This window comes from Schistocerca americana, chromosome 1, assembly GCF_021461395.2.
Source record: "Schistocerca americana isolate TAMUIC-IGC-003095 chromosome 1, iqSchAmer2.1, whole genome shotgun sequence".
In the NCBI taxonomy this organism is placed as follows: Eukaryota; Metazoa; Arthropoda; class Insecta; order Orthoptera; family Acrididae; genus Schistocerca; species Schistocerca americana.
The window spans coordinates 225,194,216-225,266,304 of record NC_060119.1 but is presented as its reverse complement, the minus strand read 5'-3'; the positions used below and the strand labels follow the sequence as shown (position 1 = coordinate 225,266,304).

At 43.7% G+C, this 72,089-nt stretch overlaps 1 protein-coding gene across 1 annotated transcript; it reads left to right on the top strand.

Annotated features, from left to right (window-relative positions):
- Positions 1 to 38,559: 38,559 nt before the first annotated feature.
- LOC124620971 lies at positions 38,560 to 62,575 on the top strand. The gene is made up of 2 exons (XM_047147110.1): positions 38,560 to 38,625; positions 62,238 to 62,575. Exons 1-2 carry the CDS (start codon positions 38,568 to 38,570, stop codon positions 62,573 to 62,575), a joined length of 396 nt encoding a protein of 131 aa, XP_047003066.1. The 5' UTR covers positions 38,560 to 38,567.
- Positions 62,576 to 72,089: the final 9,514 nt, after the last annotated feature.

The following is a 72,089-nucleotide window of genomic DNA, read 5'->3' as shown; positions in this document are numbered from 1 at the left end:
GCCAATAAACAGATTGAAGTAACACTTAGAAAGTGTTTTTTTGTGAAATATACACTTTTTTGAATGGAAAAATCTCTGTTGACAATAGAAAAACTAAGAGTAGCGTAAATTAGAATGTTAGTGGTGTTTTTTGCTGGATTCTAGTGCGAGGCGTTTACGAGATATCGTATTTTGGAAAGTTTTCACACTGATACTTGTTCGTACCATTCAACCTGCGTAGTTGCTAGATACCATTTGCTATGTTTGCTTACAGTGTGCTTGTGCTTTCCTTGAGTGCATTGCGACTTGCTGGTCAGTTAGTGTGTCACTGTTCAAGCAGTCGGTCGTGAGGGATTCACCAATGCAGAAAAAGCCGACAAGCTTATGATGTATGGAGTGTAGGAAGAATGTAGTTCGTTCCTGTACGGAGTATGGGGCAGGATATCCCAATATACGTCAACCATCTTGGCAGTTATTTATCAGTCTCTTCAACCATTTGTGTGTAAGTGGTAGTGTAACACCTAGACAATGTAACACAAGCAAACGAGTGACGATAGAAGACGGGGAAATTAATATCCTTGCTGCTGTTGCAGTTGATCCGCACGTTAGCTACCGTGCAATCGCACGAGAAAGTGGCATGAGTAAGACGAGTGTTCTACGCATTCTCCATTGGCATGTGTTCCGTTCCTATCACATCTCTCTCCATCAAAATCTGCATGGAAACGCTTAATAGAATTGTGTTAACTTCCGCACATGGGCAATAACACAGCACTCCGTCTTCAGGCCACAAGTGGCCCATCGGGACCATCCGACCGCCAAGTCATCCTCAGTTGAGGATGCGGATAGGAGGGGCGTGTGGTCAGCACCCCGCTCTCCCGGTCGTTACGATGGTTTTCTTTGACCGGAGCCGCTACAATTCGGTCGAGTAGCTCCTCAATTGGCATCACGAGGCTGGGTGCACCCCCAAAAATGGCAACAGTGCATGGCGGCCCAAATGGTCACCCATCCAAGTGCCGGCCACGCCCGACAGCGCTTAACTTCGGTGATCTCACGGGAACCGGTGTATGCACTGCGTCAAGGCCGTTGCGGCAATAAGACAGGATCCTCCAGATTTGTCATGTATCTTGCTTGGTGATGAAGCCACATTTACCAATCATGGCCAGGTAAACCGCCGAAACACTCACTTTTGGTCTGTTGACTACCCCTTGGCTTCGTCAGGTGGAACGTCAGCGTCCATGGAGTGCAGGCGTGTGGTGCGGGATAGTGAACCATCAGCTCATAAACCCTTTTTTCGTGACGGAACACTGAACGCGCATAAGTATCGTAACCTCCTAACAGACCATCCTCCATGGATGCTAGAAGGCGTTCCTCTGCAGACCAGGAGGAACGTGTGGTACCAACATGTTGGCTGTCCAGCCCATGGTGCACGGAGTACTGCTGCATGTCTTCACGAATTGTTGCCACGAACTGTTTACGAATTGTTGGATTATGTGTGCGTGTGTGAAATCTTATGGGACTTAACTGATAAGGTCATCAGTCCCTAAGCTTACACACTACTTAACCTAAATTATTCTAAGGACAAACACACACACCCATGCCCGAGGGAGGACTCGAACCTCCTCCGAGACCAAATTGTTGTATTGGACGCAAAGGACTTGTTCCCTGGCCGGCCCCTTTCCCGGATTTGATGCGCATAGACATTTTTCTGCGGGGAAACTTGAAAGACGCTGTCTAAAAGGATATACCAACTACACCTGATGATATGCAACTACGTATTGCTGTAGCCTGCTCGGACATCTCCGCTGAAATGCCAACTCATGTGCAATAGTCGTTACATACCAGACTGAAAGCACCTATTGCCGCTGCCGGTGGTAATTTTGCGCCAGTTGCGTCGTTACTGGTCAGAATCCACATAACTAGTGCATACACTTGTATTGTTCTTTAGTGTGTGTTACCGCAGGTGTCGTAAATCTGTCGGAGTGGGAACTTTTCAAAATACGATATCTCGTATACGTCTCGCACTAGAATTCTGCAGCAAACACTACTGATGTTCTAATTTACCCTAGTTTTAGTCTGTTAATGTCAACAGGTATTACTCGGTTTAAAAACGAGTATGTGTGAAGAAAAAAATGCATTTTATAAGTGTTACTACAATCTGTTAATTAGCTAACAATACTAGCCCCGAGCCTCTGACTATGAATTGTGTGAAAATCGCATATCAATAGCACTTTCCAGTGCCCAAATATTTGCTGTGTAAGTTTTAGGTGATTCACCCTGTATACAAAGACAAAATTTCAGAGGATGATCAGGGATATTTTCTGAACATTTTGTTGGAATTATGATTTATTCAATTTGTCAACACAGTTACCTTTTTGCAAATCAAACTGCCTTCTCCTGCTGCTAGTTATTTTATTAATCCCATACGCGTTTCGCGTTCTCCTGTCATCAGTGGGATCTATAACGATACAGTTTTGTTAGTTATAGATAATCAAACAGTTCACTTCACGATTTTTTGTGAAAATGTAATTACTTACGATTTGCTGATCTGCGTTTCTTTACATCTGGTCTGGAGGTCGCACTACCACTTTTAGCACTGTTCTATATTCACATATTTGTGTTATCGCCATCCACTCACTGTTCACCATGTTTCTCACTCTTTTTTGTGGTCGACTATCGTTCTTCTGTCACTCGATGCAACTATTTCGTCGTACACTTCTTTTCACAGCGTAAATATTGCGACTCCGTTACGTGTTTCATCGTCTTTGGTATGTTTATCTATTTGTTGCCAACCCAACGAAGTATATGTTCGTTAACTAACTTCTGTTTATGATTTTTATACCGCGTGTGTGTGTATGAGTAAGAAAGAGGGGGGGGGGAATAGAGCCGATTTTTTACTTTTTTTGGGGGGGGGGGGGGGGTGGCGGTTGTACTAGCTGTTAGCGAGTGGCTGAAAACTTAGGTGACAGCTGTTTTGGCTTTTCGTTTCAGTATTCTGGAGAGGGGTCATGGATGAGTGAGTGTAAAGATGTTGGTTTCTATTATTATTACATTGGACAGTATTGTTATATTTATCCTTTTTGCAAACATTATTCTATTATTTTATCTATTAGTGTAAATAATGAATTGCTTATCATGTGTACTTGGTGATTCAACAGGATTTTCCCCTCTGCTTTGGTTTTATGTATGTGGTAATTTTCTTGCATGGTCAGAAGGTGCTTTTTATTGTTGATTCTAATTATCCTCATGACATCTTCTCTAGTGGTTGGTTTGTGGTCATTTTTTCTTTGGTGTTCTGCAAATGTGGAGTGGTTTGTCCCATATTTCCATACTCTCATGTGTTCCTTGTATCTGACATCAAATGTTCTCCCTGTTTGCCCTATGTATGTGCCTTCACAAGTGTTACACTGTAACTGGTATATACCTGCTTTTTGGTATATGTCTCTGTTTTTTGTCAGTTTTAGGATGTATTTTTGTACAGAATTGTCTGTTGTGTATGCTATGTTTATTCTGTGTCTTTTAAAAATGTTACTGATTTTGTGAGTGAGTTTGTGTTTGTATGTCATTGTGTACCATCTTGTGTTTTCTTTCATCTTTTTCTGATTATCCAGTGTAGTTGTTATGAGACTGCGTGTTTGTGTTTGGTTCTGTTGTGTTGTTATCTTGGTTTGGAGCTTTCTGCTTTTATTTTACTTTTAATTTTGTTGTTTAGCTTTGTGACTGTGTTATTATTGTAACCATTATTTTGTGCTATCTGCATTATTATGTCAAGTTCTTTTTGGTAGCTTTCTTTGGTGAGTGGTATTGTGTTGAGTCTATGGAGCATGTGTCATAGTGCTGCTTGCTTTTGTGCGTGTGTGTGATTCGAGGATTGGGGAATGATAATTTTCGTTGATGTGGGTTTATGGTAAATTTGAAACATATACTTATTGTTTTCTTTTTTGATTCTTATATCCAGGAAGTTAATTTGGTTGTTCTGTTGTCTTTCAGTTGTGAATTTTATATTTTTATGCATCTTGTTGATGTCAGTATGTAGTTTTTCCATTTTTGTTTGTGGTTCATCTATTAAGCAATGGATGTCATCCATATACCTGAACCAATATAATATGTTGTATTCTTTTGCTACTATTTTTGTGAAAATGATCTGTTCAATGTGGTTTACAAAAAATTTGCTAAGGCTCCTGAAATTGGGGCCCCCATTGGCAACCCATCTTCTTGTAAATAAAATTGGTTTTTGAACTGGAAGTAATTTTGTTCTGTTATGAGCTTTATTAGTGTGCATATTTCCTTAATCTGTTAATCAGGGAGTTGACTACATGTTTTCAGGTTATTATGTATAATTTCTATTGTTTCTGGTACTGGTATGTTGGAATACATGTTTTCTATGTCAAATGAGAGGAGTGTTGCTGTGCGTGGGATTTTTATATCTTTTATTTGTTGTATTAGCTGTGTAGTGTTTTTAATGGTTCTGTCTTCTTGTACTTTGAAATTTTCAGACAGTACTTTTAACATGTATCCTGCAAGCTTGTAAGTGGAGGATTTTTCTGAAATCCAGTATTGGCCTTACAGGAAGGTTCTGTTTGTGGATTTTTGGTTGGCTTTGGAGGACTGGTGCAGTGGGACCGATCTGTGTCAACTTCCTTTTCTCTGTGTTATCCAGTATGATGTCAATATTTTTCAGAGTGTTTTTTACTTTTGTCTGGAATCTGTTTGTTGGGTCTGATTTTAGTTTTGTAATATTATTCTGTGAGATGAATTCTTGTGTTTTTTCAATTGTATTGTTCTTTGTCTATCAGTACTACTGTGTTGCCCTTGTCTGCTTTTGAAATCATAACATTTTCATTTTGAAGTTTTCTCCTAAGTTTTCTGAGTGTTGCATATTCTGTGTTTTTGTTCTTTTTGTGTTCTGTTTTCATACTGGTTATTGTGACATTTATTTATTCCGTGTGGTCTGATGGTACACAGTGTGTTGCAGATGTTGCAAAATATCATTTAACATTGTTAACATATATTAACGTAGGCCTATAGTATCCTAATGTATTATGTTGCTCAATGTTTTCAATTTAACACAAACAGCAAGATTACTGTTCTAAGTATCCATTTACAGAGTAAAAACAGTGACACAACAAATAAGAATTCACGGCTTTGCTAAATTTTATGTTGTCTTCGATGGACTTAATACTAGTGGGAAGATTGTTGAACAGTTGGAGGCCCATGTGGAAAACTCCCTTTTTACACAGTTGAGTGTTTGTACGTATAACATGCAGGTTTGCTTTTTTCCTGGTGTTGTGTTCATGTATTTCATTATTTTTTACGACTCTGGGGTCAGTTGGCACTATGTGTTTTCTGAAAAATTTTAGAGTCTCAAGAATGTAGAGGCAAGGCAGTGTAAGGATTTCCAACTTTCTGAAGATGGGTTTGCAAGAGTCTCTGAGTTTGCTCCCAGTAATAATCCTCATTGCTCTCTTCTGGATTCTGAATGTGCTCAGAGCAGTTGGAGAATTTCCCCAGAATATTACACCATATTTTAGGTGGGCTTGTATGTAAGCGTAGTATGCACTGGTTAATGTTTTCATGCTAGCACATGTTTATATTCTGGATTTCTTTTTTTACTAGTTCTCTAGTTAATCCAATGTTGACACTGCTACTTTCATTCCTATCTTCCCTTGTCAAAACACTTTCTGCTTCTATAATTAGATTTTCTAAGTAATCTTCATCTATTTCTGAATTTACATTGTACAGGGTGATTCAAAAAGAATACCACAACTTTAAAAATGTGTATTTAATGAAAGAAACATAATATAACCTTCTGTTATACATCATTACAAAGAGTATTTAAAAAGGTTTTTTTTCACTCAAAAACAAGTTCAGATATGTTCAATATGGCCCCCTCCAGACACTCGAGCAATATCAACCCGATACTCCAACTCGTTCCACACTCTCTGTAGCATATCAGGCGTAACAGTTTGGATAGCTGCTGTTATTTCTCGTTTCAAATCATCAATGGTGGCTGGGAGAGGTGGGCGAAACACCATATCCTTAACATATCCCCATAAGAAAAAATCGCAGGGGGTAAGATCAGGGCTTCTTGGAGGCCAGTGATGAAGTGCTCTGTCACGGGCTGCTTATCAGCTGCAGACAGTGCTTGAACCAATTTCAGACGATAAGGTTTCATAACTAACCTTTTTCGTAGGACTCTCCATACAGTTGATTGTGGAATTTGCGGCTCTCTGCTAGCTCTGCGAGTCGATTTTCCTGGGCTGCGAACAAATGCTTGCTGGATGCGTGCTACATTTTCATCACTCGTTCTCGGCCGTCCAGAACTTTTCCCTTTGCACAAACACCCATTCTCTGTAAACTGTTTATACCAACGTTTAATACACCACCTATCAGGAGGTTTAACACCATACTTCGTTCGAAATGCACGCTGAACAACTGTCGTCGATTCACTTCTGCCATACTCTATAACACAAAAAGCATTCTGTTGAGCGGTCGCCATCTTAGCATCAACTGACGCTGACGCCTAGTCAACAGCGCCTCAAGCGAACAAATGTACAACTAAATGAAACTTTATGGCTCCCTTAATTCGCCGACAGATAGTGCTTAGCTCTGCCTTTTGTCGTTGCAGAGTTTTAAATTCCTAAAGTTGTGGTATTCTTTTTGAATCACCCTGTATTTTAATCCTTTCTCGAACAACTGTATTGCTTTATTGCTTAACTGTATGTCTGTAAGGTTCACTAATCTTGGGTAGAATTTGGGTGTGTGTTTTTCTTGGCTTTGTGCCAAGGTATTATGTTGTGACTGGAGTTTCTGAGTTGGTTGATTTTTCTTCTATGAACTGTTTCCATTCTTTGTACAGGAGTTTTTGTGTGCTCTTCGACCTTGTTCACCAGATGGGAGAAGACTGTCATATTATGTATGGTGTCTGCGAGTTGTAAATGTGTCTTGCACAACTCATAATTTAAATATTGTTTTTTAGTGTATAGGGATTTGATCTCGGATTTTAACCATATTTTCCGAGCAGCATGCATTGCTTTCTGGGCGCTGGGTGAACTGTTTTTAATCTTTACATTCATATGTTTAGGTACAAGATCGATACATTTGCATATGTTGTTGAATTTTACGTGTTGTATGGTTTTATGGATGTTCAGATGAAGTCTTCTGAATTTGTGGTATAGGCCACCTGGAAATGCCTAGCATGGCGTGAATAACAAGTTTGTTTGTGTGGTCATCCTCCGCAGCAAGCATATAGATACTTGTTTTGTAAATAAAACTGACTTTCCCTGCTGCTACTTACTTTATTTATGCAATACACGTTTCGCCTTCTCCTGTTCTAAGGCATCTTCAGTGGGATCTATAACGGTACAGTTTTGCTAGTTACAGATTATGGCGAAAACACAAAGATGTGAATATAGAACAGTGATAAAAGTGGTAGTGCGACCTCCAGACTAGACGTGAGGAAACACAGATCAGCAAATCGTAGGTAATTACATTTTTACAAAAAATCGCGAAGTGAACTGTTTCATGGACTTTGTTGTTTGAAATTGTCACTCTAAAGGCAGGCTGCCAGAAATTTTGTGCAAGATCGGTGCCCAAAATGCTTACAGAGCACCATAAAGAACAGCAACATTTCTGGAGGACTACCACAAACATGGTGATTCATTACTGGATCGAATCGTAACTGGTAACGAGACTTGAGTGAAACACGTCAACTGCGAAACTAAATTACAGTCCATGGAGTGAGGGCACAAGAGGTCCCCCCAAAAAACAAGAAAATGTTTGCAAAACTTGTCAGCAAGGAAGTTGATGGTGACAGTGTTTTGGGATAGGCAAAGTGTGCTTCTTATTGATTTTCGCGAACGTGGAACAACCATAAATTCTGCCTGGTACTGTCAAACTTTTCACCGCCTTAGAAGAGCGGTTCAAAACAAACGTCAAGGAAAGCTGACGTCGACAGTGCCCGACCTCACATGGCACACCGCACTAAAGAACGCTTTAATTCATTCAAATGGGAAATTTTCCCTCATCCGCACTACAGCCCTGATCTTGCATCAAGCGACTTCCACTTGTTCCCCAAAATGAAGAACTGGCTTGCAACGCAGCGCATTGATGAATGGAAATGCCGTGTGGCTAGGGCCTCCCGTTGGGTAGACCGTCTTTCGAGTTGACGCACCCAGGCAGGAATCGAACCCGGGCTGTTAGGTATGACATTCCGTCGCGCTGACCACTCAGCTACCAGGGCGGACAGCGCTTTGATGACGACGCGGAACTCCAGGCGGGTGCGACTCACTGGCTGAAGTCTCAGGCGGCAGAATTTTACGGCAAAGGTCTTTCAAAGCTTGTCCACCGCTATGATAAGTGCCTCAATGTGTTTGGTGACTATGTGGAAAAGTAGTATGTCAGTCGCTCTTTCAGATGTATATGATAAAATGTATTTTTTGTACACAGTTCTTTTTTAATGCCAAAACGATCTCTACTTTCTGAATAGCCCTCGGATTTCTCAGCACGACCTATCCTGCAACACACTTACCAGCTTTTCAGACTGTTTCTGACAACCCTGAGTATATATACAGGGCTATTACAAATGATTGAAGCGATTTCATAAATTCACTGTAGCTCCATTCATTGACATATGGTCACGACACACTGCAGATACGTATAAAAACTCATAAAGTTTTGTTCGGCTGAAGCCGCACTTCAGGTTTCTGCCACCAGAGCGTTCGAGAGCGCAGTGAGACAAAATGGCGACAGGAGCCGAGAAAGCGTATGTCGTGCTTGAAATGCACTCACATCAGTCAGTCATAACAGTGCAACGACACTTCAGGACGAAGTTCAACAAAGATCCACCAACTGCTAACTCCATTCGGCGATGGTATGCGCAGTTTAAAGCTTCTGGACGCCTTTGTAAGGGGAAATCAACGGGTCGGCCTGCAGTGAGCGAAGAAACGGTTGAACGTGTGCGGGCAAGTTTCACACATAGTGATGTGAAAGATTCAGTGTTTAAACCTCCTCTACCAAGAAACGTGCCAGAACTGCAAGCTCGCATCAACAATGCTTTCGAACTCATTGATGGGGACATGCTGCGCCGAGTGTGGGAGGAACTCGATTATCGGCTTGATGTCTGCCGAATCACTAAAGGGCACATATCGAACATTTGTGAATGCCTAAAAAAACTTTTTGAGTTTTTGTATGTGTGTGCAAAGCATTGTGAAAATATCTCAAATAATAAAGTTATTGTAGAGCGTCAATCATTTGTAATAACCCTGTACTTCCGGAAAAAAATGCAGCACCCTCAGAGACTGCAGTCTGTCTCACTAGGATACAATATATGTATAATGAGGGGTTCTAGTGTTAGTGATTCATTTCTCACGGTCATTAACGACCAGATGGATACGCACCCTCTATTTTGTCTCAGCAGGCAGCAAACGCACTGAGTTTATAGGTGAACTGTGTTTGCAACATTCATTCTAGGGTACAACTGTTGAACAACTTCAGCCATCTGAACAGGGTTGCATCGTAGCTGGATGGACGCATCGATGGATTGTTGCACGTGTTGAGCACAATGTATCATTGTCGCTGCTTTCAACAGTGGCCTGTGGATCATTCTCGCACCTGTAGACCAGGTTCTGGACGTCCGCACAGTACAGACGAATGTCAAGATTGACACCTTATGCGAGCAGCGGCGGTCTGTCGAACATCAACCAGGGACGAAATCTGGACACATCTTGCACCAGTGTGTCGTCAGGGAGCGTTGGGAACCGTGTGCTTGGAGCAGGACTGCGATCACTTATGCCTCCGGCCATGCTATCAATGAACCGTGTAACCACGAAGCATGGCTACTCTGGTGTCGTGAAAATGTTGACTAGAGAGTGGAATGACGTTCTATTGTCTTCGGTAACGAGAGCAGGCTCTGCTTGTATGCGAGTGATGGACATACACGTGTGTGGCGTAGACCTAGCGAGGGACTAATCCAGAGAACATTCGACCACAAACCTCAGGTCCGATCCCAGTATTCATCGAGCAGGGAGCCAACAGCTATATCACTCGGTCCCATTTGGTACTTCTGCACGGTAAAGTAACCAGTCCCCACTACATGGGACAGGCTGTTGTCTCTGAGCTACTGCCATTCTGTGATGTGCATTTTCAGCAGGACAATGCACGTCCATGTTCGGCTGCTGTACACTACGTGCTCTTCATGATATACAATGTCTGCCCTGGACAACAAGAGCACAAGATCTCTCGCCAGTAGAACACATATGGCACATGATGAAGAGAGAACTTACCTCTTCTTCAAGGTCTACAAGAGCAATTGCCGAATAGCAACAAAAGGTGCAAGATGCTGGGGATAATCTATTGTAGGACGCCACTCCTCAGCTTTATGATGGTTTCCATGCGCGAATATAGTCCCGCGTTGCCTCCAGAGGGGGGTGCACTGTGCTTTGATGCGACTCTTCGGGCTAGTGATCTGACACATGTGTTGTAGTTGGTCGGTATTAGTTATCATATGTCCGCCCACTTAGGTAGGAGATCAGACCGTCTGACAACCATGCAGGGTGCTCGGAGATTTTCTCCTCTCTGGGAGTGGGTGTTGTGTTGTCGTCATCATCATGTCATCATCATCGAAACGCAAGTCGCTCAGTGTAGCTTCAACTGAAAAGAAATGCAGCTCGGCGGTAGAACTTTTCCAGGTGGGGTCTTCTTGCCATCAATGGCATATTATCATTTCTTTTCAGTTATATACTCCCAGAATGATGAACTACCTGTTATGTCACTTGTCAGTAAAATGCCTTGCTCGACCGAGCAAGGTGGCGCAGTGGTTAGACACTGGACTCGCATTCGGGAGGACGACGGTTCAATCCCGCGTCCGGCCATCCTGATTTAGGTTTTCCGTGATTTCCCTAAATCACTCCAGGCAAATGCCGGGATGGTTCCTCTGAAAGGGCACGGCCGACATCCTTCCCCATCCTTCCCTAATCCGATGAGACCGATGACCTCGCTGTCAGGTCTGCTTCCCCAAACAACCAACCAACCAACTTGAGGCTCTTGCGTTTTACATATATACTTATGTATGGTGTCCTTAATTAAAGTTACAGTTTCAAAACACTTAGGAGAACCACTGCTCAGAATGACGTCAAATTTGAACAGCATGTTATTGAAGCGGGGGAAACGTCATGAAGAAAAAAAAAAAAAAAAAACAAACAAATAAATGGCGCCGTTTTAATCATCTTTATGTAAATGGGCTCGGCTACAAATGACAGATGAATCACAAGCCGATGACTATGGTTTGAGTTGAGCATTACACCATACGTACTGTTGAATGTGCATTACTGCACACGTTAGGCATTCAACAGTCGTGGCACAGATAAGCACATTCACCAAGTCAAGATCGTTCCACACTGGATGGAAAAATTGGATTTTAACTGTCCTGAGACAAAAAACCGCATGAAAAAGCAAAATGACGTCGGTTTTAATTGTTCTGGAGCCAAAAATCGCATAAAAAGCAAAACGACATTGGTTTCCAATTGTAGTGAGAGTGGTTTTTCATAGTCCTGAGACCAAAAACCTCATGAAAAAGCAAAATGACGTCGGTTTTAATTGTTCTGGAGCCAAAAACCTCATAAAAAGCAGAAAGATATTGGATTCCACTTGTAGTGAGACTGGCGCAAGACACAACAGATCAGAGTGTGCGGGGTTTCAGTTGCCCATGTTCTGCAATTCTGCATACTGACATACCCTTGGAGATGGAAATGGACTTCGTTTGTCCACAGAATGTTCCATAGACATTCATTGTCCGCTTCCATTCGAGCGAGAAATGCCAGAGCGAACGTTTGTCTTGCTGGCAGATCACCAGAAAGTAACTCCTGAACATGATTATTTCGTATGGATAGCAATTCAGGATGTTTCGTATGATTTTATGCACTGTTCTCGCAGGCATGTTCAATGTTCGGGCAATTTCCCGTGCACTGCCTGTTTGCGCACCACCACTCGATCGCTCCTTCAATGCTGTGCCCACATCTTCGGCAGACGTAGGATCAACTGCTTTCCTCCCTCTGCCACACTGCAAGTCAAAAGATCATTTTCTTCAGACCCTTAGCAGGCATCGGACCGGTGCCGAAAAATTCCCTGGCATGTCCGGAACTTCTGCAAGGCAATTGGCGCACAGTCACAGTTCTTGTAAAAGAACTTCACCAGCAGCGCGCGATCCTTCAAGCAGACGGTCAAGCTGGGCGTCTTAGACGCCAAATGACGAACAGCTGAGGGCAGCGCTTCTGTTGGTGTGCATATTCTGACGCTTGTAGTGCCATCTATATTTAAGACCTGGTTCACCCTATACAGGGTGTTACAAAAAGGTACGGCCAAACTTTCAGGAAACATTCCTCACACACAAAGAAAGAAAATATGTTAAGTGGACATGTGTCCGGGAACTCTTACTTTCCATGTTAGAGCTCATTTTATTGCTTCTCTTCAAATCACATTAATCATGGAATGGAAACACACAGCAACAGAACGTGCCAGCGTGACTTCAAACACTTTACAACAGGAAATGTTCAAAATGTCCTCCGTTAGCGAGGATACATGCATCCACCCTCTGTCGCATGGAATCCCTGATGCGCTGATGCAGCCCTGGAGAATGGCATATTCTATCACAGCAGTCCCCAATACGAGCACGAAGAGTCTCTACATTTGGTATCGGGGTTGCGTAGACAAGAGCTTTCAAATGCCCCAAAAAATGAAAGTCAAGCGGGTTGAGGTCAGGAGAGCGTGGAGGCCATGGAATTGGTCCGCCTCTACCAATCCATCGGTCACCGAATCTGTTGTTGAGAAGCCTACGAACACTTCGACTGAAATGTGCAGGAGCTCCATCTTGCATGAACCACATGTTGTGTCGTACTTGTAAAGGCACATGTTCTAGCAGCACAGGTAGAGTATCCTGTATGAAATCATGATAACGTGCTCCATTGAGCGTAGGTGGAAGAACGTGGGGCCCAATCAAGACATCACTAACAATGCCTGCCCAAGCGTTCACAGAAAATCTGTGTTGATGACGTGATTGCACAATTGCGTGCGGATTCTCGTCAGCCCACACATGTTGATTGTGAAAATTTACAATTTGATCACGTTAGAATGAAGCCTCATCCGTAAAGAAAACATTTGCACTGAAATGAGGATTGACACATTGTTGGATGAACCATTCGCAGAAGTGTACCCGTGGAGGCCAATCAGCTGCTGATAGTGCCTGCACACACTTTACATGGTACGGAAACAACCGGTTCTCCCGTAGCACTCTCCATACGGTGAAGTGGTCAACGTTACCTTGTACAGCAGCAACTTTTCTGACGCTGACATTAGGGTTATCATCAACTGCACGAAGAATTGCCTCGTCCATTGCAGGTGTCCTCGTCGTTCTAGGTCTTCCCTAGTCGCGAGTCATGGGCTGGAATGTTCCGTGCTCCCTAAGACGCCGATCAATTGCTTCGAACGTCTTCCTGTCGGGACACCTTCGTTCTGGAAATCTGTCTCGATACAAACGTACCGCGCCACGGCTATTGCCCCGTGCTAATCCATACATCAAATGGGCATCTGCCAACTCCGCATTTGTAAACATTGCACTGACTGCAAATCCACGTTCTTGATGAACACTAACCTGTTGATTATACGTACTGATGTGCTTGATGCTAGTACTGTAGAGCAATGAGTCGCATGTCAACACAAGCATCGAAGTCAGCATTACCTTCCTTCAATTGGGCCAACTGGCGGTGAATCGAGGAAGTACAGTACATACTGACGAAACTAAAATGATCTCTAACATGGAAATTAAGCGTTTCCGGACACATGTCCACATAACATCTTTTCTTTATTCGTGTGTGAGGAACGTTTCCTGAAAGTTTGGCCGTACCTTTTTGTAACACCCTGCATATAGTTTCCATTTATCTAAATCGCCAGAAGTCTGAAGAATTCGACCCTCTAGATTTTTATGCGCACCCACTGGCCAACCTATTTGACCAAACTATGCTGTGAGCAGTACCACGGTAGTAGTCATTCTTGAGTGACGTGTCTCATTTGCAGAGTGAATTGGTGCCATGATAACACATTTTGCTCGGTATTCTGGAGGACAGCGGTTCAAATCCCTGTCTAGCCATTCAGATATAGCTTTTCCGTAAATCTGTTAAGGCAAATGCCTTGATGTTGTGCTCGAGCAAGCATGGAGAAGAAAAGGAAGGTGTGTGTTGTGTTCATTGATCTTGAGAAGGCTTTTGACTGTGTCAGATGGGACAAACTGATGGAAATCCTAAGGAACTATGCAGCTGACTGGAGGGATACATTGCTAATTAGAAAGTTATATTTGAACCAGAGAGCAAGAGTAAGAATAGGAGGTGTGATGAGTGAAGAAATTGAACTGGGAAGAGGTGTAAGACAACGTTGTTGTTTATCACCAACACTGTTCAATATATATCTAGAGGAAATTATTTGTGAAAGTTTTGATGGAAGGAGAGGAGGAGTTTGTATAGGGGGTCGGAGAGTGGAGTGTATAAGATTTGCAGACTACATGGTTGTGATGGCAGAGAGTGCAAGAGAGATGGAACAAATGTTAGATTGTCTAAACGCAATATTAGAAGAATATGGAATGAAGATTAACAAGAAGAAAACGAAAAGCATGGTGATTGGGGTAAAGGGGAGGAAATGCCGTATGAAAATAGGGGGAGAGGAAATAGAGCAAGTGAATAACTTGAATTACTTAGGAAGTTAGGAAATGTAATAATGGATGATATGTGTTGCTCAACAGAAATTAGGAAAAGAATTCAACGGCAAAAGAAGGATTCAAGAGGAAACAGAAATTACTTTGTGGACGACTAAACAAAGATCTGAGGAAAAGACTTGCCAAATGTTACATCTGGAGCGTTACGGAGACCTGGTCATTGAGGAAGGAAGATGAAAGAAGATTGGAGACACAAGAGATGTGGATATGGAGAAGAATGGAAAAAGTGAAATGGGAAGACCGAGTAAGGAATGAAGAAGTATTAAGAAGAGTTGGAGAAGAAAAAAACATGCTGAAAGTCATCAGAAAGAGAAAAACGGAACTGGGTTGGACATTGTTTGAGGAGGGACTGTTTATTGAAGGAAGGAATAGAAGGAATGGTGGAGGGAAAAAGGAGAAGAGGAAAAAGATGATATCAAATGCTGGACAATATCAAAGAAGACAAATATTCAGTAATGAAAAGACTGACTATGTACAGACAAAAGTGGAAGAGGCTTACCCATGACAAGACCTGCCGTAAGGCAGAATACCATACTACTACTACTACTAACCTTTTTTTGTCCGAGCCCCATCTCAAATGATCTCGACGTCGACGGGATGTTAACCTTGATCTTCATTCCTTCCTTCTTTCGTGTTTATTTCTTTGTACTGTCTTAAGGCTACAATTTACGAAAAATAGTCTGATAGTCTGTGTGGAAGTAATGCTTACATGTGCTAGCGGTGAAGATGGAGAAAAGCAATAGACATCTTTCTGGTGTGATATGGATTTCGCTTCCTTTCCGTGCCACTGAGGATGACACTCGGCTGCTCCACATACGTCACATTTAGCTTTACGCCGTCAAATAGTATTGAACCTGGCTGAATAGAACGAATCGCTCAGAATAGCTAACCGTTCTTATCTGGAACATGCAGACGTATGCGAAACCGCAGACATTCGTGGCGAAGCGTGTCCCACTTTTCCCTAGGGAGCAAAAAGAGAGCCACCTCTCCAAGAACCCCGCTCTCTAGGAACAAACCGGAGGAGCTTGAACAAACGCCGCCAGTGGAGTAGAATGAGATCCCGATATTGCAGTCAATCTATGGCCCAAGTGCTTTCAACTATTTTCCGTACGACACAATAAATAGAGTGAGAGTAAAAATTGTTCAGAGACTTAGATATTATCGGTTTAGAACTCGTACGAAAAAGAGGCTTCATACAATACTACGTATTCATACGCTTCATTCTTAGCTCAAGTGTACAAAATCGAAAATAAAACGTACATTCTCCATTGCGCTGTGTGTTTCTTTATTTTATGCTATAATAGTGTTCAGTTTAACAGATTTCTAGAAATACAGAAATATTATTTGTGGTATGACAATGGAGTTTTTGTTACCGAAATTTAATTTCACTTAAATGTTATATGTGAACCAGGATTTGCTTTGTGAAAGATATTCATTGAAATCTGAAGCATAGTTGGAGATATATTTCTTTTTAACATAATTTTATTATGTTTTTCAGTTTCTGATGTATGTTTAACTTTCCAAAGATACCACTTATTACAATGTTAATTTTACGTCAGAGTGGTTTACAGTTATCTTGTTCAGCTTATATATGTATACATATAAGGAAATTGTTAATCTCATTTTGTAATTCCAACAAAAAGGATTTTTTTTCTATTCTTGCTGTTTAAACTTTAAAAAAAGGCGATAGAGCACTTGCCTGAAATATTGTAGAGCACTTTCCCGCGAAAGACAAAGGTCCAGAGCTCGAGTTTCGATTTAAAAAAATGAAAAGGAGACCGCTCGCGATGGGCGGAAAATCCTGGTTCGAGTCCTACTCATGCACAAATTTTGATTGTCATCATTCCATTACACAGCTGATGGTTGTCCACATTCGCAACTGTGAATAAATTTCATGTAATTAATTTTCGTGCTGCCACAGATTGTGATGAATTTTTTGCAGCTCGCATTTGTGACTGTATTAAGCTATTACTGAAAAGTGTTCTAACTACGTATACTATTTTACGCTTGGAGCATCTAAAACTAATTCTGCTCTCTACTGGTCCTCCTCGTGCTCTGGAAATTTTGCAAAAAGATGACTTTGTATTCAAAAGATTGATAGTAAAATTATTCCACTTGTGTTTGACAATTTCCCCCATCGGTTGAGTTTGGTTCGATTTCGTTTGGTTATTTTCTTTTCAGATCTATTTGTATGGTCATAAATTAATGTATACGGTGTTGTGATTTTTCATGGAATTTAATTTCACACGTATTAGCGTAAATTCACACGGTTTTCGTAATTTAATTCCATCTTAATAATAGTTTAAATTTCAGATATCATATTGTAAATACTAAGTAAACATTCCAAGCTCATGTCCTGTGACAGTCGCCAATTTTAAAATATCTAAGATGTCTCAAAACCAACAAACACTACCTCATCTTGTGGACAACTAGATACTAATCGTTCTCAGGAAATTGGCAGCAACAGAAAATTCCAGGTGATTGCTTAACGGCATTTGTACAAAAACAGCTGCATCAGCTATATAATTTACATAAAGGTTTATGCTTTTTCCTTGGATTCGCCAATACTTGGATCATATATACAGAAATTGTGTCACTTTTCTGCCAGGGTATCTTTCTTGTCCATGCAGTTTCACAGGCAGAGCCATAGAGTATGAATATCTATGGAGAAAATATAATGTTCTGCACAAGTGGGATTGTTTATGTGACTATAGAATAATGCTGTTGGTTTAGGTTTTAAAATGAACCTGAAACTTTAATATTACAAGTGTTTGTCCTTGCTCTGTTTTTACGCAGTAACACCAATGTGGAATAAATTTTACTATTATAGAAGCAAATCTAAATTCGTAAAAAAAGGAAAAGTCACTCTCTCACTATTTTTCATATTCAAGGCTACTCTTTAATGTTGATTTTACACCCAAGACATCATTTTTATGAGTCAACAGGAAGTTATCAATACAAGCAGGCACTGATGGGAGCATGTACATTGTTAATGCATGGTTCAAATGGCTCTGAGTGCTATGGGACTTAACATCTGAGGTCATCAGTCCCCTAGAACTTAGAGCTACTTAAACCTAACTAACCTAAGGACACACATCCATACCCGAGGCAGGATTCGAACCCGCGACCGTAGCAGTCGCTCCGTTCCGGACTGAAGTGCCTAGAAGCGCTCGGTCACAGCGGCCGGCTTTTAATGCATGTGGGATCTTTATAGTGGCTCTCTTTAGAATACTATTTTCTTGATTTGAGAAGGAGCCAGCAGTTTGGTCATCTAACAGTAAACCTTGCAGTGTGCGTTTGGGGCTTGGAAGCTATGTGCAGCTGTTAGGGAAAGGAACATCTCGAAGCACTTATCAGAGAGAGAGTGCTGGTCCCAAGAATTTCTCGCACCAGTGTGCAGACAATGCTTTCCGCTGAAGAGGCGAACTGCTTACCTGGACCTACCTGTTAGGCGCCTCTAGCCATGGCAGGGGCAGGGGAGAGAGAGAAATTTACGTTTCCCAGCCAAGGCGTTTCGACAGTGTTGTAAACGTCCTTTGTGAACGTAGATGATGGTCATAAAAATTCGCGAGTTTCCACGTGAACCGTGGACCGGACACTATCGAGGGAGCCATCAGGTGGTGTTGTTCCTCTGCGTGCTGAGTTTTTTGCAAGTCTCAGGCCTTCAAAAGAATTTTAGAAGGGAACGCAGCATTTGTGGGGGCTCTGAAATGGTCTATGTTGGGACACAACAGCACTTCTCTCATTTTAGCAGAGGCCGCTGGTTGGACACGCTGTAATGTGTGGATAATGATCTCTGTGATAAATGTGTTATTCGCTTTAGAGCTAAACGAAGACTCAAGACATGCTACCTAAAGTGGCCATGGGAGAAACCAGTGGGGAGCACAACGTCTTCACCTCTCTGCATGGGAATTTATGAGCCAGGGATTGGCTGCTTATCCAGAAAAGAGATAAATATTGTTAACTTTAATTAGGATTGGGCGACAGGTAGAGCAGAGAAGGAGCTCGTCGAGTACGAAACCCTTTTGGGGGCAGCTGTGTGAGTGCTTCTGTAGAGTTTTCTGAGGTTTGATGGAAAGGGAGGAGAAGAGAAATTGGGCCTTCTGATTCAGACGCTGGTCTGGGGAGGATTCTGGTCACGACTCTTGATATGAGCGGTTTGTACTTGGGACACTTGGTCTTGACTGGGGAGCCTGCGGTGAGGACTTAGCGGTGTACTGACACTTTATACCTCATTCATCTCGGATAGCTCGCTGCGCGGAGGGCAGTCTTTTCATGTCTGCCGCTTTGACGTTTGATATCCTTGTACCCACTGTCGTATAAGTGAGACAAATTGGTCCATGGTGTGACCGGCGAACAGGAGTGTCACACGCTGGAATCTGCCGAGGCTTCATGGCTCCATTACAGAGTAATTGCAGTCCGTCAACAGATCACCAGCAGCGACTTTCGTGCCTGTCATAACGAGTTACAGGCGCTGCACATCGCTGCTCACAGACACTTGAACCACGACCGTCACCTGTGACAGCGACACCTCTCGAGGAAGAGGTACGGCACTGCTGCTCTGGCTTGCCAGAGCAAACAGAATCCAGTCTCGCCGCTTGTTCTCAGCTGCACCAACGTAATAGCACTTCTGTGTAGAATAAATCCATCAAAGTCTATTCAGTGTTAGATAATTTGAGATTGAGTTGTCCATGTTTTGTGCCTGAGTAAGTAGTTTAATCAAACAAACCTTACAAGGGAACCTCCCCATCGCACCCCCCTCAGATTTAGATATAAGTTGGCACACTGGATAGGCCTTGAGAAACTGAACACAGATCTATCGAGAAAACAGGAAGATGTTGTGTGGAACTACGAAAAAATAAGCAAAATATACAAACTGAGTAGTCCATGTGTAAGATAGGCAACATCTAGGGTAGCGTGAGTTCAGCAGCGCCGTGGTCCCGTGGTTAGCGTGAGCAGCTGCGGAGCGAGAGGTCCTTGGTTCAAGTCTTCCCTCCAGTGAAAAGTTTAATGTCTTTATTATCGCAAAGTTATGATCTGTCCGTTCGTTCATTGACGTCTCTGATCACTGTAATAAGTTTAGTGTCTGTGTTTTGCGACCGCACCGGTAAACCGTGCGATTAGTAGACGAAAGGACGTGCCTCTCCAATGGGAACCGAAAACATTTGATCGCAAGGTCATAGGTCAACCGATTCCTCCACAGGAAAACGCGTCTTATATATTCTATACGACAGAGGTGATGGCATGTGCGTCACATGACAGGAATATGTTGTCGACCCACCTAACTTGTACACTTGGCGAATGGGTAAAAAGATTCTTTTACCTTACCCGATCTCGGTTTCCTTGTGGATGTGATAATCACTCCCAAAAAGTGATGAAAACATAAGAGTTTGTCACATAAACTGAAAATATAAGTTAAACTTTTCACTGGAGGGAAGACTTGACCCAAGGACCTCTCGCTCCGCATCTGCTCACGCTAACCACGGGACCACGGCGCTCTTAGGCTTACGTTAGCGTAGATGTTGCCTATCTTACACATGGACTACTCAGTTTGTATATTTTTCTTATTTTTTCGTAGTTCCACACAACTTCTTCCTGTTTTCTCGATTGATCTGTGTTCAGTTTTTCAAGGCCTATCCACTGTGCCAACTTATAACTAAATCTGAGGGGGGTGCGATGGGAGGTTCCCTTGTTAGTATTTGCCAACGAGTCGCCACCCAGTGGAGCGTTAACTATTTGTTGCGTCCGTCTGTGTTGCCAACAGATCATGATTTATTCATCCTCATGCTTAACTTGTATTGTTTGTCCTACTTTATGATCAGTAAACTTGTGCCATAATTTTGTAAAAGATCAATCCTGTGTTGATTCATTAGTTACCCATCGACAACTGACTACAATAATGATGGAGCAATTATTTCATTAACTCTTTTCGGCATTTAAGTTAATTCAGATTATGCTAAAAGTGATAACCTCTAATGCAGGCTAGCAACAGAAACCACAGTCAAAGGGCAAAATTAATTGATCAGATGCATGGGCCAGGTAGTTAAGAGGAAGGCTTACTGCTTAAAGTGACTGCTGTCAGGGCGTAAATTCATAGTCGCCTGTAGCCTTCCAAATCATACGCAAGACCAGTACAGTCTTGCAGTGTAAGTGGCAGAAAGATCTAAATACAATTATCATAGTGTAAGCTGTCAGTTTTATATTTATTGCTGGTTTACAAATGTGATCTTTAATTAGATATATTAAAATGGTCCTGTATATCTGACAAATGAATTGCTACCAACCAAAACAATGATCAAGGAATTCGTTATCTATTAAATTAACCAAATATCTCAATTAACATAGTTTATTACAAGAAAATGCAAAGGAAATGGTTCAACAATCATCGATAAAAATAAGCTAATGTCTTGGCAAGCCTGGACGTGGGATTAGGAATGTGATTCAAGTGAGTGCATATCTGTACAAAACATAAACATTTACAAAAGTCAAACCATGACTGCCAAAGGTTTATGCGAAAGGATAGAGAATACTAATGAAGGGTATGAGTTTGCATCTATGGCTGGAGTTGAAAGCATGTTCAGCCCTAACTACAAGCAGGTCTTCGTATTAAGCCAGTGACCTATAAACGACGGAGAGGCTTCGACCCGCCGTAGCCCTCCGTGTTTCACAACCCCACAACAGGCCACAGCAGTCCATCCACTCCATCGCCGCCCCACACCGAACCCAGGGTTATTGTGTGGTACGGCCCCCAGCGTACCCCCTTCTCGGGAACGACTCATACCAGACGACTGTAAGCCCAAATATTTGCATGGTAGAGTAATTATGGTGTACGCGTACGTGGAGACAGTGTTTGCACAGCAATCACCGACATAGTGTAACTGAGGTGGAATAAAGGGAACCAGCCCGCATTCGCCGAAGCAGATGCAAAACCGCCTTAAAAACCATCCACAGGCTGGCCGGCACACCGGACCTCGACACTAATCCGTCGGCCGGATTTGTGCCGGGGACTAGCATGCCTTCCCGCTCTGGAAGACTTAAGTTTCCCTACAATTTGCCTCGCTGTTGCAGCTGGAACTCACTACACTCATAACCTTCAAGTGGTGGCTAAAGTGGTTGGAGAATAGTTCATTGGCTCTGTACCAACAACTTGTGTCTAAGTCCAGCTGCACCAGATGAGGACCTCTTGCTGCTGAAGTAAAGTTTGGGCCAGGTGGCCCCTCGTTGAAGAGGTCTGCACTAGATGGCGCTTGGCTAAGGAGTAACTTTCTACAGCCTGCTTCCGACAAGGAAGACTCGGTTTTCTGGTTGAAAGATAAACATTACAAATGCTGACCAGTGAGAAGCTGTCTTAAAAGCCATTTGTTTTCCTCCCTTACTGTCGTTTCAGGTGGCTGCATAAAACTGTGTACTGCTTTCCGTCTTTCTGTCTCGTATGCTTGCCAATAAGTGTGGATCTCTGTAAGCACGGCCGTGTTTCTTCCTTTCACTTCTAAATTATTTAGGTTAATCAATGGTATCTGATTTTACAGTTCATTAAACATTTTGTCTTGCGAGACTTCAGCATAGTAGCGCTGTCTCAGTCTTCAAAATCGCCCTAAACTTTACTGTTCCCCTTCAACTACCTCTGATGTAATCTTTAGGGCTTATGTATTTAAGCGAATTCTGTATTCCTGCAGGACTCTTTAATTAGTTTTTCCAGGACTCTGTCAAAACGGCACATATCCCCAGACCACAGAAAGCTCGCTAAAAACGATCTCTGTTGCCTCCATACAGGCTAGAGAAACAATCTGCATTGTGACGTTTAGTGCGTCTGGCATCAAAACTGCTTTTCTGAAAGCACTGCACAGTCTGATCACGCGGGAAGATGGCTCACACGCGCACAAGCGGCCCAGCGGACCTTCCGTGAATTCTGCTGGGGCTGTTTCCCTTGCCTGTTTACGACACATGGTGTATCACCTCGTCTACAACCAAGTGCAAGGTGCTTTCATAGACGTGCATGCATTTCAGTACAGGAAATAATATTCTATGGAGTTAAATACTGGCAATCACAGATAACGATTCATATTTCATTTATCATCGGAAATTAATTTATGCTGATTTGATTTGCCTTTTTATTTCGGGTTTTACAGTTCGGGAAAAACAGTCATGTAACAAAATCAGTAAGAGGCGTTTAGCGTTTTGAAACATGTCGAAAAATACTGTAGAAAATGCTTAATAATTCAAAGATAATTTATGTGATTGCTCGGCCATATGCGAGTAGTTGCAGGACAACTGCTAGGTACATGTGGTAGTGAACTGGCGATCAATCTGTTGAATGTACAACCACTCTGAGAGAGTTTCAGCTACAGGAAAGTCTTATGTACAGGGTGTGACAGGTGTAAGTGAAGGGTGTAAGTGCAGACAGTGTTTTCGGGGACTAAGGACTGCATAGTAAACACATAGTAAACAACATTACATCAGTATTTGGAAGTAATGATTATAGCTACTACAAGTCATATGTTTTTAGGTTGAGTAGTCTCTATACATAATTATGACCAAGCAAGCCAATAAAGCTGTTTTCTCCTGGGTAGCAAGTCAGGTGTTGAAGAGTGGACACTGACAGGTGTAGTCTATTTAGAGATGCAGTTATGACTGTGCAGAAAACATCAGGTCTTAGGGTTAGTGACATAGTGTAATATCTGCACTTACAAAAATGACAAAAGTCGTGTGATACCTACTAATATCGTGTCAGTCCCCTTTCTTCCCAGCATAGTGCAGCTGCTCCAAGTGGCACGGACTCAACAAGTCACTGGAAGTCTCCTGAAGAAATACTGAGGCAGATTGCCTCTGTAGCTGTCCATAATTTACTGGTGCAGGACCTTCTACACGACCTGACCGTTCGATTATTTCCCAATAATGTTTGATGGGAGTCCTGTCGGGTGATGTATGTGACCAAATCATTGGCTCGAATTGTCCAGAATATTTTTCAAACGAATTGAAAACTATTTTAGCTCGGCGCCATCCAAAAAAATTCCAACATTGTTTGGGAACATGAAGTCCATGAGTGGCTGCAAATGGTCTCCACACAGCTGAACCTAACCGATTCCAGTCAGTCATTGGTTCAGTAGGACCAGAGGACCCAATCTATTTCCTGTAAATACGGCCAACAACATTATGTATGATGGACCACCAACTTGCACAGTGTCTAGTTGATAACTTATGTCCACGGCTTCGTGGAATCTGCGCCACACTCGAACCCTGTCATCAGCTTTTATCAACTGTAAGACCAGGCCACGGTTTTTGCTGTCCTCTAGGGTTCAACCGCGACGGTCACGAGCCCAGAAGAGTCGTTGCAGGCGGCGTCATGTTATCAGCAAAGGCACTCATGTTGGTCATTCGTTGCCATAGTCAATTAACGCCAAATTTCGTCGCACTGTCCTGACGGATACGTTCGTCCTGCGTCCCACAAAGATTTCTGCAGTTACTCCACGCAGTGTATCTTGTCTGTTAGAACTGATAACTCAATTCAAACGCCGCTGCTCTCGGTCATGAAGTGAAGACCGTCGGCCACTGCGTTGCCCATAGTAAGAAGAAGTGCCTGAAATTTGACATTCTCGGGGCACCCGTGACATTGTGGATCTCGTAATATTGGATTCCCTAACGATTTCCGAAATGGAATGTCCCATCTGTCTATCTCCAGCTACCATTCTGCGTTCAGACTCTGTTAATTCCCCTCGTGCGGCCACAATCGCGTCAGAAACCTTTCACATGAATCACCTGAGCACAAATGACAGCTCCGCCAGTGCATTGTCCTTTTATACCTTGTGTACGCGATACTATCGCCATTTTTAAATTTGCATATCGCTATCCCACGACTTTTGTCACCTCAGTCTATACCATTACACCCTGTATGACACTCCGTGCCCTTTACTATGAATTATAGAGACTTGGAAGTTAATTACGCTTATTTTAAAGTAGATAAAACAAAAAACTGTGCTAGTGTAGCTATGGCGCAGAGAATGATTATGTGATTTCATATTTTCAGTCGCCTGAGGATGAACTAAATTAGAACGTTATACAGAGTGTTTCCGTAAGAACGAGCAAAACTTTAACAGGACATAGAGAACGCTCCACTGAACAGTTTGAGGTAGGAAAACTAGGGTTGGAGAAGCCAGCTTAAGGAGATAATAGGAATAAAACCATATTGCTGTGAATTTTTTTAATTTACATTGGTTCCAGTAAACTGCAAATACCGACATTGACACAATGAACTACCATTTGTACAGTATCTTGCAAAATGTGCTGAAACTAAAGAGCATCGGCCTCAAAGCAAGCATAGGATCGGCGAACTAGATTCTGGCGCATCCTGACAGATATCCGTGGGGTGTTTTGAATGTCCGCCCCTATAGCTGAATGGTCAGAATGACGGACTGCCGTCCTAAGGGGCTCGGGTTCGATTCCCGGCTGGGTCGGGGATTTTCTCCGCTCAGGGACTGGGGATTGTGCTGGCTTCATCATCATTTCATCCCCATCCGGCGCGCAGGTCGCTCAATGTGGCGTCGAATGTAATAAGACCTGCACCAAGGCGGCTGGACCTGCCCCGTAAGGGGCCTCCCAGCCAATGACGCCAAACGCTCATTTCCATTTGTGTTTCGAATCAAGTCAATTCTGGCAGCTAATTCCATCTCCGTATCCACTGCTGTCTCCTATAAAATGACGTTTGATATCCCCATAGGATAAACTAAAGGGGATTCAGATCAGGTGGTATCGCGTGTCATGGAATAGGACCTCCCCTTCCACCCAGCGACCAGGAAATACAACATCGAGATGGTTGCCGACATCCACATTGAAGTGAGGAGGTTTACTGTCATATAGTATCCACATCTTCTCACGAACAGCCAAGGGTATTTTCTCCAACAACTCTGATAGAGCTCTTTGCACGAACCTCAAGTGGCCATTCAGATGGCCAAGTAGAAGATATGGCCCAGTGAGACTGTCGCCTGGAATGACGGCCCAGATATTCACAACAAAATGTACTTGTGGTGTAACTGTACTACATTGTGAGCGTTTTCCTCACACACACATGGCTATTCCTGCTGTTCGAAATATCATCACTATCAGATGAGGCCTCGTCAGTAAACACAACGATCTGGAGACAGCCGGCCGTGGTGTCCAAGCGGTTAAAGGCGCTACAGTCTGGAACCGCGCGACCGCTACGGTCGCAGGTTCGAATCCTGCCTCGGGCATGGATGTGTGTGAGGTCCTTAGGTTAGTTAGGTTTAAGTAGTTCTAAGTTCTAGGGGACTGATGACCTTAGAAGTTAAGTCCCATAGTGCTCAGAGCCATTTTGATCTGGAGACAATCTGATTGATCAACCCATTGTTGGAGCAACCACTGACACAGTGCGATCCTTCGCACGAAGTCAGTCACAAGCATTTCATGGACAGCGATATGGGTGTAATGTTGTTCGTGGAGTATTTGCCACACGCTAGTATGTGCAGCGCCCATTTCACGAGCAACATGACGAGTACTTGTAGTGGAGTCCACTGCTACACGTTCCAGCACCTCCTCTTCAAAATCGGGTTGCAAATGGTCCTCACGTTGCCAGGTCCCTCTTTCTTCTTACCAGTGAATCAGTCTCCCGCATTCGTCGATCGAGAGAAGTAAACATTTGTCGTAACGGGTGATACCTGTTAGAAAATCGTTCACTGTACAGGCTTTCAGCAGCGACAGTGTTGCAGTGTACCTTCCCCATACACAAGATGCATGTCTGCGAGTTCTGCGAAACTGTACCGTTACTGGTCCATCGTATGGTACTGTACGTCTCTGAATAGCACCGAGTAATGAATGGGTCTGTCGTTGATTCTTAGAACGTTCTTGAGCCGTGGTAAAAATTGCTGTTTTGAAGAGCGCGCCGCAGCGCGTAGTGTGAAGCAGTCGCCCTCCGTTTCTGGCGGTGGCGCGTCTGTGGCAATCGCAGCTTTGGTGTCTCCAGTGGTGGGAAAGGGGAAAGGTTGCCTGTTCACGTGCATTTAAGGGGAGCTATCAGCTCGCCGTGAATTAGTCTATTTCAGTCGGAGTCAGTCGGGCAGTCTGGTGCAGTCTGGGTCTGTCTCTCGTCCGAATTTGTGAGGGACTTAGTGTCTGTCTGTCGTTCGGAGTGCCAGAATGCCTGTCGCTCGGATCAACCTTTAAAGCCGGTTGGATCGATCGGTTGGTCGGTCGCGCACTGAGACACGAGATGAGTGAGGTCTCCACGTGAGTCCAGTGGGCAGCGCTGTATAGCGAGGGATAGTGACTTCGCGGTCGACACGAGAGCAAGAGGAGTCAACCAACGACATCAGTCTGGCCGGTGCAAGCTGCGACGCCGTGGTGTAACTGGTTCTCCGAGCGCTTCTGGGCCCCTTCAGTTACCATCTGGTGGAGCTTGGTTCGGTCCTTTCCTAGTGCAGGGATGTCGTTTTGCCAGTGGGCGTGTTTCCTCTGCATGGTTGGGTCCGAGCCAGTATTTCCGCCGTCGTGGGTCTGGAAGTGAGTGGGAGACGCACCAGCAGTGCAGTCGCGACGGAGCAGCAGTCGCGTACGGAGCAGCGGGCAGTCGGTCGGTTGGTGCCGACCAGGAATGACGGGAGATCAGCACGCCTTCCTGCGTCCGTTGAAGCGGCTGGCAGCGGACGATTCGGAAGAGCGTTTTGGGGATGCTGCGCCAGGTCTTTGCCAGACATCGCAGTTAATTAGGTGATTCGTGAGATGTTGTTTCATTTACTTGTTAAATTCGACTTGTTTTCTTGGTCAGTCTCTCGTCCTCAGCTTGCTCGTCTGTCTCCCGCCCGCTTTGTTAGGTCGTTAGTGTCTGTCTGTCGATCTGCCGTACGTTAATAGCTGCCTCTGTCATGTTTGTCAGATTCGGTGTTAACGAATTTATTGCTTGAAGTGTAACGGCCGAATTCCTGAAATATGTTTTTATCTTGCCTATCATCTTGAGAAGCGGTATATGTGGAATGTAGAACAAGTTTGTAAATTTTATGTAAGACTGCATTTCATGGATTTTTATTTAAATGGCCATTCTAGCATATACAGTTGCCACCCTGCCACCGTAAGTTTTTTTTAAAAATTAAGTTGCACCTTCGGTGGCAAGTTAATTTTTTTATTGTTAGTGTTTTGTACCATTTTCATCCCTCCTACGGGGTGCATGGTTTAGATGCTTGTGTGAGTTGTTAAAATTTTTAGTTTAAGGTAATCTGGTGTGTTGCAGATTTGCACCAGTGTAGTCTTTCAGAGGTTGTCGTGAGCGGTGGTGACTACGGTCGTGTCAAAAGGCAGCGGCAAGGTTCTCAGCCCGAAAGCTCATACTGTCAATATTGTTCTTTCTGCCTTTAAATACAATTGTAACTTGATATTTTGAGGGTATTTTCTGATTATAATTTTAAATCTGTTTAAAAAAAAGGCTTTTAGGAATAAAATTTCCATTTGTTGAAAGAAATTTAATTTGTTTTCATCAGTTACCCACTGGCAACTACTTCCACTCTCACATAGTGTGATTAAATGTGTTAATGTTATTGATGAATCGCTAGTAAATGAGGTAAATTCTTAAGAAAAGGTTTTGACAGTAAATTCACGGTTCAGTTCTGTCATGGGACAATGTAAAAACGGTACAACAGAACCTCTTATGGACCAATAAGGTAAACAAAACCTAGAAATGAGGTTCTCCTCGTTCCCTTGCAGAAAGTAAAGAACGTACATGTAAATAAACAGCGCAGTTCGCGTAAACTTGTGGGCATGGTACTTGTAAATAAGCTGGAAAACAGTAATGATAGACAAAGCGGTACACGAGTTTACTTCCATATCCCCTTCAGCTGGCTTCTCAGACCTCAGGTTCCCTACCTCAGCTTGTTCAGTGGGGCATTCTCTATGTCCTGTTAAATTTTTGCACGCTCTTACGGGAACACCCTGTATGTGATGTCTGTTCTTCCGAATGTCCAAAGGAACCGACACCATTTATTCCTGCAGTCACAATGCATCAAGACACAAAGGAATTAATGACATTAGCTGCCGGTTGGTATTGATTTAAATCAATGGGAAAGTTGAAAATTTGTGCCGTACTGGGATTCAAACGCAGGTTTCCTCCTTATTGGGAGATGCTCTGGCCATTGCACCATCTGGACTCAGTGGTCATTGTAACTGCATAGACTACACTAGCACGCCTCCAGTTAGACCCAAAATCTCAACATCCACATACTACTGATGTAGTGCCCTTTGCCCACTATCCTCATTAGCTGCGGCGTTTCGCCAATTCCTGTAAGAATTTGAGCATGGTGTGCATCTGCACTGAAGTGATCATTGGCCATTCTTAGCTCTATTATATATGTGGTGTCTGTTCTTTTGGACATGTCTGGAAGAACAGACGCCATTGTGATCCTGCGGCCGCTATGGATCAAGACACAAAGGAATTAATGCCATTAGCTACCAGTGGGCATTGATTTAAATCAATGGGAAAAGCTGAAAATTTGACCGAGTTTCGAAACCAGGTCACCTGCTTACTAAACAAATGCGCTAACCACAGTCCCATGCAAGGGGTGCTACATCAGTAGAGTGTGGATAAGTTGAGAATTTTGGTCGGTGGGAGGCGTGCTGGGATAGTCCTTTCAGTTGTGATAACCATTTTGTCCTAATGATGCAGTGCTCAGGCCATCTGATTACTAAGCAGGAGACACGGGTCTGAAACCCAGTCCAACACAAATATTCTACTTTCTCCACTGACTCAAGTCAGTGCCCACTGACAGCTAACGTCATTAATTCCTTTGTGACTTGATTCATTGTGACTGTAGGATCACAATGGTGTCCTTCCCAACATGTCTGAAAGAACAAACACCACACATGTAATTAAGATGAGGACAGCCTATAGACATTTCAGTGCGAATCCACACCATGCTCGAACTCTTACGGGAACTGGTGAAACGCTGAGAGTAATGCGGATAATGGACAAGGGGCACTACATCGGTAGTGTGTGGATAAGTTGAGAATTTTGGTCTGATAGAAGATGCGCTAGGATAATCCTGGTAGCTGTGATGACCACTGAGTCCGGATGACTCAGTGGTATGCGCATCTGCCTAGTAAGCTCGAGAGCTGGATTCGAATCCCGGTCTGGCAGAAGTTTTCAACTTTACCCACTGATTTCAATCAAACGTCACTGGCAGCTAAGGGATCATTACTTCATTTGTGTCTTGATTAAAAATGATATGTCGGAGAGTAAAAATGGTAGAATTAAGTCATAAAAAATATTTCATCTGTTTATGCTGCTTATTCACCTATTGTATTCCTTTCCTCTGTTTCAGTTAGTCATTGCGTAATCGAATCATTGAAGCACTCTACAGCTCCTTCTTGTTTGAACTTAATCAGAGCGCATCATTTGGAAATTTCTTCATGTGTAGTCTGCATTTCATAACTTATTATTAAATTGTCAGAATCCACGTTTGCAAATGCAGCAGACAATATCTCAAATAATATACTATTATTAAGACTCTCAACCTAAACCTGAGATTACTCGGTGATGCCCAAGCCAAATTCCAAAGTAACAGGTCTGCTGTGGATCAAATGTTTGCACTAAGAATTCTGTTTAAGAAGAACTGTTAGAATTTGTGGTCTTTGATGACACTATTTCACCATGTTGTACTAATTTTGGAGACTGTGAGATAATTCATAATCTCAAAAACCGTATAACTCTAACCAAAGCAAACATGGAAAATATTAATCAAAATAATAAAACTTCATTACAGGCGGCTTTAGTAACCACTCTGGTTCAGACAGAGTCTATCATTAGTTCTCTCAATGGCAGTAGTAGAAAAAGCCATTCGAGCATGTTACAAATTTTTGCTATATGTTCACCGTTGAATGATATTTTTCGAAAACGAGGATAAAAATAAAAAAAAAATGCTCTTAGGCTCCTTGATGAAATAATTGTAAAAAGAAACATCAGAGGAACAGATCTGTAATTAAAGGTCTACAAAGTAAAATATTTTGTTCAGACCAGATACCTTAAGTCAAACTGAAATTTGAATGAGTCGACATTTAAGTATCTGTGAGCTGCCTTCATTACAGAAAAAATCTAAAAGACTGAATTCAAATTAGAGTTTTGAAGTCAAGTAAAATGTATATGTTAGTCGAATATCTCAGACAGCAAATATGTCTGCAGAATAACTAAATTACGAATCTATAAGTTACACAAATATGTGAAATTGGTCTCAGATGAAAAATAAAAATGGAATAAACAAAAAATGCAGAATTCCTCGTGATGCTACAGAAAAGTGTTTGAGCTGTGAATGACTGTGTACGTGGAAACTGGAGAAACCATGGAAAAATATAGATACATCTGACGTATTTAAAGCTCCTGCCGTTATAGCAGAGTTACAAGATAGGAGAATTAAATGTCTCAGTAATGTAAGGATGTCACAAGGAAAAGGATTCATCGATACTGAAGTAGAAGAATCCCCAGGAGAAATAAGATAACCAGGACGGTTGAAAATGAAATATTTTGTTTACATTGAAAGAATCAAAATTTTTTGAAAATTATCAATTGCGTAGACTATACTAAAACCGACAAGTCTGAGAAAATATTGCTAAGTTAGCAGCATAGCTTGAAATAGCCTTAGGACAACGAAAACATCGCATTCATTCAAGATATCAGAGTTAGAGAATGAATTCGCAGAATGAAATCATTCTGTGGAGATATTAAATTCTTAAAAACGTTTGTTAAGATCAAAACTACATTCTGGAACGGTATTCTAGCGTGACATTGCAACGGTGTTTCAGAGAATGGTTGTATAATCACTAGAAATTCATGAGAATATTTATCTAAGCTTTCTCCAGAAGCAAATTAAAATTTGTAGTATTTTCGAATCGACACAAAATTTTTGTATTCGAACTGGAAGATGTAAAATATCTGTCAGTGAAAAGTTCTCCTTTTTTTGTAATTTCTACAGATTCAAGAAAAGCTTTACATAAGATTTCAGTTACGCAAAGGTAAAAGTAGCATGTCTATTTCATCACAAAATTCTTTTATAATGTGATCAGCTCTTTCTCGAATTACAAAAATGAAATCATAACGATCTCCTACAAAAGTCTCAATTATACACGGGGCCGGCCGGAGTGGCCGTGCGGTTCTAGGCGCTTCAGTCTGGAACCGCGAGACCGCTACGGCCGCAGGTTCGAATCCTGCCTCGGGCATGGATGTGTGTGATGTCCTTAGGTTAGTTAGGTTTAAGTAGTTCTAAGTTCTAGGGGACTGATGACCTCAGAAGTTGAGTCCCATAGTGCTCAGAGCCATTTGAACCAGTTATACACTGCACCATATCTTAAACCTACAGGGCCATACCACATTCCATTAAAATGTTTTCAAGGTAGCGTAGCATTTCACACAGAGTCAGACACGTAAATAATTTCCAATACTGGGGTACACTAGTCTTCAGAGGATGTTGGACGGCGTTCAGCGCCTGTTTTACGTCAGCCCTAAATCCTAGAAATGACACCTTAAAGACTCAGAGATACCAAAAGCCGAAGTGAATGTCTGAGGCGTATCGTGAAACAGCAGCTCATGCCAGGGAGTCGTGTTTGGTAGAGAGGCCGTGCAGAACCACATGAGTCGTAAAACATGTAATATGAGACAGGGTACGGCCACCTCGCACACAAGTAGTGAACGAACACACAGTTGCACCTCACACATGAGCAGCGAACAAATGCACAGCTTGCACCTCACACATGAGCAGTGAATGAACGCACAGCTTGAACCTCGCACATGAGCAGTGAATGAACACACAGTTTGCACCTCGCACGTGAGCAGTGAACAAACGCACAAAAAAATGGCTCTGAGCACTATGGTACTCAACATCTTAGGTCATAAGTCCCCTAGAACTTAGAACTACCTAAACCTAACTAACCTAAGGACATCACACACACCCATGCCCGAGGCAGGATTCGAACCTGCGACCGTAGCAGTCCTGCGGTTCCGGACTGCAGCGCCAGAACCGCTAGACCACCGCGGCCGGAACAAACGCACAGTTGCACCTTGCACATGAGCAGTGAACAAACGCACAGTTGCACCTTGCACATGAGCAGTGAACGTATGCACAGCTTGCACCTCGCACGCAAGCAGTGAACGAACGCACAGTTGCACCTCACACCTGAGCAGTGAATGAACGCATAGCTTGCACCTCGCACACGAGCAGTGAACGAATGCACAGTTTCACATCATATGCTGGTACTTTGGTTGGGCTCTGTTCCAGACTCGGAGTTGACTAATCCTAGGCTCACGGACTTCTTCCCAGATATGGAGTACTTACATCTTTGTTACCAGTATCCAAACTAAATTCTTCTTCTGCTACATCGGTTACACCAACAAAAACGTCAGCAGTTTATCGTCTTTGTTTAAGATCGCCTCATCGATTTATTTTGAATAATGACTGAGATGGCGTTAATACCAAAGTTCTGAATTCTACATAGTGATTCAAAAAGATTCATCTGATTTCACAAGAATTTTCTTCTATATGCTTGAAGATAAAAACTTGTGGTGAATTTTAACTTACTTCGAAAGCAAAATTTCGCTTCGACGCCAGGTGAAAGTTGCAGATTGAAGAGGTTAGTGGAGGGGCCTTCCCTGTGTAGCTGCCTTGTTCGAGCGTTCGTTGTTCGCTCTGCTTCGAGGCGAGATGTCGATAACACAGAGGAAAAAGTCGTTTTGCGTTCATTTTTTCAACACTTGCAATTCAATTACAACTAGTTTTTCTCGAGAACGCGGGACTGCATCTCTTACCGTGTATTTGACTTACGGATCTTGCATTGTAGCACTAGCCTTCAAGATCGCCTGAATCACAATACACGAGGTGGGAATGGCGGGATGTGTTTTGAAGGTCTCCATCTACGTGACTTTCCTTCCGACAACTTTGAGTGAACTCAAATGCCGCTCGCAGTCCAACAGCAGTAAATACACTAACTCCAGACATGGTCGTAAAAGTCTGTGACGATTTGACTGTCGTCTGCACGAAGCGAATGATACTTCATTATAAATGAGAACATGTTACAAATTTTTGCTATATGTTCACCGTTTATTGATATTTTTCGGTATGCAGGTTCGCCACTCTTGAGGTAGAATGGGGGCGACAAAGTATGATGACTGCTTCTTAAAAATTTTTGTATTAAAGTCGTCATAGTATAGTTGTTGATTGCTGCATTATTCGGACCACCATCAATTGTGTTTAATTTAGCGCACACCTAAATACACTGGACCACTGGAATTTACTCTGTTATTCAAATATGAACTTTAACAGTTACCGCTTTAACGTACTTCGAAGCTATTTTCAGTAAATGAACTAAACGGCTTTCATTCACATTCCAATATTGGTCAATTTAAATGAGAAAATGTTTCGTTGATCTATTTAGAAGCCAAAAATATCCTAGATATACTCAGTTTTTTTGTACTGCTCACAATATAAGTACTTCATTCGTTGTATGGATTCAGTTGATTAAATTTTCATAAAAGCTCTATCATGGAAACAAACTTTTTCGTGTATCGATCAAGAAATGTGCAAAACTTAAGCATTGTTTTTTTATCTTCAACATTAAGTGAATTTGGTTTGTTAACACCAAAGACTGTATCGTAGTGCAACGTACTGACAGACTTTAAGCACAAATATAAGTGCATATTGGTGTTCTGTATCGCGGACAGACACAGCTGGTAAGAACATTAACAGCAACATTACAATTTTTCAGATTCATTTTTTTGTTTCATTATTAGTAATAAATGGCACAGGACATTTGGGACGGATTCATGGTTCTTCTTGCCTTGGATGACCGTCGAACCAGTAAGTTTAAATCCGATGAACTTCCCGTGTCGTTCGAAGAAAGCGGTTAGCTTTTGTCACGTCTCTGCGTCGCTCACGCAACAAGGAAAACAGAAAACAAACGTTTTTGGAAGGTGACTATCAGCAGCCGTCATCGCGGATAAGGATTAAAATGGTTTAAGCCACCACATTACATTTGTAATTACTTAAATAATGTGTAGGGCATGTCATAAATATCAATATACGACACTGGACTTTTAGAAGCAAACATACGAATACTTAAATTTAATATTCGTATGTTTGTTTCTAAAAGTCCCGTGTCGTATATTGATATTTATGTCATACCACACGTTCGCTGGTACCTTTAATAACGTCTTCGAGTTATTATGAACGAAGCACTATAGAGACGTGCGATTTTCATTTTGCCCAATCGTCGGCCCCTTCAAGTTATCATTATTCGCTTTATAATTAATAATAAATAAGACGAAATGATTTCAGGAAGGACTTTAAGAAATCTAAAAAGAAATGATTGGGAGGAGGATGCATCCGGCGTATAGACAAGTCAAAACATCATTCGATTAAATTAAAAATAAGGGTTGTAACATTAAGAGCGCAATGGAAATTCCACTGTTAAACACAGAAGAGACCTTTCTTCACGTAGAGAGGATACTTTGTAGGTCTCTATGAGGATGAGGATTTCTCTGATGACGTGCCAGAAGAAGAAACAGGAGTTGACATGAAAGATATAAGGGATCCGGTATTAGAGTCAGAATACAAAGGAGACCCGAAACACATGGGATTAAATACATGAGATAACATTCCATCGGAACTGCTAAAATCATTGGGTGAAGTGACAACCGAACGACTGTTCAAGTTGGTGAGCAAGATGTACGAGACTGGGGACGTACTATCAGACTTCCGGAAAAGCATGATCCACACAATTCCGAAGATAGCAAGGACAGGGAAGTGTGAGCACTGTCGCACAATCGGCTTAACAGCTCATGCAGTCAAGCTGCCGACAAGGATAATACACAGAAGAACAGAAAAAACAAATTAATGACTTGTTAGGTGAGGATCGGTTTGGCTTTAGGGAAGGTAAAGGCACCAGAGAGGTGCTCTTGACGTTGCGCTTGATAGTCCAAGCAAGACTGAACAAAAATCAAGACACGCTCTTAGCATTCATCGAGTTAGAAAAAGCGTTCGACTACTTAAAATTGTGCTAGATATTCGAAATACTTAGAAAAAATAGGATTAAGCTCTGGAGAAAGACGGGTAATATAAAATATGTACCAGAACCAAGAGAGAACAATGAGATTGGAAGGCCGGGATTAAAATTCAGGCTGAAAGAATATCAATGATAAGATTCGCTGAAAACATTGCCATTCTCAAGTGAAAGTGAAGAAGAACTACAGGATCTCCTGGATGGAATGGACAGTCTAATGGATAAAGTATATGGAGTGTGAGTAAACCAGAAAAAGAAAAAGGCAATGAAATTTAGCGGAGATGAGAATAGCGAGAAACTTAGCATAAAAACTGGGAATCACGAAGTAGATGAAGTTTAGGAATTCTGCCTCCTTGGAAGCAAAATAAGCCCTGACGGAAGAGGCAAGGAGGTCATAAAACACAGACGTGCACAGACAAAGAGAGCATTCATGGCAAGGTGAAGTCTGCTAGTGTGAAACATAGGCCTTAATTTGAAGAGGAAAATTCTGGTAATGTATGTCTGGAGCACAGCATTGCATGACAGTGAATCATAGACCGTGAGGAAACTGGAACGGAAGAGAATCGAATGGTTTGAGATGTGGTGCAACAGAAGAATGTTGAAAAACATGTGGGTTGATAGGATAAGGATGTTCTGTTCAGAATCGGCGAAGGAACGAACACTTGGAAAACACTGACAAGAAGAAAGGCAGAGGATAAGAATTGTAAGGGAAGACATGGGTTGGAATAAACGCAACAAATAATTGAGGATGTAGGATGCAAGGGATACTCTGATAAGAATAGTTTAAGACAGAAGAAGAGTTCGTAACGGGCTGAATTAAGCCAGCCAGAAGACTGATGACAAAAAAAGTTCTTACTGAAGATTCCCGCTATCGTACGAGTTTTTTCAACAAAATAGAATCATCATACACTGGAATGACCCAATCTTCTTCTAAAACTATGTTTTATTTAATTGTACATGGCCTTGTTCCGTAACCTGTTGCAAAAATTATTAAGATCGACCAACATCGTTTCATTAACAAAAGTTTTATTCCCAGGAAACGAATTATTCGCTAGCAAGAACGCCATGGATGTATAAAAAATACCATAGAATAACAGATTCCACTGAGCTCTCAAACTTTTTCCCTTTTAATATACAGGTAAGACAAAATATCTTTGCGGCTGTTTGTTATTGTGCGTTTGCTGTTTTCAATGTACAGTGTGCATTGTAAATCATGTCAGCGATGTTTAATATGTGTGGGTTTCTGCGTAAGTAGTGTCCTACAAGAAAACTGGAAGTATTTTTTTTTCAAATCCGCTATTACATATATTTTATGATCCATCATTAATCAGAAAATTGTGTTTATTTATGTATTACAGCAAAGGTAACAGAGTAATTCAGCACCTCACAGATCGAAAACATCATCATCATCTTCTCTTACAGGGAGTAAGCTAACTGCTTGTTCCGTTTTCAAAGGTTATTGTTCGACCCATCTCATTTGGGGCCTACCGCGGCTTCTTTTCCCTCTCCGACTGTATCTCTGCAGCTGTCACATCAGTCTTTCTCCTTTCATTCTGCTCACTTGCCCTTTCCACCTGTTTCTGTATTTCTCTGTTGTGTTGTTTACCCCTTCAACGGCCAGTTCTCTAATTTGTTCATTCCTAATCCGGTATTGACGTGTACAACCTTCTACCGTTCATAGAAATCTCATTTCAGTTGTTTATATTTTACTCTTACCCTTCTCTGTGAGAATCTCGGTTTCACTTCCACACAGCAGAGTGCGTCACAGCCGTAGTTTTATAAAACTTTATTTTTATTTCCCTTCTAACTCTGTTCTTTAAGATTCTATTCATAGAGCTGCATATACAATGAAACTGATGAAGCTTGTTGTCTATATCTATATTGTGCTGACAACGTATTTGGTTTCCTAAATAATTAAAACAGTTAACTTTTTCAGCTGAGACAGCCGGCTGCTGTGACCGTGCGGTTCTAGGCGCTTCAGTCCGGAACCGCGCTGCTGCTATGGTCACAGGTTCGAATCCTGCCTCGGGCATGGATGTGTGTGATGTCATTAGGTTAGTTAGGTTTAAGTAGTTCTAAGTCTAGGGGACTGATGACCTCAGATGTTAAGTCCCATAGTGCTTAGAGCCATTTGAACCATTTTCAGCTGGGAGAGAACATCGTAAACATTGCACATACATTTCATAATACCCGAAAAACGCACTTGAAAATGGGAATAATTTTCCGAAACGCATCTTGTAGGAACTCATAAATGTAAATCGAGTGCCGTGGTAGCTGGGAGAGAACATCGTAAACATTGCACATACATTTCATAATACCCGAAAAACGCACTTGAAAATGGGAATAATTTTCCGAAACGCATCTTGTAGGAACTCATAAATGTAAATCGAGTGCCGTGGTAGCAGCAAAAGTTATTTTTATATACAAACCCTTTTTTTTTACAGTCGCAGGTTTTCGGCAAGCATTTCTACTGGATAAAATAAAATACAATCCTCTTTATTGCCAATAGATGGCTGGCACAACGAAAACAAAAATTCTTCCTTGTAAACGGTCTCCCTCAGGAACGAAACCGAAACAGCAATGCTGCCTGTGACGCATGCACTCTGATTCCCCGCGCAGGACCGATGACGAGGGAAAGCAGACACAGGGGAGGTGAACGTCGTGCCTCACGCCACGGAATGGACCTGTGACGTCACTGTTCTTCCCAGTTCCCGTTGGACGCAACCGGCGTGTTGTCCACATGTGTATTTATTCCGCGGCGACTCACACTGCGAAGCACTGTTCCAGCTTCCTCCTCACAATGCAGTCGAGCCGACTCCCGGAGATGTGTGTGATGACGAGCGTGGTTTTACTGCTAGGTAAGTACAACTGCATTCGGATTTCTGTGCGACGTGTCTCCTTCATTCTTGATTAAATTTTGTCTTGTAGTAAGCCAATGATTGTGGTTTGCTGTAAATTTACTTAAGCCGTACTTCCGTGTACAGTAATACCTTACACGCGTTTAGATCGTCTTACTTCCCTTGCTGTACCTATTCACAAAACAAAAACGTTGTCGTGCTTCCCCATTGCTGCTGTCCGCTTCTCGTACAAGTCACCCCGTATTGCACGCAAAATCTGGTACCATTAAGAAAAAGTTGAAGGACTTCACTTTTGTAGCCCCAGTTATGTTTCCCAAAAATTAAAGGACATTTCTCTTCGTTCAACATTGAATTAAATCCTCGTTTCTGCTTAAAGTACTTTCCCTTCCTTGTTCTTTTTATTTACTTTTTCTGTCCCTTTTCCCTTCTTTCTTTACTTACTTAGATAACCAACTGCTGTTCTCTCGGCAAAACAAAGAAACTTGAATTATTTCCAAGTTAGCCATGACTTCATGTAAATATGTGAAAGCATAAGGCATGTTACATTACGGCTAGGTTAAGTAACGTGTATTGTAATTGATCTGTGATGCAATGTAAAAGATTTTTTGAGTAATATCGGCAGGATAAAAAATAACGAACAGAAAAGTAATAATTTTGTTGGAGTGACCATTCTCTGCATCAGTTATATTGATATAAGTTTGAATGTATAAAAATAATTTATTTCATCGGAAATATCTGGCATGGCTTTTATGCCAAGTATGTTGGTATGACGATTGGAATATTATGGTGCTACTAGCGGAAAGCGTTTTACGGAGTAAAACCTGGGACGAAGTAGCGTAACAATGACATACGAAATGTCAAACACTGGAATATAAAAATTAAGATAACTGCCATCTAATTGAACTTGTTATAAAAACTGGCTGATGCCTCCTAGACATTGTCTTAAGACATAGGATTTTTAATTTTTGTTTACCATAGCTGGAATGCTCGCAGGGAGTTAGTGGAGATCTTGAAATTTAACAACATTCACGACTCTGTCTGGAACAGTCCCTTAATGCGTCTGTGTCGCAATCGAGAGGCCATGTTTAGGAACAGATATAAAGCGCTTAATGAACGGAGTCATTTTCGTAATCTGCGTTCGAAGACCCAAGCATTTTCTTGAATCATCTTGCAGAAGAAAACCAATTTCATTTTTAATGTTGTATTCACGACTTAGTTTTGATACAAACACTAAGGTACATAAACAGATAATGAAAGTACAAAATCTACTATTTCAAAATCAGCGAAACCTTTTTAAGACTTAGTTGCCTATTGTCGATACTGAGGTAGGAATCTTGAGGACGAGACTGTACTCTGATGTAACATTTCTAAATTAAGTTCTATTGAGTTGGTGGTTCAGTGGTAAATTGCCTGATTACGGATGGAAAGGTTTCAGCAACTGGCCGAGCCAATTTCAACAACGGAGGAAGGCAACTACAGACCACTAGAATGAGATCTTAGTAAAGCTCTTGGCTGGGTTTTGCGCAAATGCCAAAATGACAAACGTTGACTCTCAACGAGCTTTGAAATATTTGTTTTTGGTGTCTTTCCTTCGCATGGACATACTTGGCGTAACGTTAACTCTATTTTTAAACGTTCATGTACTGCGTAAGCCAAAATGACATGTCTGGGGTATTTCGTAGTGTTATTAACCAGTAATAGTCCTTCAGTGGCGTATAGAGTAGTGCCTCTGTACGGGACAAAATTTATCTTGTTCTTATCTGTACGCACGATACAAGGCGGAGACAGCACAACTTTAACACGATCCTGCTTGAATATCGATTCTCTAAATTTACGCAACAGGACTTAGCAAGAACATTGCTATGCTCCCAGAGACTCTCATTTAAATTCCGTTAGAATCCCTTTTAAATTTGATACGAGCTGTTGCGATCCTAGCAGTGTATGTCAGTTTAGGCTCCAAACAATGGACTGTGCTAGGATTAGTCTTAACAACCTGTTGTACGTAGTTTAAAAGTACACTCACTCTCCCAGAAACGTCTCAGCACATCTTAAGGATTCAATTTGCCTTACCTACTTCAATTCCGTATGTTCCATTTCATATCACTTCATAATATTACCATTAGATATTTAAACGTTCCAACCCAAGCTACCTGATTTTATTCCCCGATATTGCGGCCTCTCGGTCTCTGTGCTGCTATTTTCTGAGCAGAGGGTAAGATTTGCTTTTTTGTAAAATAATGTATACCCACTGATAGCTGCTAGATGAACCGCTTAAGAACATCTTCGGGAATATACGCTCATATATCGCCCATTAAGAATATATAATGCGGGATTTTTGTTCTGATGGGACTCCAAAGAAGTTCTGACACAGACTGAAATGATAAACATATTTATTATAATGTGAATATGTGTATACAAATGATGCTTTCGTTCATCAAAATTGTCTGATAGACCGAAAATGATAGTAAAGAAAATGCGATTGACCTAGCAGTTGTCCTGTGTGTTTCATGCATACAAACAGTATTAGTCGTAACTGAACTGCCTACACATCCTAGTGTACGTGAAGAAAAATAGCGTTTAATTGCACGAATAGATTCGGAAAAGGAACAAATAGTATCTTACACAGATACGTGCGTGTGTGCAGATGTTTAATATAATGAACTGCCATAGCACTTAAATTTTCAGAAGGGATACGTCACTAACTTTATTTTTTGACAGTAGCTGCTGTGTCTCATAGTACTGGTGGATATGAGGCTCGAAAATAAATTAATTCAAATTTAAAAAATTTGGAGCAGTGAAAGACTTATTAAAACCCACGTTCGCTTTAACGTTATAAGCTGTATTTTGGTTCTGAACAAAGTTACGATAATGTTGGAAGCTGAAGAATGGCAAATTTCTTGTCAAACGTAAAAAAGAATCGGTAAATAGTGACTGGTTGACGTTTGTTCATAAATTAATTGCTGTCTCGTGGTTACATACTCAAATGAAACATTGTTTGACACAGATGTTATAACCAAAGGCTCATGAGTTTAGTACTACAGTGGCCGCCTTTACAACTGACAGCTGTTCACTGTAGAAAGCTTACGGGATTGTGGGGCCTTGGAGTGTCTACAGGGTGGTCCATTGATAGTGACCGGGCCAAATATCTCACTACATAAGCATCAAGCGAAAAAACTACAAAGAACGAATCTCGTCTAGCTTGAAGGGGGAAACCAGGTGGCGCTATGGATGGCCCGCTAGATGACACTGCTATAGGTCAAACGGATATCAGCTGCGTTTTTTTAAATAGGAACCCCATTTTTATTACACATTCGTGAAGTACGTAAAGAATATGAATGTTTTAGTTGGACCACTTTCGTCGCTTTGTGATAGATGGCGCTGTAATAGAGCTTAACAGAATGGAGACAGGCTTCACTACTGAACGTGATTTGCTGTTCTAAGATTAGCTTCATATTGTTCAGATTTAAATCCAGTGGAACTGATCTGTCACACCATTAAATATAAGTATCAGCAAGAAATATCCCTAATCTGTGGGAGGACACTCATGAAGCTGCTTAAAAGTACTTGTAACAGACTGGGCTAAAACGCATAACGTCAAAAATGTTGAACAGGTTATAATGCTGTCTGTTTGCATTTGAAAGTGGTGACGCAGAACGTGACTAAGACAGTTGCATTCGGCGAATGGAAATGCAGCAGTGCCTAGTGATGAAAGTGATGGAAACCACAATTTACTATAGAATTTCAGACGTAGTTTTAAAGTTAAAAATTTGTTCTGGGCACGATCTTTTCTTTTCCGAACTCTACTTGGTACTCGAAAATTGTGTGTTCTGCTTGATCTATATTATTCGGTAGAGCTTTGGATATAATTTTTTAGGTGACTGGAAGTAGACATATGCCTCGGTAATTGTTTGTCTCTGTCTTGTCACCCTCCTTGTGTAGCGGATGGATTATGCTTTGTTTCGAATCGTCCGATATTTTTCTTTCTGTAATCTTTAATAGCCTCATAAATAGTTTCAGCTGCCCTCTTCTCTCTCAGCTTCGACATCTTAGCTAATATGCCGTCTTCACCTGACGCTCTGTTTTTCAGCTGGCCGATGTATCGTTCAGTTTGATGCAGTGATGATGGTTCTGAATGTGGGTTTTCTTCTTGAGGCTGTCTGAAAATTAGTCTGTGTTGGCTCCTCGCAGTTTAGAAAAATTTTGAACTAATTAGCTAGTAGCTCATAGTTGTCTATGTCGTTGGTAATCGTTCATCATTTCTATCATTCTTCTGGTTTTATCCCAGTTTCTCATCTTCTATGCGTGAAGATTTTTGACGAATTCGTTCCTGTACTGACAGATTTTGTTAATTGTATGGCCTTTTTAATTTTGACGTTTGGCCTTTGATTGAAACTGGCTTTGATTTCTTTTAAAAAGTTGTGCTATTCATCTCTTGACACTTACATTCATGTTTTCTCTATGGTTTTGTTTGGTTATTACCAAATTATCCAGATTAGAGCCTAAATGTCTATTAGACCACCAGGTCTTCTCTCTCCTTGTCAATTTCTTGAGAAAGGTTGACATTAAGTCAAACTGGCTACAGAAGTTGATGAGCCCATCTCAATTCTTATTGGTGCGTTTGTGTGCAGGAAAATTTTCTACTATTACCTAGTATTTCTCTTCTCTGCCAATCTGTCCACTGAAGTCTCCTACGAGTAGTTTTACTTTGTGCTTTGTGTTTTTTGATGTCTTATTTTCTAGTGTCTTCCAAAATTGTTAGATTTCTTCTGTTGTCGTTGTTGTTGGTAGGTGCATGTGCGTTTATGATGGTATAGCCCTTGTTTGCAGATCTAACAGAGAGAAGAGATTCGGTCTGATGGGGACGCGAAATTCGTTGTGGATTCTGTTAGATTTTGACCATGAAAGCTGTTCCACGCAGATACTTTATTTATTCTTTGTGACCGGTTTTTCTTTACAGATCCTGTAGCCCTCTGTCAAATGTGTTTAATGTGTTTATAGGGCAATTTTTATTTTTTCTTTCTTCATTTTTCACACTTAGTCTCTCTGTAAAGCTAAACTAGATCAGATGGTTCAAATGCCTCTAAGCACTATGGGACTTAACATCTGAGGTCATCAGTTCCCTAGACTTAGAACTACTTAAACCTAAGGACATCACACACATCCATGCCTGAGGCAGGATTCGAACCTGCAACCGTAGCAGCAGCGCGGTTCCGGACTGAAGAGCTTACAACCGCTCGACCACAAACTAGCACAGACAATTCATTTTTGTGCATACATACATATAGACAGGTAGCTTAGTATAGGAGAGGAAACTCTCATGCACTAAGCTCTTAATCTCAGAGTTGTGACTGCACTTTACGTCCTCAATTATTTGTTGGCTGTATTTTCTCTCCTTTTATAATTTTACCCTCTAAAGCTATCTGTAGTAACAAGAACGTTATCCCCTGACACCATAAACCCGTGTCCTGTCTCTTCATTTCAATGTTTTCCATATGTTCCTTTCTTCACCGATTCTGTGGAGAACAAACTGAATCATCTTGTCAGTCCACCTAATTTGGAACATCTTTCTGTGTACCTCAAATGCTTAGTCATTTCTTTTCCAGTGTTCCCAGAGCACATGATTCACTACGATACAAAGCTTTAACTTACATTCTCAGGAATTTTTCTTAGATGGTCACTGTTTAATACCAGCAGACTTCCCTTGGTCAGGTCCTTCTACGTAACGACCCACCCCAACAATGTGGTCGTGGAGCAGACCGACGATATCTCTCATATTGGTGGAATGTCCCCTTCTTCCGGCCCTTCGTGTTAAGTATAGTCTTTCCGATTCCTTAAATTTAATATTAGCAGACTATCCACGGATGGTTGAACTGGTCCTCAGTTTCCCTTGAAAGTGGTTATTATTTCCAGGTATAGGGTTCTACTTTAGTCTTGGAGCAGGGGCAATTTGGCTGTGGTTGGGACTACTTTTACAGCCTTCTCGGTCTGTGACCCCATGACCGCCCTCCCCCTTTTTTCAGTTTTTAGATTTGGTCTCATCTTTTATGCCTTTACTGTGTGTGTTTAATGACCATTATTTTATAATTTGACTCCTCTGACTGGATCCGTCCACTTTTAGTATACCCTCTTTCTTCTGTGACCCACTTCGGAATCGTGGGACTGATGATCTGGCAGTTTGGTCCCATAACCCCTCTATCAATCAATTCCCTTGGTCAGGAGTAATACAGTCTTAGCATGTGCTAGCCTTTTTAAGTCGTCTCTTCTTTGACCATCATAATTTGCTTCCAAGGTAGCGTCGATTGAAGCTTATCCTTAATCTAATTTCTGGTAATCCTATATACTTTCTTCTATCTAAAGTTTGTCCTTAAAAGAGGACGCGCCTACAGATTTCGGCCAGTGAATGTGACAGGAGCAGGAGCTCTTGATCGCCAAGCGTTTAGAAAAATTTTTTTTGGCGAGGTTTGGGCGACATAAGAGCCAATTCTTGGCGTCGTTCCAGACAGCGGATGGCGCAGTGCAAAGAGTATAGACTGACAATCCGAGGGTCGTGGAGTCGAGTCCCTACGCTTTCATTTTAAATTTTTACCTTTTTTATACTGCAAATAAACCGAAATAATGCGCAACAAAACGTATCAATATGTTCGTAAAAGGCACGAAAGAGACAAAGGAAAATTTGGGAATTGCACATTTCCGAAAAGGCATTAAGACTCAGTCTTTATACATAAAATTACAGGCGTTATTTAACAGTTCATGGTTTACACGCCGCGGGCTGATATTTTCCGTACAAACAGCGGAGTCAATAAATTTTTCGCCGTCTTGTGAATTTCATAAACGCCTTATTTTTACGATTATGGGGCTATTCAGATCTTCCTCTGCGGAAAGAATAGTCTCACTGCGTTGTCACAAGATTCTCGAAAAAATTCACGTTGCTCAGTAGAGAGCTAACAAGTGAATAAGCTCGGCAGCCGAAGCTAGCCAGCGTCTTCCCCAACGGCTGATGGGCCAGTATTACCTACATCGGGGACCTATTGTTCGGGTGCGGTGTGATACTTTCCAAAAAAGTAGTCAGAATAAAAATGGAATACTCGGTTGCATTGTACCTCAGAATACCATTTGTTCTGATGTGAGGTATAATCACAATGGCTTCAGCGTGAGTGAAAATGGCTTTCTTTAGTTCTGGGTTAAGATTTAAACAGACTCTAGGCTTAGCTGATTCTGCGCGCGTTGCTGTTGGTTTTACCGTTATGATGAAACAAAGGGCAGAGATAGCTGTAGGAAAGCGATAAGTTGAGTGATGACTGACCGTGATAAAATGTAGCACAACACCATGAAATTTGTCACACTGAATAGCAAAAATACCAAGATTTCAAATAAGACAATTTAGATTTCAAGTTCTATGAGGATGCAAAAAAGCATATGATTTGCACGCTGATTGCGCATAATCATAACCTCACCGAACTCCCGCTTCCCGGCGGAGTTATGTTGCTGAAACATACAACAAACTGTCCAGACAATAATTGATATTTAAGGTACATATTCAATGACGAATAAGTCATTTTAACTCAAAATCAAGATTATTCATGATTAGGTTAAAGAGAGACATGGCGTTCTCACTTGCAACTAGACAGATGAATGGAAAATACATAGGTTTCTAAGGAATTGAGTTTGTTTCATATAAAAGGGCGAAATTAATCCATCGGCTCTAATTCATAGAGATAACTTATCTCTGTACAGTTAGAAAAATATTTGCAATCCTAAACTTTCCTTTGTCTTCCCTCTTAATCCCTTCTATGAAAATATTAAGATATAAAAGGTATTGAACATTATTTCGGTTAGTTTGGAGTGTAAGTAATGTTAAAATTTAAGTTTCTGTTGAGGGGCTCGATCCCACTGCCTCGGATTACCATCCAGTTCTTTCCGGTGCGGCAGCGACTGTGGTACGTCACTGGAGGGAATTGGCACCACACTTGCGCACATGGGGAAGAGGCGATGAGCTCTGACGCCACGTTCAATCACATCCCAGATGTGTTCGATCGGGCCCAGATCTGGCGAGTTGGGGCCCCAGCACATCAACTGGAACTCACCACTGTGTTCCTTCAACCACTCCTGCTCATTGCTGGTCTTGAGGCATTATCTTGATGAAAAGTGCCACTGCTGTCGGGAAACATGATCGTCACGAGGGGCGTACGTGGTCTGCAACCAGTGTGATACACTCCCTGGCTGTTGTGGTACCTTGCACCAGCTTCACTGGACCATGGATGCCGAAGCGAATGTTTCCAAGCCTAATGCAGCCGTCACCAGCGTGTCTCCGTTCGTCACTGCAGGTGTCAAGGAGCTGTTCTCCTGGACGACGACAGATTCGTGCCCTCCCATAGGCCTGCTGAAAAAGGTATTGGGATTCATCAGACTAAGGCTCTGCCACTGCGCCAACGTCGGGTGCCGATGGTCACGTGGCCATTTGTCATAGTTGCCGATGTCGTGGTGTTACATGCACATGCATAGGTCGCCGGCTGTGGAGGCCAATCGTTAGGAGTGTTTCGTGCACTGTGTACACACTTGTACTCTGCCAAGCATTAAAGTCTAATCTTAGTTCTGTCATAGTATGCCACCTGTCCTGTTTCACCAGTCTGGCCAGCCTACGACCTCAGACATTTGTAATTAATGGTGGCCGCCCAACCACACGGCATCTGGACGTGGTTTCACCACCTGTTGAAGACACCACAGCACTCCTCGAACACACGAAGAGTCGTGCAGTTTCTGAAATGCTCTTGCCTAGCCTCCGGGCCATTACAATATGCCCTCGGTTAAACTCAGACCGAGCGTCTTCCCCATTCTAGACAGACAGCCCGCTCACAGATAATACCTGCACTATGCGTGTGTCTGACTAGCAGTTATTTCTGTCCAGGCGATGCTGCTGTCGCCTGAACGGGCTTATGTAGGCAGTAGGTAGGTGGTCATAATGTTCTGGCTGATCAGTGTATGTCATAAATTTGGACTAAACTGATGGCGGAGTGGGCGCGGTCCTCTTGTTCATCCGTACTCTGTGCTGCGAAGTCTACAAAGCAAAAGACCCTAATACTAAAAGAAACAGAGAAAGGAAAATGTACCACTAAACTATTAACCCCTCAACTAATTATCCAACTAATCGTAAAACTTGAGTGCAATCGCGTAATAAACTTTTTGTTCATTACGCTACATCTAAATTGTAGAAGAAAGATAACGGTACTAAACACGGAGAGCCAATACTCCAGCCAGCAGCGACTAAGTAGCGCTGCTGCGCGGTCGTAGCAGACAGCATGGCGTGGCTGGCGCAAGAGGTGAGGAGTGAAAGTTGGGCAAGGGCTTTGCTCCGACAAGCGTTAACAGACCTTGCGGGGTCTGCTGTGCTGCCAGGCACCGTGTTGTCTCCTACTGTCATGCGGTGGCGATATTAAAGAGAACACGGCAAGTGTCATAGCCCGATATCCCAGAAACTTCGCTCACTGGAAAGGTCAAAATAAACGAACATATCTCGGCTTATCCGTAGACACTCGACCTTTTCTGAGAAAACGTTGACAAAAGTTTGAGGTACTTCTTGCCTTTTAGCGAGTACGTAATTAAACTGAAGTGATAGCAAAGTAGCTAGCGTTGCAGCTTCACACTTTTAGCTCTCATGTTAGAAACCATATTATGTTTCCATTAAGCCGGCTGGTGTGGCCGAGCGGTTCTAGGCGCTTCAGTCTGGAACCGCGCGACCGCTACAGTCGCAGGCTCGAATCCTGCCTCGGGCATGGATGTGTGTGATGTCCTTAGGTTAGTTAGGTTGAAGTAGTTCTAAGTTCTAGGGGACTGATGACCACAGCTGTTAAGTCCCATAGTGCTCACAGCCCTGTTTCCATTTATCTACCCATGTCCATATTGAACGAATGTTTTTCAACGTATATTGAAATAACGTTGTCCTTACTCGTCTAATAGTGTGCTAAATGAATGAGAGCATAAATGAACGGAAAATTAAAAAGACTGTAACCCCTGGAATAACGTCTCATAATAAATGCATGATACTTATTGAGAAACCCATTTGTAATTCTACAATTAATATAATGCCCTTGTATCCCATAACTTAATAATCTGTTGTAGCCTTTTAAGGAAACAAATGGGTAAAAGACAAAACAAAAATAAAAACAATAATAGGGATTCGAAAACGGGACGCGTAAGTGGGGGCGTGATGCAAGCCACTGTGCCACCAGTTGGACTGAGTTTAACGCACATTAAAAGGCATCTTTCCTATTTTGAACTCCTCTTCCTCTGTGCGATGGTTCTGGGAAATCGGGGTATAGTTCTTGACGTGTTCTTCTCGTCAGTAGCTGCTACAGCACTGGCTATTTTTTGTTTCGCCTTCTTTGTTAACACACATCGATAAACCGACACCGAATGGACAGCTTTATCCAATACGCACATAAGTCCACTTTATACAAAAATTGTTAGTTCTGTTTTTTCTCGTTGTCAGATGTCGTATGAAACAATAGTGGTATGAACTGATCTACAGATGACAAGATATTACAAATTTTCCACAAAACGTCGAACAAAATGCACCTGACGGCTCTTAAGAGATACACCTGGTATTTCCCCAGAGCGTAACATTTTGAAATGCAGAGTAACTGTAGTCTGCCATCGCTTAACGTTAAAATAATAGCGGAAAATTAATAGCAACAATTGGGACTACTCTATCTTGTGCAAGCTTCATCACCTCCCAGTACTTACTGCAGCCTACATACTTCCGAATCTGCTTAGTGTATTCATCTCTTGGTCTCCCTCTACGATTTTTACCCTCCACGCTGCCCTCCAATACTAAATTGGTGATCCCTTGATGCCTCAGAACATGTCCTACCAACCGATCCCTTCTTCTGGTCAAGTTGTGCCACGAACTTCTCTTCTCCCCAATCCTATTCAATATTTCCTCATTAGTTATGTGATCTACCCATCTAATCTTCAGCATTCTTCTGTAGCACCACATTTCGAAAGGTTCTATTCTCTTCTTGTCCAAACTAGTTATCGTCCATGTTTCACTTCCATACATGGCTACATACAAATACTTTCGGAAACGACTTCCTGACACTTAAATCTATACTCGATGTTAACAAATTTCTCTTCTTCAGAAACGCTTTCCTTGCCATTGCCAGTCTACATTTTATATCCTCTCTACTTCGACCATCATCAGTTATTTTACTCCCAAATAACAAAATTTCTTTACTACTTTAAATGTCTCATTTCCTAATCTAATACCGAGCGAGGTGGCGCAGTGGTTAGCACACTGGACTCGCATTCGGGAGGACGACGGTTCAATCCCGTCTCCGGCCATCCTGATTTAGGTTTTCCGTGCTTTTCCTAAATCGTTTCAGGCAAATGCCGGGATGGTTCCTTTGAAAGGGCACGGCCGATTTCCTTCCCAATCCTTCCCTAACCCGAGCTTGCGCTCCGTCTCTAATGACCTCGTTGTTGACGGGACGTTAAACGCTAACCACCACCACCACCATCCTAATCTAATTCCCTCAGCATCACCCGACTTAATGCGACATTTCATTATCCTCGTTTTGCTTTTGTTGATGTTATTGAGCGGTTAAAGACGATGAAATGAAATGCGGTTGCCACCAAATGGCAATATGGGAAGATGGCAGAGGCAGACTCATATTTGTGGAAGCTAAAATATCTAGAAAGAATATCATCAGTGAATCCAGACTGTGGAGACATTTAGGGACTGCCGAGGCCCACCAGAGCCCTCTTGTGTGTATCCGGAAAGATCGTCACCACAAACTCACAATGTGAGAAGCAAGCCGTCTGCTTGAAAAGTGAAATCGGTTAAATTAGAGGTTAAAGCACAGAGTCTGAAATGAAGAACAATCATATCTGGCAAACGGTTTAGTAATACCGTTCAGCTCGTACAGTGATGCATGCATGGAACGGATAGAAAAGTTATACTGGTAGACTAGCGGATACTAGTGAGGCGTCACTACAGCGAAGGGTTATTTACATCTTTCTCGTATGGCCGTCACGGACCGCGCAGCTTCGTCCAGTGTTGCATCGAAATTGGCAAACAGCAACGAATGTGGACCTACCGAACTGTAGACGCAGGCATTTGTTGTGATCTGTGCCTGGCAGGTAACGAGAATTCAGTTCGCCAGGAACCACAAGCGACTCACACGGGCGATAGACATGTGAATGCAGTATCCGACGTAGATGCTGGTAACATTTTTGTTAGGGTCCACTTCCCATGAAGGGCAACAAAACGGAGCGTAGAATATCGACGTACCACTGTGCTATAAGGGTGCCGCAGATAACCAAAGGGTTCCTACTATGAAATGAAGCCGGCCGAAGTGGCCATGCGGTTAAAGGCGCTGCAGTCTGGAACCGCAAGACCGCTACGGTCGCAGGTTCGAATCCTGCCTCGGGCATGGATGTTTGTGGTGTCCTTAGGTTAGTTAGGTTTAACTAGTTCTAAGTTCTAGGGGACTAATGACCTCAGCAGTTGAGTCCCATAGTGCTCAGAGCCATTTTTATGAAATGAAATGGCATCCTAAACAATCATTATGCAGGGCGATTGTCCAGCAAATACCCAACTGCTGTCTGAGGCAACTCCACACACATCTACGCTGGTCCTACTCCAGTCAATGAGATTGCAGGCTGAAGACGTGTCGGGATATGTTCTGAACAGTGGTGGGATACGACCCAACAACCTTCAGATGCTCCGGCGTCCCATTTCTTTCATAGCAGGACCGCTATGGTTGTCATCAGCGGTACTCACACAGCACAGCGCTACATCGATGACATTCTACATTCCGTTCTGCTGCCCTTCATGACAAGACATTCTGGCATTACACTAAGCAAGACAATTCCCGCCCGCAAACGACGAGAGTTTCTTCCACCTGTTTCGTGTTTTCAAACCCTAGTTTCCCCCTGCGGGTCCAGGGTAAGAATAGGCCCGAGGTATTCCTGCCTGTCGTACGAGGCGACTAAAAGGAGTTTCAACCGTTTCGGCCTTCCATGTGATGGTCCCCCTTGGGGTTTGACCACCATTTTTCAAAATTCTACAGAAGTACGAGCCTTTTGGGGAAGGACGCCTTACGTGGTGTACCACTGGTCCTCAGTGCACTAAGACCTTGGCACTCAGCATTGTAACGGCGTTGTAACCATACCCACTATTCCTCAAATTGGGCCTAAACACCTGAGGGGTTGTACAAGTTACGCCCATAGTGCATCCCATCTGCACCTACGATCATGATGGACTTTCCATGGCACCAGAAATCCAGGACGGTAGCCAGCCCGTTGTGGTGGGGTCGTCATGTACCCTCTAGGTTGTAGCCCCCCTGACAACACAGGGATCGTACTGCCAATACCTGAGCTGCACCCTCCCCACATCAGCCAAGGAGTAGATGCCCGTCTCCTTGGGGCATCAGGAATCCCGGCAATGGTCATCCTGCCAGGTGGCCCTTGCTGAGGCTGGGTGGCGCCCATGGGGAGAGCCCCTGGTCGGAGTGGGTGGTATCGGGGCAGACATTTCGCAGATGGAGTCAACATGTATCAGGTCACTCTGCAGCCGAGTCTTTCAAAAGGAAAGGTACTGTCTCTGGTTCTGGTTCTCCTGCCCTTTCCCCCTTGGCCACTCCCTGGGAGGAAGGACAGGCCCGCCGGCTTGGGGCGAAGTACTTCCCCCGCTATTTGGTCTGTCCTCGAACTGATGGGGGGACGTTCGCCACCTCCAAGCCCATGTTCTTTGTTCAGCACATTGAGGACATCTTCGGGGAAATCGAGGCTCTCAGTAAAATGCGTTCGGGGTCCATTCTTATAAAGACCACACAGTCGGCGGCGCTCCAGGCGTGCGACCGACTAGGGGACATCCCAGTGTCCATTGACCCACATCTGGCACTGAATAGGACGCAGGGGGTTATTTTTCATTGGGACCGCCTGCTGCAATCTGATGAGGAGCTCAGGGCCAACCTGGAGCGCCGAGGCGTGCATTTCGTCCAGAGAGTCCAGAGCGGCCCCAAATACTGTCGCATCGACACCGGGGCCTTTATCCTCGCCTTCGAGGGGACGTTCTCCCGGAGAAGGTAAAGGTGATGTGCTACCGGTGCTACGTGCGACCTTACGTCCCGCCTCCTATGCGCTGTTTTCGGTGTTTGCGCTTTGGGCACATGTCGTCACGGTGTGAGGCTGAGCCCCTTTGTGGCGATTGTGGACGTCCTCTGTGTGAGGAACATACATGCACCCCACCACCTTGGTGTGTTAATTGTCCTGGCATCCACTCTCCTAGATCCTTAGACTGCCACGCGTATCAGAAGGAGAAGAAGATTCAAGAACTCAAAACTTTGGATCGTCTCTCTTATTCTGAGGCCAGGAAGAAGTATGACCACCTCCATCCCGTGACGTTGACCACTTCGTTTGCCTCAGTCGTGTCCACTCCTTCCAAGATATCCTCACCCCTATACTGTCCCCCCTCCACCTCCTCCCCCCATCCAGGGTCTATGCCTCCGCCTCCCAAATCTCTCCCTTCCAAATCCTCCTCCCTGTGGCCCCCGCCCCCTCTGCCCCAGGGGCCACCCTTCCTCCTCCTCTCCCCCCGCCGCCTGAGAAGCGATCCTCTTCTCAGGTGTCCATCGGGGAAACGTTCCGGACCCCAGCTTCCGAGGTCCGGCGTTCCAAATCGGACCCCGTGGGTGAGGACCTTCTTTGGGTCCAGCCCACCATCCCTGTGCCTCCTAGGACTTCCAAGAAGGCCCCGAAGAAGAAGTCTCTATCCCCTCTCCACCCCGGCGCGTTTCGTCTGACGCTCCATCCGCGAGTCGCTGCTCCCGGCCGTCCTCAGTTTCGCCGGGATGCTCTGCTGCCAGGCGCTCAGCTGGCCTCTCGTCGGCAAATGATGCTGACCCCCTACACAACCCGGGACAGCGGCCGCAGCTGGCGAAGACTCGATGGGACAGGATCCTCCACCTGCCGGTTGTAGCGTTGTTCCCTCGAAACCTGGCCCTCCGCGGCCGTCGAGGTGACCAGCTCTTCCCCCGTCTCTTTTCCCCTCTTTTTTGACTAGGGATGGCCTTGTTACATTGGAACATAAGAGGTATTCGATCTAATTGGGAGGAATTACAACTGCTCCTCCGCCTGCACTGTCCGCTCGTCCTTGGTCTCCAGGAAACAAAGTTGGGCCCTACTGACCATATTGCCTTTACCTACTATACATCGGAGCGGTATGACCTCACCCCTGTGGACGGTATCCCAGCTCATGGTGGGGTCATGTTGCTCGTTCGGGACGATGTCTATTACCATCCCATCCCATTGACCACCCCACTCCAAGCAATAGCTGTCCGTATTACTCTTTCTGCTTTTACCTTCTCAGTTTGTACCATCTACACTCCATCGTCATCCGCAGTTAGTCGGGCTGACATGATGCACCTGATTTTTCAGCTTCCTCTGCCGTTTTTATTGTTTGGCGACTTCAATGCCCATCATCCCCTTTGGGGCTCTCCTGCATCCTGTCAAAGAGGCTCACTCTTGGCGGATGTCTTCAACCATCTCAATCTTGTCTGCCTCAATACCGGCGCCCCGACTTTCCTCTCGGACTCTACTCATACCTACTCCCACTTGGACCTCTCGATCTGTTCTACCACTCTTGCCCATCGGTTCGAGTGGTATGTCCTTTCTGACACCTATTCGAGCGACCACTTCCCCTGTGTCGTTTGTCTCCTGCACCACACCCCATCCCCATGTCCTTCAAGCTGGAACATACCGAAAGCTGACTGGGGACTTTACTCCTCCCTGGTGACCTTTCCGGGCCACGATTTTCTCAGTTGTGACAGCCAGGTCGAATACCTCACGGCTGTTATCATCAATGCTGCCGAACGTTCCATTCCTCGTACTACCTCTTCAAGTCGCGTTTCCGTCCCCTGGTGGAATGAGGCTTGCAGAGACGCTATCCGTGCTCGACGGCGTGCTTTACGCACCTTTCGCCACCATCCTACGTTGGCGAATTGTGTTGGATACAAACGACTCCGAGCGCAATGCCGTAGAGTCATCAAAGACAGCAAAAAAGCGCGGTTCCAGACTGTAGCGCCTAGAACTGCTCGACCACCCGGCCGGCTAAACTGGAACTATCACATAGACAATGTTGTGAAGAAAGCAGACCAAAGCCTGCGATCGACAGAAAATGTAGAAAAAGCAATAGGTCTACTAAAGACTGCTTAGACTACGCCTTTCCGCCCTCTTCAGTAGTATTGCTGTGCGGTGAGAGATCCAGACCTTATCGGGTTCACGGAGTACATCGTAAAAGTTCAAAAAAGAGCAGAGCGTTACGTATTATCGTGAAACAGGTGAGTGCCACGGATTATACGCGAATTGGGTCCCAATAATTAGAACAAAGTTTTCGTTGCGGCAGGATCTTCTCATGAAATTTCAATCAACTTTCTACCCACAGTGAACATACTTTGTCGGAGCCCCCAACATAGGGAGAAATGATCGTCATAATAGAATGAGCAAATCGGAGCTCGCACGGAAAGCTTTGTGTTCGTTTCTTCAAATGTGTGTGAAATCTTATGAGACTTAACTGTTAAGGTCATCAGTCCCAAAGCTTACACACTACTTACGCTAAATTGTCCTAAGGACACACACTCCCTTGCCCGAGGGAGGACCAGCAGCATCGTCCATGACTGCAGCGCCCAAGACAGCTCGGCTAATCCCGCGCGGCTGTTCGTTTCTCCAGCGCACTGTCGGAGAGTTAAACGGTAGAGAAGTAACTGAAAGTTGCCAAGAACTTAACTGTGAATTGCAGAGTAATAATGGAGATCTAGCCATTTAGTAAGGTAGGTGGTTCCTTAACAAGGAAAAGATTTAAATTTAACTTTAATAGAAAGCGTTTGAAAGCAATTCAGTAAATAACAAAATATTTCTTAATATTTGAAGTGAACTTCCCGATGAAATTTCAGTGTTTTGATGATACGGAGGAGTAGAATTCAGTTTAGTGCGTACTTCTAAGCAACGTCAAGTAAGAAGGAAACGAGTTTCATGCCGTACGTACGGCTCTGGATTTATGTTAACAGGTCTGTATGATATTTGTCATTTTATCCACTACACGATATTTACCAAATATTTGATACCTTCTCCAGGTAACTTCAATCACAAATACAAAAAAATACGACTAATTGCTGCGAGTAGCTTTATTCCAACTGTTAACTAGTTGTTTAACAAGGTAACCCTGTTTTTGAGAGCTTGTATTGCGGTTTAGTAATCTTGTTTCCTGTATCAAAACGCCCTAGTTGCTTAATTAGTCCTGTAGATAAAATTTTTATTGAATACAAGGAATACTATACTATTCATTCACCTGTGTAGACATTTGAATTTGATAAACAGCCACAGAAACTGAAAATTTTCTAAGACTTTTCATTCAGATAAAACGGACCATACTTCAGTTTCTGACGAGATCTGTTAACAGCAGACGTGGTCAAATGCAGCCGGGCAGGGCTGACGTAAACGCTGGCAGCTTACCAGCAAGCTTAGGTCACAGGGTAGCTCCACGAAGCCAAAGAGCTTTCTCAGATTAATTGGGCAGGACTTGAAAGTTGTCACAGCAGGACGCGATGGGGATTCATTGGTGACTGGTGAAAACTAATACTGTTCTAATATGAGCAATGTATTCACGTTACATATAAATATGTAGACATTGTTACTTTTCAGTTATGTACATTACGAGGGGCATTAATAAATAATGCAATATATTTTTTCTCGGATAGTTTCTGGGAACAAATGCGAGATTTGTTGTGGGACATCGTGGAATATTTCCGCTTCAACCCTTATTTTTTGTCATCAGTCTTCTGACTGCCTGGTTTGATGTGGCCCGCCACGAATTCTTCTCCTGCGCCGACCTCTTCATCTGAACGGCATTTGTAACCTACGTCCTCAATTATTTACTGGACAGAAATTTTAATACTCCAATCTCTCTTCCTCTACAGTTTTTACCTTCTACAGTTCCCTCTAGCACCATGGAGGTTACTCCCTGATGCCTTAACAGATGTCCCTAGCGTACTCTACCATCTCCTTTTTAGTGTTTTCCACACATCCCTTTAATTTCCGCTTCTGCGCAGAACCTCTTCATTCCTTACCTTATCAGTCCATCTAATTTTAAACATTAGTTTGCAGCACCACATCTCAAATGCTTAGATTCTATCCTGTTTCGGTTTCCACACAGTCAGTTTAACTACATACAATGTTGTGCTCCAGACGCACATCCTCAGAAATTTCTTCCTTAAATAAAGGCCTATGTTTGATACTTCTCATGGCCAGGTATGCCCTTTTTGCCATTCCTAGCCTGCTTCTGATGTCCTCTTTATTCCGTCCGTCATTTGTCATTTTCCTGCCTAGGTAGCAGAATTCCTTTACTTCATCTACTTCGTGACCATCAATCCAGATGTTCAGTTTCTCGCTATTCTCATTTCTGCTACTTCTCATTACTTTAGTCTTGCTTCTATTTACTCTCAATGCATATTCTGTACTCACTACACTGTCCATTCCATTCAGCAGATCATGTAATTCTTCTTCACTTTCACTCAGGATAGCAGTGTCATCAGCGAATCGTATCATTGATATCCTTTCACCTTCAATTTTAATTCCACTCCTGAATCTTTTATTTCCATAATTGCTTCTTCGACGTACAGATTGAACAGTAGGGGGAAAGACTAGATCCTTTTCTTAGACGGTTTTTAACTCGGGCACTTCGTTCTTGGTCGTCCACTCTTACTATTCCCTCTTGGCTCTTGTACAAACTGTATATTACCCGTCTCTCCCAATAGTTTACCCCTATTTTTCTCAGAATTTCGAACATCTTCCACCATTTTATACTGTCGAACGCTTTTTCCAGGTCGACAAATCCTATGAACGTGTCTTGATTTTTCTTTAGTCTTGCTTCCATTATAAACCACAACGTCGGAATGGGCTCTCTCGTCCCTTTACCTTTCCTAAAGCCAAACCGATCGTCATCTAACGCCCTCAGTTTTGTTTTCCATTATGTGTGTTGCTTACAAGAATAACTTGGATGCATGAGCTGTTAAGCTGATAGCACGATAGTTCTTGCACTTGTCAGGTCTTGCAGTCTTCGGAATTTTGTGAATGACATTTTTTCCGAAAGTCAGATGGTATATCACCAGATTCATACATTCTACACGCGATCGTGAAAAGTCGTTTTGTTCTATCCCTTCTGCTTTATTTGATCTTAAGTCCTCCAAAGCTCTCTGAAATTTTAATACTGGATCCGCTATCTCTGATAAATACTATTTCTCCTATCGCATCAGACAAATCGTCACCTTCATAGAGGCCTTCAAATTACTAATTTCACCTGTTTCCTCTCTGTTCTGCATTTAACAGTGGAATTTCCGTTGCACTCCTAGTTTTACTACCATTGCTTCTAATTTCATCGAAGACTGTTTCGACGTCCTACATGGTGAGTCTGTCCTTCCGACAATCATTTCTTTTTCAATTTTTTCACTTTTTCATGTCCAAGAACTGCGCTCAGATGGCTCTGTCGTTAGCGTTCAGTGTTTCGATTTGCAAAGCTTAAAGGCTGAGAAAAATGTTTGCATAAATATGCAGCACCAAAAAATGCACGCTGTAACTGCCACTTTTGCGTGTAGTTCAGGAAACCTAACCCGTGGAAGGTAAGAGCCAGAGTGAATGTTGTTCACTGTTCAAAGATTGTCCTCAATAAGTCACATGACAGGTGTATTAGTTCTAACTGCACATCTGCAGGACAGTTCTGACGTCAACCGAACATGGTGACATAAAGATATCAAAATCTGGCTCAAGTGATCTAAAATTCGCGAGTCTTTCCGCGAATGCTACATCGAAGTTACCGATAGACTGAAGGAATGACTCAAGACGGTCATTATTAATGTTACGTGCCAATTTCGTCACAGTCTGAAAAAGGAATGACACATCTGTCTTGGAACTAACTTTTCCAGATCTCCAGCTTAATTTGCATTGCGGGAATTTAAAAAAATATACAACTAATTCATTATTTCTCTGCAAAGAGTCATTGAAAATACTCAAATGACTCGTTATTTCAGTAGAAATGGTAGCACAGTCATTGAGGACCAGAAAGCTCAGGAACGGACCTTCCTTTCATATCCATAAAGATTTACCTGATCAAGCAAAAAGGAAACGTTCAAAGATTTTACTATTATTTAGCCACCTTACCTGCCAGAAACATGGAATACCATTGAAATCAGATTCCAGCTAATCCATTAACTCAGATTGTCCTGTCAACCGTTCAAATTTACAGACTTAACATTACAAGCTTGTCAAATTACACACACTTGATGATACACTACACACTAAGTGAAATTTCTGTCCTAGGTCCTACTTAGTTTTTAGAAGACCCACAAATCCATCACCGCTGGCCATATTTAGGGAGCCATCAGTGGCGACGGAAACTAGATTATTCCAAAGCAGATTCGTATTCTAAAGAACATGTTAAACTGCACGAAATATCTTCCCCAGTACATGTCCCATGTGGTCCTTTTTTTAATGTTCAGATCTGTACCCACTGCTCGGTCGAAAGCACCCAATTGTGTTGTATCAGTAACGCCGGTATTTTCATCAAGGCACAGAGAATATGCAGTGAAATGAGGCTCTCTCAACGTTAGTTGTCGCTGAACAACTGCACCAAGATCTTCGCAACGGTGTGCAGTTGCGTGACGAGACAGTTTTAAATTGTGGTTTACTTAGAGGACATGGAGATTCACTGTCTGTGTTGAACCATTCCTTCAAAAATGGCCCAATAGAGAGTGGTCGATGTTCCCGAGCAGTTTCAAACCTCGCCCTCGCTTTGTAGCTTCAAATTTCTAGAAATAACTGTCAGTTTAATAAGATTGCAGTGTAACTTCAATAATATTAGTAGTCTGTATCAAGTTTACTGAATTAAGAGCTTCTGATTGGGAACGAATTCTGTTAACCTTGCAATTAGTTACAAACGCTCACCGTCCTGAATAGTTACACTGGCTGGTCATAACTGAGGTGCAGCTACTCACAGATGTCTAGTGTGAACTATTGTTATCGTATGGCAGCGAAAGTTGATATACTCATGCGTTAATGCCGAACAGATTTACGCTGGAAAAAAGTTGCAATTTCGGCCACAGTGTGCAAATGTGGTGCTGGGAATGGAATAGCAATGGGACGTTGGTAGAAACGGTCAAACAAGTGGGAAAGGGATAATGTTGATGTTATTAACTGCCACTTACATAGTTCGTTCAATATGAGCATTAGACATCGACGAGACACTGTATAATGCCAGATATGCACTTGGTGTACAAAATTGGAATTAGTTCAGCTTAAATTGGTTCTGCATTAAAGCATTGGAATGTCCAGAAAGTTTCGGTGCGATACGGTGGTCACAGCTCACACTTGATCTGTGAGAAGCTGCAGTTTAATTGTAACCCCCTGGTACAAGTCATTCTTTCAATTTGCAGTATTGCTCAACGTTAATTTTTGTCACTGTAGCAATATCGATATGTTAAACATTTAGCACCTTCTCACATTGCCACGAAAAGCCACCGCCCTTTCCAATGGGATTCTTGGCGGACGCTATTTGCACTAGAACGTATCTTTCCAGCTGATTCCGCATTCGTAGTACCAGCTGTGACAGCGGCAAGACTGATGACAAGCAAGTACCAGGAGTACCGGTATGAAATTAGCGTTTTTTGTGAAAATGACACTAATTTTGAATTGAAAAGTAAAAACATTTTATTCAAAGTACTGACCATTGCTTTCTATACATTTTGACCACCTTTCTGGCAATTTGTGGAAACCACGCCAATAGAAATGTTCGTCTTTTGAAGCAAACAAATCAGACACCCAATTTTCGACTTCTTCGTAGGAATCGAAGTGTTCCTCAGTCAATGCGTGTCCCATTGATGAAAACAAATGGTAGTCGGATGGAGCCAAGTCTGGTGAATACGGCGTGTGGGGTAGCAGCTCCCAGCCAAGTGTTTTGATTGTATCCTGAACCAGTTTTGCTTTGCATGCAGGTGCATTGTCGTGTAAAAAAATTACTTTGCCATGTCTTCTGGCCCATTCTGATCTTTTTTTCGGTCAATGCATAGTTCAAATTGATAATTTGTTGTCTGTAGACATTAGTATTCAGTTTCACCGGGATTTAGAAGCTCATGATACACCACACTTTTCTGATCGCACCAAACACAGAGCATTGTCTTCTTGTCGAATCGATCTGGTTTTGCATACGATGTTGATGGTTGTCCCGGATTAACCCATGATTTTTCCCGTTGAGGATTCTTAAAATCCATTTTTCATCGCCAGTAACAATTCGATGCAAAATTGATTTTCTTTCATGTCTTTGAAGCAAAATCTGACAAATGGTTTTTCGGTTTTTCATCTCTTTCATTCAGTTCATGTGGCACCCATTTTCCACACTTTTGGATCTTTCCCATAGCTTTCAAACTGTCGGAAATTGTTCATTGTGCAACATTCAGCATTGCTGCTATTTGCTTCTGACTCAAAGTATCATCTTTATCCAATATTGCTTGCAATTCGGCGTCTTCGAACTTTTTTGGTGGTCTTCCACGCTCATTTCTTACATCAAAATCATTTCTGAACCGTTGAAACCATCTTTTGCATGTTGCTACTGATAGAGCATGATCACCATATGCCTCGACAAGCATTCGATGCGACTCTGCAGCAATTTTTTTCAAATGGAAACAAAAATTAATGCTTTCCGCAAATCACTTTCTGGTACAAAATTCGACATTAACAGAATGAAAACACATGTTTGTTCCATGACTTGATGTATACTAAATATCTTTGACAGATGTCATACCAACCAAACAAAAGAAAATAAGGCTCGTTCACAACAAATGTTCCCTATCGACACATATGTATCACAACGCTCATTTCATACCGGTGCACCTGGTACTCAGGACGTTCGCTGCCAGCGTACTGTACGGGTGCCCCTTGCGCGAAATATCCAGTTTTAGCAACTCTGATTAAGATGGACGTAGTAGATCGACAGGAAATTTTGTCGGCCGGCTGGCTGGCCCACAGATCATTTTTCACGATAAAACATAATGATATGGAAATGTCATTTTACATTCATATTTCAAATTTAGTTGTCCATACGGTTGCATTCTGAACATTTCAAATATTTAAGAAATTTAACAGACCCCAGATTCCTAGGCGACAACGAGGAATGGAATCGAGAGCTGTGTGGTTAGTCCATAACATACTGTTCTCCAATTTGCACGGCAGGCTGAATTTTAAATTGGCACCTTTTGGAACAGTGGAAGATGTGTACGAATAGATGGTCTTACGCTGATGTAAGCAAAGAATTTCCTCGAATTTGCGGGTACATAAAGTAGTTACATTTTGAGTGCACCTCGGCCATTACCAGGTCGCGACGGACTCTTCCGAAAGCTTGTTGAAGGTGAATATTAAGTTGAAATTTTGAGTTTCGTCAGCATGGAACTGAGCTCGTTAGAGCCAGGCTACCCCTCCGGCAGCTGGCTGATGAATTCCTACAAGTGTAAGACAGAGAGTATTCTCAGTATTGGTTGTAGGTAGTGGTAGTGAGCAGAGTACTCTGTCCGCAGCCACCCTGCATGCCGAGGCGGCGGCGCGACCACTGCTGCTGGGTGTGTTCGCGAACCGGCCTCAGGAGACGACGTCGGAGTCCTCGTCGAAGCCGCCCCCGCCGCCCCCGCTGCCCAGCACGGACGAGGAGGCCGCGGTGGGCGGCTGCCCCTGTCCTGCCACGCTGCAGTACGACCCCGTCTGCGGCACAGACAACCAGACCTACAACAGCCTCCAGCTGCTGCTCTGCGCCCAGCGCTGCGGACGCGGTGAGCTGCTCAGCCTCACTTCACTTGCTCACTTAGTTGGCAGAAGTACAATCTTCAAAATTCTCTGGGTAGCAGGGGTAAAATACTGACAAGGAACTGTACGAACTTTGCTCAGCAATTTTTCATACTGACAGCGTTGGGCACGACTGCGACTTCGGATACACTCGGTCGCAAAAGTATTCGGACAGTGGGAAGTTTCCAATGAGTACTCGAGAAACACTATGAAAACCGAACACATTTATTAGCTATATATATATATATATATATATATATATATATATATATATATATATATATGCGTAACAATATTAATTACAAAAGAATTATTGTATTATTTCGTTTCCAAAACATAAATAACAGAAAAATTAACAAAAATGGAACATCCTGCACACCCTTGCTGCTACAAAAGTATTCGGACACTGTCCAATAAATGTTCGTAAGTTGTACGACGAAAATGTCAATACCTTGTGGGTCCACCTTTCATTTTCAATACCTCCTCCAATCTACTAGGCATATTTTCCACGAGTTTTTTCGTGAAATCTGGGCCTATATTTGCCCATTCTGGTTCAGGTCTGGTGATTGGGGAGGGGGGTGCAATACTTTCGGACTACTGAAGAGCAACCACATTTGTACAATATGCGCGGTATGCTTGGGATCATTATCCCGATAAAAATGAAAGTTGTTCGCAAACCTAGATGTCGTGCACTCTGCTTCAAATGTCCTCGCAGTATATTCAAATACGCTTCCTTGTTCATCGTATCACTAATGAACACTCACCCACACCATTGCCGGACATGCATCCCCGCACCATGATGCTCCCACCTCCAAACTTTACTGTTGGTTTGATGTTCCTGGGATTCAGCTCTTCATTGGTCTTTCGCCACACGTTTGCCTTTCCGTCACTTTGCCATAATGTAAATTTACATTCGTCGCAAAATATCACCCGATTCCAGCAAGCCTGATCGTATTTGGCGTATTCCCTCGCAAACTGCATAAGTTTTCTTCTGGTTCGCTGCATTTATGAATGGCTTTCGCCGTGCCACTCGACCATGGTACTGCGATCGTCGTCGTACTCTCCACACGGTTTCGGGATCAACTTTTATACCAAGGTCTCCCTCCACCTCACTTGCAATTCGTGTGGCAGATATTTTCGAATTCTGTTGTACCTTTCGCACAATCACACGTTCATCTCTCTGTGAAAATGTCCATGGCCGTTCTGTACTGCAACGGAATTCCAATAGGTCTTCTTTCTCGAACCGTTTAGTAATGTCGTGAACTGTACTTTGCTTCATGTTCACTATTGCGGAAGTTTCCCTGCAGGTTTTCCCCTTCGCGTGATGATAAACGACAAGTTGCCTTTGTTCGAACGTAGAACACTCCCCTCTGCGTCCCATCGTCGACCTGCACAGGTCCGCGATACGTGTTTACTAATGATCGCTATCGTCTCGCAGAAATGTCGGACACACTGCAGTCGCTTCACCCTCTGTGCGTCTCGGAATGAACTATTCTCTCACGTTGTCCGTCTTTGTCCGAATACATTTGTTGCACCTTCCCATGCCGTTTTCGGAAAATATTACGTAACAGACATATGTCCAACAACAATTCTTCGTATTTGAGGCGTGTTTTTTCAACATCTGAGGTCATCAGTCGCCTAGAACTTAGAGCTACTTAAACCTAACTAACCTAAGGACATCACACACATCCATGCCCGAGGCCGGATTCGAACCTGCAACCGTAGCAGTCGCGCGGTTCCGGACTGAAGCGCCTAGAACCGCTTGGCTACCGCGGCCGGCGATGCATGTTTCACGTTGCGACATTGTACCCAGAGTCCCAAATACATTACGAAGTGCAATTTCTATATTTGTTCATGCGGCAAACTGCAAAATTATACGCCATTACGTGCTGTCCGAATATTTTTGCGACTGAGTGTATGTAAACGGGAAGACGCGGGTCTTGTTTTTGAGATAATAAACTGTGAACAACTAAGGCGTGTTTTTTATTCCTTGTAGAGTCGCTAGTATTAAGAGTTCGCAGACTAGAGTAAACCCGAGGTCACTGGATTGAATCTAGTAGACGGTGCCTTTTATTCCCACGTAATCCCAACATATTTACACGGAAGTGACAAACGTCATGGGACACCGACAAGCACGTATACAGATGGCGGTAGTATAAAGTACACAGGCAGTGCATTGGCGGAGCTGTCATTTGTGTTCAGGTGAGTCGTGCGCAAAGGTTTCCGACGTGACTATCGCCATGCGACGGGAATTAACACTCTGAATGTGGAATGTTGACTGGATGTAGAACCATGGGACTTTCGATTTGGGGAATCGTTAGGAATTTCATATTCAGAGATCCACAGTGACAAGAGTGTTGAGAATACTAAATTTTAGACATTACCTGTCACCACAGAAAAGTGGCCGACGACATTCACTTAACGACCGAGGCAGCGGCGTTTGCGCAGTTATCGGTGCTGACACATATACACACACAAGCAAAACTGTGAAATAACGGCAAAAATGAAAGTTGAACGTACGCCGAACGTGTCCGTTAGGACAGCGCGGCGAAATGTGATGTTAATGGGCTATGACAAGAGACAGATGCGAGTGCCTTTGCTAACAGCACATTGCCTGCACAGTCTCTCCTGGGCTCGTGGCCATATCGGTTGGATCCTAGACTGGAAAACTGTGGTCTGGACATACCCAGATTTCAACTGGTAGGAGCTGATGGTAGGGTTAGTGTGTGGCGCAGACCCCACGCAGCCATGGACCCAGGTGCTCAACATGGCTCTGTGCAAGCTGATGATTGGGTTCATAATGGTGTGGACTGTTTTCATGGAATGGTCTCTGATCAAAGTAAACCGACCATTACCGGCCGGGGTGGCCGAGCGGTTCTAGGCGCTACAGTCTGGAATCGCGCGACCGCTATGGTCGCAGGTTCGAATCCTGCCTCGGACCTGGATGTGTGTGATGTCCTTAGGTTAGTTAGGTTTAAGCAGTTCTAAGTTGACCTCAGAAGTTGAGTCCCATAGTGCTCAGAGCCATTTGAACTGTCTGAACCAAACCGACCATTGACTGTAAATGGTCATGTTCGGCTATTTGGAGACCATTTGCAGCCATCCTCGGACGTAAGGTTCCCAAACGACTACGAAATTTTTGTGAATGACAATAGGTCATATCACTGAGCTATAACTGTTCCCAGTTGGTTTGAAGAACATCGTGGACAGTTAGAGCGAATGATATGGCACCTCAGATCGATAGACATGAATCCCGTCGAACATTTACAGGACATAATAGAGGGGTCCTTCCATGCACAAAATTCTGCACCGGCGACACTTTAGCAACTATGAAGAGCTATAGAGGCGGCATGGCTCAGCATTTCCGCACGGGACTTAAAGTGGTATACGGGGTGACAATTACTGAACTGTAGGAAAAAAGTAAATTCATTACAAACTACGGCGTGCACACCCTTTATTCAACATATAAAAGACTGCAGATATTTCGATATAGGTAATAACAAGTTTGATATGTCTGCCATAATTGGCGATGATGTGACGCAGACGAATAGCTAAATTCTGCATAACCCGTTGAAGTTGCTGAATATCGATGATCTGCAGATTGGGTGTTTTCAGCTCAGCAATGGGTTTGGGGTTACTGCTGTACACCTTTTTAATATAGCCCCACAAAAAGCAGTCGCATCTGCTCAGATTAGAACAACATGGCGGCCAACTGAGGCCCATGCCAGTGGGTTCTGGGTACCCCAGAGCCAGAAAGCGTTCCCTAAAGTTCTCCTCCCCCCCAGGGGGTCCACAACTCTTTTGTGGACACGCGCGTAGCGAGCACAGGACCCCGAGCTAATGTGGCCCTCCTACCTTTCCGGGCTGCATACCTTCCCTTTCCGCATCCTTCCCCGTCCCCCATCTTCGCCCCACCCCCCCTCACCTCTGACTCTTTCCTTCTCTTTCTCCCCCTCTGGGAGTATGGTTTGTGCCTACGTCCAGAGACGGACGCTCGAAACTGTTACAAAATCCTTGCTTTCTACACTTGCAAGTCTTCGTCCTTCCTCTGTCCTTCTCTTTTCCTTCCCTCTTCTCTTTGCCCTTTTCTCTGCTGCGGCGTTTGAGACCCCTCTTCTTTCCTTTCCTTTTCTCTTTTTTCCTCCCTGTGCGTGTCTGAAGGCCGACCCACGCACTTCCATGCGTAGCCGGTGACGGGGTAACGCGTAATTCCCTGCCCCGGGTAGACAGGTAGGACACATACGTACCCCCTGGTAACGGCCAGGCCCAGGGAGGGGTGATTACCCGAGCTGATAACTTCCGAAAGTGCCGATTGGTCTCTCCGTCCGTTTGTCGGGAGGTGTGACCTGAGGTGTGAACAATCACCTAAGGTGGGAGTGCCCTCAGAGAGGGCCCCCACAAGGGAGGAGCGCGCCATCGGAGACGCCGGTAATCATGGGGGATTCTTCCGCAATGGTTTCCTCACCTTCCACTATGTCTGCTCACAAACGTAAGTTCACTGAGTCTCAGCTACAGATAGTTCTTCCATCGTTGCCACAGTTCCTTGTTGTTTCTCGGTCTGACAAAGGTCACGACTTTTCCACGGTCAACCCTTTCATTATTCAGAAAGGTGTCGACGTAATTGCAGGTCCTGTAAAGTCTTGTTCCAGATTACGGAATGGCACCCTGTTGTTAGAAACAGTCAGTGCCCTCCAGGCACAAAAATTGCTGCGTACTTCACTGCTCCACACCTTCCCTGTCCGGGTTGAAGCGCAACGCACTTTAAATTCCTCGCGTGGAGTCGTTTGTACACGCTCCCTCGATGGATTGTCTGACGAAGAAATTCAGCACTACCTGTCTGACCAGGGCTGTTCATAGAGTTATGAAAAGGGTTGACACGAACATCACACCAACCCGCACAGTCTTCTTGACATTTGACAAAGTTCAACTCCCATCGAAAATCAAAGCAGGCTATGAGATAATTTCCGTTCGCCCTTACGTCCCAAACCCTACGCGTTGCTATCGGTGTCAGCGGTTCAATCACACCAGCCAGTCCTGTTCCGATCCGGCCAAATGTGTTACGTGTGGTAAGGATGCCCATGAGGGTGCTTGTCCACCTCCATCCCCTCGCTGCATCAACTGTATGGGTGACCACGCTGTTTCCTCTCGAGATTGCCCCGTTTTTAAAGACGAAAAGCTCATCCAGGAAATAAGAGTGAAGGGAAAGGTGTCGACCTTTGCTGCTCGAAAATTATTCGCCAGTCGACAGCCCACCGTGCCTCAGACAGGAAAATACAGCACTCCTTGCTTCTCCTCGGCCAACAAAGGAGGCGGCCACGCAGACTTGCGACCTCACCTTTAGTGCGACGGTCGTCAGATCGGCCAGCGCAAAGATCGCCCGTTCAACCTCACCACTTTCGCCTGCCCACTCTATGGCTCACCCTTCGTCGGGTTCTGCTAAATCTCGAGCCCAAAAGTCAGACACCAAGACTTCGAAAAAAGAGCATACTCGTGAAGAGTTTTTACGCACCGCAACTTCACAGCCATCGATTCCTCCTTCATCTAAACATCATACTTCCAAGAAGGCTACAAAGAAACCCAGTTCCTCTCCTTCTCCGCCAAGGCGTGTCGCATCTACAGCACCACCTGGCGGAAATCGCCCTCGGCCATCTTCTGTGTCGCCGAGGCGCACTGCTGGTGGCCGGTCAACCGGCCGATCGCTGGTGGCAGGAGCTGCTCCTGACCAACCTATGGATCAGGATCTTCTGCCTTCAGCTGAATGCCATTCCATGCTGTCGGTCGCAAGCTCTGAGCAGTCGTTGAGTTGACAGCACCCTTGGTCACATTCCTCCATTTTCTGTTCACCCTATGTCCATTATCCACTGGAATATCCGCGGTATTCGAGCCAATCGGGATGAATTGTCTATCCTCTTACGATCCTACTCGCCGGTCATCTTCTGTCTTCAGGAAACAAAGCTGTGTCCCCATGACCGCTTTGTTCTCCCTCATTTTCAGTCCATCCGATATATTCTCCCCTCTGTTGAAGGCACTCCAGCACATGGAGGACTCATGATTCTTCTCCATGAAACTCTCCATTATTACCCAATCCATTTAAACACTTCCTTCGAAGCTGTCGCCGTCCGTCTTTCCCTTTCCGGATACACGTTCTCTCTTTGTACTGTATACATTCCATCGTCCACACCAATGGCACGAGCTGATATCCTTCATCTCCTTGGTCAGCTTCCACCCCCCTATTTGCTGTTTGGGGACTTCAATGCCCACCACCCGCTTTGGGGATCTCCACATCCTTCTCCACGTGGCTCACAATTGCTAGACGTCTTCCACCAAGCGGATCTAGTTTGCCTCGACACTGGGGTCCCTACATTTTTAACTGCCTCCACGACAAATTTCTCTCATTTGGACCTTGCGGTCGGTACTGTTCCGCTAGCTCGGCGCTTCGAATGGTTCGCCCTTGATGATACACTCTCGAGTGACCACTTTCCATGTGTCCTTCGACTGCAGCCTCAACTGCCATATATGCGCCCGCGACGCTGGAAGTTTGCGCAAGCTGATTGGACACTTTTTTCGTCTCTAGCGACATTCGATGACCGTCACTTTCCCAGCGTCGACGATGAGGTCACCCATATTACCGACGTTATTCTTACAGCTGCGGAACATTCAATACCACGCACCTCTGAATTGCCCCGGCGCCCCCCAGTTCCTTGGTGGAACGAGGCATGCCGTGATGCAATACGTGAGCGGCGACGTGCACTCCGCGTTTTCCGCCACCATCCTACTTTGGCCAACTGTATCCGCTATAAGCAGTTCCGTGCGCGATGCCGTCGTGTCATCCGCGATAGCAAGAAGGCAAGCTGGAAATTCTTTACTAGCTCATTTAACACCTTCACCCCCTCCTCGGAAGTTTGGAGTCGGCTTCGACGGTTCTCAGACGCGCCTAGTTTCTCCCCGGTCTCTGGGCTCACTGTCGCACATGATACATTCGTGGACCACGTCGCAATTTCTAACTCGTTGGGTCAGCACTTTGCTGAGATTTCGAGCTCTTCCAATTACCCGCCAGCGTTTCTCCCGAAGAAACGTGCAGCGGAAGTGCGACCTCTTGCTTTCTCCTCTCTAAATGGCGAAAGCTATAATACTGTTTTCTCCATGCGGGAACTCCAACATGCACTCTCTGCTTCTCGCTCCTCCGCCCCAGGACCGGATGGTATCCACGTCCAAATGTTGCTGCATTTATCAACCCATAGTCTGCGTTACCTCCTTCGCCTTTATAATCGAATTTGGACCGACAGTACTTTTCCCAGACGATGGCGGGAAGCTATCGTCGTTCCTGTTCCGAAACCTGGAAAGGACAAACATCTCCCCTCTAGCTATCGCCCCATTTCTCTCACGAGTAGTGTCTGTAAGGTTTTGGAGCGTATGGTGAATTACCGTTTAGCGTGATGGCTGGAATCCCGCAGTCTTTTCACACCTGCCCAATGCGGATTCCGAAAGCATCGTTCTGCAGTTGACAACCTTGTTGCTCTCTCCACTTATATCATGAACAATTTTCTCCGGAAACGCCAAACAGTAGCAATATTTTTTGATCTGGAGAGAGCATACGATACCTGTTGGAGGACAGGCATCCTCCGCACACTGTTCTCTTGGGGCTTTCGAGGTCGGCTACCCCTTTTTCTTCGCGAATTTATGGCAGAGCGCACATTTAGGGTGCGGGTGAACACTACTCTCTCCCGTACTTTCTCCCAAGAAAACGGGGTACCCCAGGGCTCCGTGCTGAGTGTTGTACTGTTTGCCATTGCCATAAATCCAATTATAAATTGTCTCCTTCCTGATGTCTCTGGCTCCCTCTTTGTGGACGATTTTGCGATCTACTACAGCTCTCAACGGACCAGCCTTCTTGAACGACGTCTTCAAGGATGTCTCGATCGCCTCCACTCTTGGAGCATCGAAACCGGCTTCCGTTTCTCTCCCAGTAAGACCGTTTGTGTTAATTTTTGGCGACGTAAGGAGTTTCTTCCGCCCTCCTTACATCTAGGTCCTGTCAACCTTCCGTTTTCAGACTTCGCTAAATTCTTGGGTCTTATGTTTGACAGAAAACTGTGCTGGTCCTCCCACGTTTCCTATCTTTCGGCTCGCTGTCTGCTATCCCTCAACACCCTCCGTGTCCTGAATGGTACCTCCTGGGGAGCGGACCGAGTGGTCCTTCTCCGCCTCTATCGCGCCTTAGTGCGCTCGAAATTGGATTATGGAAGCATAGTCTACTCCTCTGCTCGGCCGTCTATTCTTCGGCGTCTCGACTCTATCCACCACCGTTGATTACGTTTAGTGTCTGGAGCTTTTTACACTAGCCCTGTGGAAAGCCTTTATGCTGAGACTGCTGAACCTCCGCTGTCCAATCGGCGAGCAGTCCTTCTGAGTCGTTATGCTAGCCATCTGTCTTCCATGCCTGCTAATCCAGCCCATGACATTTTTTCGATGCCTCCTTGGATGTAGGGTATGCAGGCCGCCCCTCCTCCCTACTACCACCGGGAGTCCGCTTCCGTCAACTACTCCATTCTCTTTCCTTCCGCTTTCCTAAAACCTTCTTGACAACTTGGGGTACAGCACTGCCTTGGCTCCGTCCCCGGATCTGCCTGCTCTGTGACCTTTGTCGATTTCCCAAGGATGGTACCCCTTCACTTGTTTATCGTCGGGCATTTGCTGGTCTATGTGCACAAATGACGGACGCCACATTTATTTACACCGACGGCTCGAAAACATCGTTAGGTGTAGGGAGTGCCTATATTGTTGGCGACACCCCAAATCACTTTCGGCTTCCCGACCAGTGTTGGGTTTATACTGCGGAGCTTTACGCTGTTCTCCAGGCTGTCCACTACATCCGCCGCCATCAGCAGATACAGTACGTTATCTGCTCAGATTCTCTCAGCTCTCTCCTCAGTCTCCAAGCTCTTTACCCAGTGTACCCTCTGGTCCACCGGATTCAGGACTGTCTTCGCTTGCTCAACCGGGGGGGGCGTCTCGGTGACGTTCCTCTGGCTCCCGGGACACGTTGGTATCTGTGGAAATGAGGCGGCCGATATTGCAGCCAAGGCTGCAGTCTCTCTTCCTCGGCCAGCTATTCAATCGATTCCCTTCGCCGATCTACGGAGCGTTCTATGTCGACGTGTTGTTCATTTATGGCACACGCATTGGTCGACACTTACCCATAATAAATTGCGGGACGTGAAAGCTCTTCCTTGTGCTTGGACCTCTTCCTCCCGAACGCGTCGTCGGGAGGAGGTAATTTTAACTAGACTCCGGATAGGGCACTGTCTTTTTAGCCATCAACATCTTTTAAGCGGCGATCCTCCCCCACTCTGTCCCCACTGCTCTCAGCTGTGGACGGTAAGACACCTTTTAATTGAGTGCCCCTATTTTAATCCGTTACGCTCCCGTCTACAGCTATCGCCTGATCTATCGTCGATTTTAGCAGATGACACGCGCTCAGCCGACCGCGTTCTCCAGTTTATTAGTGCCAGTGAAATGACGTCAGTCATTTGAAGCTTTTTTTTTTTTTTTTTTTTTTTTGGGACTACAACCCCTTTCTGTAGTAGATT

What these genes read in the sequence shown, in the direction of transcription:
- LOC124620971 (XM_047147110.1), top strand. Translation starts at nt 38,568, where the DNA reads ATGCAGTCGAGCCGACTCCCGGAGATGTGTGTGATGACGAGCGTGGTT. An exon ending in GAGCGTGGTTTTACTGCTAG is followed by an intron (nt 38,626 to 62,237) that starts GTAAGTACAACT and finishes CTCTGTCCGCAG; the next exon opens with CCACCCTGCATGCCGAGGCG.